This window comes from Rhipicephalus microplus, chromosome X (assembly GCF_043290135.1).
Source record: "Rhipicephalus microplus isolate Deutch F79 chromosome X, USDA_Rmic, whole genome shotgun sequence".
NCBI classification, from domain to species: Eukaryota; Metazoa; Arthropoda; class Arachnida; order Ixodida; family Ixodidae; genus Rhipicephalus; species Rhipicephalus microplus.
This window is the reverse complement of record NC_134710.1, coordinates 343,067,780-343,139,868: the sequence shown is the minus strand read 5'-3', so window position 1 is coordinate 343,139,868 and position 72,089 is coordinate 343,067,780. Positions and strand designations below refer to the sequence as shown.

At 43.6% G+C, this 72,089-nt stretch overlaps 2 protein-coding genes across 2 annotated transcripts; both read right to left on the bottom strand.

The window, feature by feature from the left end:
• Window positions 1–3,319: 3,319 nt before the first annotated feature.
• LOC119161182 (uncharacterized) lies at window positions 3,320–8,608 on the bottom strand. Its single transcript, XM_037413537.2, has 3 exons — window positions 8,475–8,608; window positions 5,497–6,534; window positions 3,320–3,507 (listed from the first exon to the last, which is right to left on the bottom strand). The coding sequence occupies exons 1-2, from the start codon at window positions 8,484–8,486 to the stop codon at window positions 5,524–5,526; spliced, it is 1,023 nt and encodes a 340-aa protein (XP_037269434.2). The 5' UTR covers window positions 8,487–8,608; the 3' UTR covers window positions 3,320–3,507; window positions 5,497–5,523.
• A 21,888-nt stretch (window positions 8,609–30,496) lies between these two features.
• LOC119161183 (uncharacterized) lies at window positions 30,497–62,834 on the bottom strand. The gene is made up of 6 exons (XM_037413538.2): window positions 62,785–62,834; window positions 60,831–61,803; window positions 46,344–46,443; window positions 34,227–34,287; window positions 32,419–33,505; window positions 30,497–30,775 (listed from the first exon to the last, which is right to left on the bottom strand). The coding sequence occupies exons 1-5, from the start codon at window positions 62,794–62,796 to the stop codon at window positions 32,438–32,440; spliced, it is 2,214 nt and encodes a 737-aa protein (XP_037269435.2). The 5' UTR covers window positions 62,797–62,834; the 3' UTR covers window positions 30,497–30,775; window positions 32,419–32,437.
• Window positions 62,835–72,089: the final 9,255 nt, after the last annotated feature.

The following is a 72,089-nucleotide window of genomic DNA, read 5'->3' as shown; positions in this document are numbered from 1 at the left end:
TGCCTACGAGCTACATATCCAGCCCATGCCCATATCTTTTGATTTCTACGAAGATGTTTTTTGGACCCATTTATCCTCTCACCCACAGTGCTCTCTTCTTGTTCCTTAAGGTTACAGCTATTTTGTTCCTATCCATTACTTGGCGAGTCATCATCGGTATGACCTTCTCAATGAATACCCTAATTATCCCATTAGTACAATGCTTACATAAATTTCCACTGAAGGAATGATGTGAGATTGCTTGAAGGAGGTTGTCGTAGCTTTTTTTTCTTAATTTTTAAAATTTGCCTCGCTTTGTCACATTTTGTTCTATTCACTATTCAGGTGTTTGCATAACACCTGAATAGTGATGTTGATTTTTAATGTTCATGCAAACGATTACAGTGAGTGACCGTATCAGAGAGTCAACATCGTATCTAGCGCCTAAGTTGAGCATTTCAATGCCCCGCCACGGTGGTCTAGTGGCTAAGGTGCTGTGCTGCTGACCCGCAGGTCGTAGGATCGAATCCAGGCTGTGGCGGCTGTATTTACGACGGATATAGAAATATTGTAGGCCCGTGTTCTTAAATTTGAGTGCACGTGAAACAACGCCAGGTGGTGATTTATGTTTCCGCAGCCCTCCAACACGGCGTCTCTCATAAGCATATGGTGTTTTTGGATGTTAAGCCCCACATATCAATCAATCAGGTCAATGCGTTATTGAAGTCGTAATGGTAGTTATACACTTTAATATGGAGAATATACGCTGGATACCCCAAGCTGCCTGCGTACGAAAGCTCTCGCATTCTTTTGTATTTTCTACAGGTGCAGCTAGAAGTACAAAGCAACAAGAAGCTTGGGGTCCCCGAGACTAAAACTCTCTAATGATGAAAATGGCCGGTGACTTTTTCAGCTGAGCTGGTGCTGAGGCAAGTTCCAGAAGGTTTACTTTCAGAAATCTACGCTCCCCGTCTTCGTTTTTCAGGGAAGCATAAAGTGAACACGAAGCTCATTTAGGTGTCCCGAAATTCTTCTCAACGACAGGTCTGCATGTAATTTCAGCTCGTGATTTTACCTGCACCAACAGTTTGCTTTCTCTTTATTTATTTATCACTTGATGTCGGTGGGCGGGGTGCCTGGTTAAGGAACAATTTCTCGCATGCTTTAACTTCTCTCCCTGGGTGGTTTTTAGGCTTTTTTAGTCTCTAACAGCAATATAAAAGTGACCATTGACTGCATAGTGTCAATAGCGAGAGTGTTCGAAAGGAATGCAATAAGGTGGAAATACCCGGTGTTTGACGAAATGGGCAGAAATTTCTAAAAAAATTGGTAATTGTGTTACTCGTTCTATGCCTCCTCAATCACTTCTTCTGTTGTCACATGTACCCTAAAATAGCTTCAGACATATTCCTAAAAATAATTAAGGAACACAATAAACATTTATTTGGTGGAGCTAAGTGGTATACGTGAAATGTGAGTACTGAAGTCCTTGATGCAAAAAAAATAATTGTAGTATTGCGATTAATAAAAAGTGGCCTCTAGTAATAATATTGCGAGGTAAGGTGATTCAACCAAATTGAGGGGCAAAACAGATATTGAAATGTGGGTAGAGCAACTGCCATATTCATCTGAAACCTCCAAAATGAGTGAATGTCGTTATAACAACCATCACGTCAACCTACTTTATTGTGAGCACATGTGGGCTGTGCTTGTAATTATAGAACTAATCTCTAATCTTTGTCATTCGCTGCTGCTTATTGCATTGGTTTACCTCGTCTTCTTGTTGTGGTTATTGGTTGTTCATTCGAGGCTTCATCACTCAACTTAGTTGAATTTTATTAAGCTAAACTTGTAACTAAAGGCTGCTTTTGAAAATTTCCTATCTGTGCTGGGTATCCTGTATGGAGGACTTCAATTCTTTCATTTATTATACAGCCTAAGTGAACTAATGGGAACGTAATGAATAATCTTTTTAATTAGTGTCCCAACTGACATCTTTAACAATTTCAAGGGATCTACTGCCGCAGGAAAAGTAACTGTGAAGACAGTGAGCGAATATTGCAATTTTTTTATTTTCGGGGATTTAGAAACCATTTTTGAAATACCCGCTATAAAAGATCAAATACAGATAACCTCAAGATCATATGAGAACAAGGAAAATGACCACGGACAAATAAAAATAACTGAAAGGTTTGCCAGTGCAGATCACGCGCGAATTTCGAGTTACCATGAAACTGTGCTGATGATAGATGAGCATTCAGTAAGGGTGTGTGTATATAACTAGTTTGTTAGCGCACCTTTGCATAAACAAAAACGGTTCTAGCGACGATGAAGATCTGCGCTAGAATAAAACGTTGACGACGCCAAAGTCACGCCACCACTTTCTGTATTGTGAAGCCTACCATTTCACCAGCTATTGAGAAGAAGAAAACCAAACACAAACGAAGAGTATAAGGCACTAACAAATGACGTTGCTGTTTGGCTACTCTACGCTGCCCCGCCGTGGTGGTCTACTGGCTAAGGTACTTGACTGCTGACCCACAGGTCTAGGGATTGAATCCCAGCTGCTGCGTCTGCATTTTCGGTGAAGGTGAAAATGCTGTAGGCCTGTGTACTCAGATCTGGGTGCACGGTAAAGAACCCTAGGTGGTCGAAATTTCCGGAGCCTTCCACTACGGCGTCTCTCATAATCATATGGTGGTTTTGGGACGTTAAACCCCACACATAAATTAAACAGATCAATGAATGGCTACTCTACACTTGGGTGTTTTAAAGGACGTAGTAGGGCTAGCGTAGATAAATAGGACTGAAGCAAAAAATTAATGGCGCGAGGAAATGATTAGTACCAGCTGTTATCATTGGGTAATGTCATACTGTCTCCATTGCGCTATTTAAAGCTGTTCGAACATTGACCTTTAACCCTGAAAAACATACTGGCACCGTGGACAACACTACCTCTGCAAAGAGGGGGTATTGTGCTGTTTAAAATTTTGTCGGCCATATAAAAGTGTCAGATAGACTCTAGTAATTTATGAGAGCAATCTTTTTTGTCCCATCAGCGACATGGTTCATTAGAATTGAGTCATGCCTTAATTTGTTGTATGTGTTTTATACAAAAACGCTTCATTGGTTTGGTCTCAACCAGCAATGACTCGTTCTTTCGTTAATTTTTATCGTCATTTATTTCATAATTACTACACAATAATTAAATACAATAGGAACATCCTCTGAGCTTTGCTTGGTTTCACTATCTCTTGCTTTTAAGTAGTTCTAACTGAAAGCATGTTTTTGAAGCTTCTGATATCTGAGTGCCATGGGAGTAATCATAGTAATAAAAAGCTCACTTGTATAATTTTGTTTATTTAAAACCACTTATTGCGTGAGTTGTTACATTTAGGTGGTAGTGAACGTCTTTGTACTTTGTCGAAAGTGAATATGCCTTGCACAGCGCCAGAGAAAGCTTCCGTGTGGGCAAACGCGAGGCGGCTTTGGTGAACACAAGCCTTGGGGAACTGTGGATGGTCAATCCTGAGAGACAAAAAAGCCAGTAAATAATTAGTTTTTGAACAAAAAACACAACGTAAAGAACTGATTCAATATAAATATTTATTACTTCACCTGACTCGCACTTTTATCCTTGCTGATATTGGTCTATAAGTACTCTGATGAAGTTTTTGATAAAGTTTGTTCCTGTTGAAAATCTTACCAAATTTTCTTTTCCTCTATGAAAGTACACCACAATGACGTGTACACAGTGTGTTGAACGGAAGTACAGCACATCTAGTTTTGAAAGCTTAACACTTGAGTTGCTACTACATTACTTTATCTTTCATTCTACCACGTTTCTAAACCTTCGTATTTAAGTTAATTTTAGCATTTTCATAGTTCCTAAAGAAACCTGAAATGAAAAAAAATGGTTTTTCTATAGCCCTAGTTGCTTACATTGTCACAAGTTTAAGACCTACGCTGTAGTGCAGTTACCTCTGGGGTCGTGCCAGAACCGCATGAGAACGAAGAGCAACGAAATGAAGAACTGTACCCTGATATTTTCCCCATCTGCAGTTTTGTAACACGCCCCTCAATCCACGAGTATATACGATCCGATCTGCTTTTATTGAAGTGCTCGGAGAGTTCTACAAGTGATAATTTTAAATATGAACGTAAGATCCTCATTAGTCGCTTGTGGCGTGACAACACCTGGTGAAGTCTTTTTGTTTTCGCTGATGTAGACCTTCAGAGATTAGACCTACGCTGAAGTAGGCCTACGTAGTCGTTTACGTAGGGGCGCATGCGACTGCCTTATGAGTTTTCCCATAAAAGTATGCCGAAAGAGCACCTGATATTGGTAAGTTAACAAATTACATCATATCGTATCCAGCCCATGCCCATTTCTTTTGATTTCTACTAAAATGTCTCTTGGATCCGTTTATCCCCTCAACCGTAGTGCTCTTTTCTTGTTCCTTAAGGTTACAGCCATCTTTTTCTTATCCATTACTTGGCGAGTCATCATCGGTTAAGTATGAAGACGTTTTGGGCTCATGACAGAGGTGCGCCTTGGAAAGGTGAAATCGTTTCTTTTCCAGAACAACTTTAGCGGAGATTGACGTAACTAGCTTGGTATTAAGCTCTGTGTGCATAAAAAGTGCGATAGTGTTGTGCAAATCCGAACGAGTGTAATTTATTTGTGCCGCTACATTTTTGCCCTACATTTGTATTCCTGGTACGACAGAACTTTTAGGCCGAACTTCAGTCATGAGATGTGGGCAACAATTTCCGTGGAAGTTTGACGAGCAAAAACAGAAAACATGTGCAGAAAACGCATTATTGTGCTTCTACAGAAGTTTGCGAAAGTGCAGCAGAAAAGAAAAGAAAAGAAGAAGCAAGCGCTGGCGAGTTCATCCTACGCCCCATCTGCTGGGTTCAATGTCATAAAGAACAGAGACATGAACTCTGTGTCCATATTATTTATACGCTGTTTGTATGTGTTGTAAATACATCTTGTTGTAGCTGCTTCGAATATTTTTTATTTCGCGTCATCTCTATCCCCTTGCGTGAACAAGTAAATGCTACAGCCAAAAACAACATATGTTAGGTGGTTATCAAAAAACGTGAAATCGTTTATGTGCACACATCGCAATTGAGTTTTACTGCGGGACTCAATGAGTACTGAGGCATATTTAAAGAAATCATACGTGAACATATGGCATGAGTTAAAACAATCATAGACAGATTACGTTGCGTTACGGAAAATAAGTTCACTTCTGTAAACCACCTCCGCATACTTTCACGTCCGTACTGAAATAATTGCACACAGTCAGTTATTTTACCTTACGGGAGCATGATTGTTAAAGAGACCCACAATAACACTGTTTTTAACCTCTTCTCAACTATACAGCTGGTTCTTGAGTCAGTGCTTAACTTAAAAGCATAGTTTTTTTTATATATTGCCACCGGGAAGAAGTGGTACCTTTGACTGCACTACGTTTATACAGATGCAAGGCCAAAGAGTACACCAACCTTTCTTGACCGCGAGTGGACGACCTCTTAGCCAACAACCTTTGCCCCAGCACTTGAGGCTACTCCCCCAGCTCCTGCAGCATGTGATTTAAAGCCACCTGCGTGGCTGCCTTGTCCCTGACCCCTGTTGAAGCCTTCGCTGGAGCTCATTCCGAAGCTCTTGGAGTCACCATAGGAGGTGCTGTGACCATACTCCATCCTGTCGGATCCTCCTACATTGTAGGCGAAGCTGCCCTGGCCAGTCTGCAGGCCTGCCGCGCTGCCCTTGAATCCAGCACCTTCCTTGAATCCTGAGTGGGCTGCCGCTCCACCGACACCACCAACGCCAACGCCTCCAGCCACACCGCGGCCGCCGCTGGCAAAGCCGGCTCCGCCACCGGCAGCTCCGCCGTAGCTGCCTCCGCCAACTCCGCCAGCAGCTCCACCATAGCCGACGCCGCCACCACCTACTCCAACACTGGCTCCACTGACAGCTCCACCGGCAGCCCCACCACCAGCTACTGCACCAGCAGCTCCACCGTAGCCTGCACCACCTCCACCTATCACGCCAGTGGCTCCTCCGCCATAACCGGCTCCGCCACCGCCTACTCCACCAGCAGCTCCTCCAACAAAGCCGGCTCCACCACCACGTACTCCGCCAGCGGCTCCTCCACCATAGCCGGCTCCACCACCACCTACTCCACCAGCGGCTCCTCCGCCAAAGCCAGCTCCACCACTACCTACTCCACCAGCGGCTCCTGCACCAAAGCCGGCTCCACCACCACGTACTCCACCAGCACCTCCTCCACTGTAGCCACCTGCAGCACCACCACTGGCTCCACCGAAGCCACCCCCATAGCCTCCTCCAATACCACCGACAGCTCCACCATAAGCGCAAGGGCACGGTGGGCAGACTCCAGGAACGACTACAGTGCCGGGAATGGTGTGAAACAGTCCTCTTCCCTCTACTTTGCTGTCATCATTTTTGTCATTTTTCTTTTTTGTGTCTGCAGCTGCAGTCGCAGCTCCTGAGAAGAGCACAGCAGCTAGAAGGCAAAGCTGCGCCCAGAGTGGTTTGTTATTGGACATTGTCACCAACTGCTAACAAATGCTGCTTTAATGTCACTTTAGGAATGGTAGTTGAATCGTGATACAGTTTTCTTTAAGTAAATAATCAAATCATAAAACAATGAGAATACATTACTTGTCATGATGGCATGATCATATCGTGAAGACCACAGAATACGAAGGTGTGGAATCTGGTCGAGTAGTTCTCCTCACTTTATAAATATATGGAGGCCTTCCTGAGTTGCATGCTTTACAACCCTGCCTCAGACAACTAAAAAGGCAGTATAGTTGTGTAGCCTACACATGATTTCATCTGTAGCATTAACGGAATATGTAATCTCAAACACATGCACAAAATTACACAAAGGTTTGCTTGAGTTGGAATGTTAATTTATAAAATAACCCTTCGTGCCTGGGGACTCGGAGAGCACAGGTATTGTAGTGCTGTGCTTTGTCTAAAAGTTATTATCACTTGATGATTTTAATGGTCATATCTGATCATGTTCTAAAAATTGACGGCGACTATTGTTATCAATCTATTGCAGATATATATCACCCTCTGTGAACACACTCCCTAAATAAAAATTATGGTTGGAACAATAAAAATACCTCCCGTATAATACGGCTTTGCTTTTTTATCTTAATCACTCTTTCTTTAGGAGCATCTCCTGTATGTGCCTCGAACGTACTTTCCTTTTTGTGGTCATTTGTACAAATGTGGCCAGAAGTATGTTGGAGGCAACACTTCCAATATATGCTTAAAAAAAAGTCTAGCAAAAAGGCGCCTATGGTCTGTGTTTTTTTAATCAATAAACATCCATCCCTTCAATTCGTCACTTTGAGAAAGGCCACGCAATGAATGTTATGATTCTTTATTTAGAAATATCTCTTGCAATGTTACGAGAGGAACCACCTGTATTGCAGTGTAATACGAATGAAGGTTACGTAACTATAGGCGTTCTAGGCAGCGAACGCAGACGTAGTTGCCACATAACATTCATCGTCACGTATTTTCATTATAACTTACCATACAAAGTTAAAAAGGAAAGTGGCTTTAAAATGCCGTCAGATATAGAATCACTACTTATTAGTGGCATAGCTGTCAAGCGCTAGTGGCTGTTATCAAGAGGATATGGCTCGAAAAGAAATGTCGTGGTATGCAAGGTGGATACATTGGCGTTGATGTAGTCAAAGTTTTTTTCAATGTCGGGTAAATAAAAGTGTACCACAGGCAAGTTTAGGTCACATTTATCAGTAATATGCTCATGAACTAAGGTAACAACTTTGCAAATGCAAAAAGATGAAGAAAGCTAGTTTTATGTAGGTAATACAAACACTCCCACAAATATTGCGGGAAAAAACAAAGAATTATAGTTTCATGAGGAAAATAGAGACACTGCAATTCCTATGAGTTTTTCATGAAGGTGTCAGAAGAAACAGTATTGCCACAAAACTATTGAACATCTACATATTGTCAACGGCATTCATAGGTTCTCTTTATTTTGCGTTTGCGCTCTGAACTAAGACTAGTCGAATTACGCTAGACAGGCCCGCCGTGGTGGTCTAGTGGCTAAGGAACTCGGCTGCTGACTCGAAGGTCGCGGGTTCATATCCCGGCTGCGGCGGCTGCCTTTCCGATGGAGGCAGAAAGGCTCTAGGCCCGTGTGCTCAGATTTGGGTGCACGTTAAAGAACCTCAGGTGGTCGAAATTTCCGGAGCCCTCTATTACGGCGTCTCTCATAATCATGTGGTGATTTTGGGACGTTAAACCCCCCATATCAATCTATCAAACTATGCTCAACATAAACACTTCTCGCGTGTCTGCGTGAAGCGGGTTATGTGCGTACCATAGTACTAAGCTATCTGCGAATCACGACTGTCACGTTTGCAATGCACAGCCTGCGCAGCCAAAATACAATACGATCACTTACGATGGCTTTCATGGTGAACGGGGGTTAGCTCCTTGACCACAACTGTTCGCCAAGGAGGCAGCGAATGCTGTGCTTTATATTCACGCACCTTCCCACGCTTGTCGCTAGTCTTCGAGTTTCTCTCGCCATTGCCGCTATAGACAGTCTACCTTGGCTTCAATGCACTGCCTTCTTGCAGTTAAGCGTTGTTCCTCCTTTCTTCTCTGCGTTTAAACCTGCCTTCAAAGTTTGCACGCACTTATTCTTCTTCCAGTTTCATTTATTATTTATTCTCCGTATGCAGAAATCCCAAGTTCTTTCGCAACACCCATCGAGATCCTGCTCGTCGCTCAATAGTTCAAGCACGTGCATTAGCGTGTATAAAGCCTTCATTGATCAACGCGCATGGAGTGGTGAAACGGCAAGGAGCGTACGCAACTAAAACTAATGCGAGAGATTCGGCGAATGCAAGAACACGACACCGTAGCTTACTCTACAGCCGAGGCAGCTTTTTTGGCGCGGTCTCTTCCTTAAGGCCTCTGAGGATAGTCGGAGCGCGGCGCCTGAGAGAGCTTGCACACCAACGAGAAGTTTGTGTACTTTTTCTGCAGACTAACACCTACGCGATTTTACAAGGAAGCTAAATGCTGCGCAGTGACTCACATTAGTTTGCAACTTTGAAGGCAGGTATAGAACAGAACTGGCCAGATATGAGGGTGCTGAAATGATTGAATTATTTGGTATAATACACTTGAAAACCACCATCTATGGCCAAATTTACAGATTTTTTTGGGTATAAGTGCCTTCATTAGCTGACTGTATTCGCAAATGGTATATTCAGCATCGTGACTGGTTAACGAATAACTCTACAGCGTAAAGACTTTGCATGAATATTGGGATTATTGTACAGGCTACCAAGCGGGGAGCGCTTAAACTATTCTAATCATTCTCTTTTTTTAATGATGCAAAAGCTTACCAAAACTGCTTGGTGCACTATCTCGTGTCATCATAAGAATAGTTCATTTAAGCCGACGTCTTCGTGTATCATGATGAGGGCATTTTAGAACGTAATAATGCATATTATTGTTGAAATGCCTATAGTCACATAAAAAAAGATTTAGCATGATCGATTTCGCGTAAAAGAAAAAAGAACCGGCCAAACCCAAGCTCTAAGGCATTCGGTAATGTGAAGCAACCAGCAAGACTTAAGATATGCTGCATACGTAACCTGCATGCCATTATCTGCAGGCTAGGACCTGTCATTCATGTTTACACACAATGACGTCACGCAATTCCTATTTGGTTTATATCAAGATAGTGAAACAGCTGGCAGCGTGTCATGAGCTTGGCATGTAAATGATGTTATGGAGTACATGACATGGATGTCATGATTTACACTTAAGGACTCGTCATTTAGGTCCTTCATACAGACCAGTCACGCAATACCACATTTAGTGTAAGTCACATTAGCAAATTCGCAGCAAGCACACCTTGATCCTAGGGTGGAAGTCATGCTGACAGGACGTCATGATGTGCATATTGCCATTTGTCATTTATGTTAATAATAGAGTCACATCCCGCAACAGCAAATTGAGTAAAAACAAAGCTAGCGAAAGAGCCATCAAAGCAGTATGAGCGTGGCGCGTAAATTACATTGCACGTGACATAAACAGCATGATTTTCAATTCATCAAATGTCATTTATATTCTTCATGCAGACCTCTCACGCATTACCAAACTTAATGTATTTCACACTAGTGAACTAGGCACAAGCGTCACAAGAGCATGGGATACCATAATTACATAGATACCTAAACACATAGATGCCATGATTTTCATTTTACTATTTGTCATTTATGCTCGACATAGTCACTTCATGTACTAAAAAATTCGGTGTACATCAAGCTAACGAATTGACCACAAGCGCCCCATGATCATGGCCAGCAAGCCATACTTTACGTTATGAGGATGTCATTATTTTTATATCACCATTTGTCATTTAAGTACGTCACACAAGTACGTCTCGCAGCACCAAATTTAGCGTACATTATGTCAGGTAGTTGGCCGCAAGCACACCATAAGTGGAGTATGCAAGTAATGCTGACATCACATGTCATAATTTTCATATTACCACTTGTCATTTCTTTCCGCTATACAGACCCGTGACACATTAGCAAATTTAGTGTATATCACGGAGCACCTTGAGCGTGGTATTCAAGTCATGCTTGCATGCAATATGATTTTCAAATACCACTTCTAATTTAGGATCATCATGAAGGTACGTCACGTAATACTTACTTTATTGTATATCACGCTAGTGAGCTAGCCAGAAGCGCACTATGAACATTGTATGTAAATCATGTTGACAATACAAGAATATTATGATTTTTATTTTATCACTTGTCATTTATGATAGTAATACAGTGACGTCACGCAGTAGAAGATTTGGTGTATATTTCGCCAACAAACTGGCATCTAGCGCACCATAGACAAGGCATGCAAATTATGTTTTCATGACTATAATGTCATGATTTTCATATCACTATTTGTCATTGAAGTTTGTCATACAAGCACGTCACGCAATACCTAATTTCGTAGATTTCAATTTAGCTGAACAGCCAGTAATGCACCATGATCATGGTACAGAAGTCATGCTATGCATGACATGCAATTCATGATTTCCTTAATGTCACCTGTCCTTTAGGTTAATCATGCAGAAATGTCTTGTCATGCAAATTTAGGTAGATATATTGACGAAATGGCCACTAGAGCACTATGGCCATCGTAGAAAAAGCATATGGTTCATGACAAGTAATCATAATTTTTATATGACAGGTCATTTATGTTCGTCATGATGCCATACTACGCCATACCAATTTTGGTGTAAGTGCTAATAACAATACAGAATACAGTCAGAAAAGCATGAAGTCGTTGGTGGTTAGTTTGATAGATAGATAGATAGATAGATAGATAGATAGATAGATAGATAGATAGATAGATAGATAGATAGATAGATAGATAGATAGATAGATAGATAGATAGATAGATAGATAGATAGATAGATAGATACGCTGAAAGTGGCCAAAGTGCGCTAAGAAGTGCTTCGCATAAAAAAAAGTTATTTAGAGTGTAGGCAGTTGCATACGACAAACAATGCATGCACCTTGGCATGCTTTTACCGTAGCCCATAATATGATTCTTCTTCAGGTATGCATTTATGGCCAAGTGGTGTGGGCACTGGATCTCTACTCAATAGACGATTGTTGCTCACCCTCATACTTGTAATACTGTACCATGGCCACTGGATAAAAACGCGCACAGGACGGTGACTGCACTAAACAAGGCTATTAAATACATATTTTATTCTATCTTTTTCACATTTCTCTGCTGTTTTCTATCCTCTTCCTCCCTGTGTCTATTTTAGTCTGTTTTTTATCCTTTCCTTTTGTTCCTTTATTCTCTCTTTTTTTCACATTTTTTCTCCAAAAAGAGTTCTAGGCCCGCAAAATTGTAAACATAGGCGCAGTTTATTTTTATAAAAATTCAAAATTTTGAAGAAAGTTGTACGTGACCTCTGTCTATGACAAGAAAGCGAAAACACATGTTAAGTTTATCATGGCACAGAGGCGCGAATGGTTTAGCATAGCCATGCCATTATCCTTTTTCTCGCACAGTTTGCATAACATGGTCTCTCCTTTTGTGTCCAACATGGTGATTTACGTGTCCACCGTCGAATAAACACGCTCCTCGCTCTTTTCAATTAAGGGTGAAGCTCCTTGAGGCGTGGGCAAATCCGGCGTTCTAGTAGCCACCTATACTTCTCGGAGTGTTTGCTAGATGGCGATGCGGCACCATGCATGAAAGCGCATAGTGGAATGAGAGATCACTACATGGCGCTCGTGTGGCACAGGTGATCAATTCAAGACGAGATGGCACTGCGGTGCTCACTGATCACTCTCGTGTCGTAGGAGAGTGCGTTCGCTCTTGAGTTAAACTGCGTTCGCTCTTGGCACGCTTCCTTTTTTGCCGGCAGTTTCTGTGCTTAGTGTATGAAAGACGAAGACAAGGTGCTGGAGGGGAGGACTTAGAAAACAGCTGTAGAACATGCTCGTTATCCTTACATGATGATAGACTGGGCGAAATCCTCGTAAGATTCACGGGTACCGATGGAACCTCGGGAGCTTCGCCCACTCATCATCATTCACGCCGTCATTATGCTGTAATTTGGGGGCATGGCTGAAAAGGGCAGCACAGAAGCGAACATCCGGACTGCTGAAACATCATTGAATGGTCTTTTAGCCTCGTATTCACCAGGTATAATTGAGCTGGGTCAATTTATCCTGTGGCTTTGAACACCTTATCGGGCCCCTTACCAGGTTCAAGCAATTTGAGCAGGCAAGAGAAAAACATATGCAGTGAGTGCTCACGATCTCGTCTGCCAAAATTTACAGCACTGCATGCCCTGAAAAGAGGGGAAATACTATGTGGAACACCGCTTGCCCTTCATCTCACTGGTGCGCGCCCTAACATGGTAGAGGTTACTTACAACAAGGAATGGTTCTGCGTAGGTCACAGTACTACGTGACACCGCGAAGATTATTCAAGACGACATGTGTATTTTATGCAATATGGTACTTCAATGAAAGCATGAATGTTGATAGAAATAGTAGAACACGCAACCGGATTTTCTCCATAAGATGCGAAGCATCTTATTGAGGTGGTGGTGGACGGGAATGAGATTGATCAGTTGGCGTCTGCATTCCATGCGCATGCGTGTCCCCTCCCTCACTCTCTCCGCTTCAACAATCCCTCTCTCTCGCTACAAACGCCGACGCAGTCAGCGTCTGATAGATAGCCCACACTCGCTCCCCCCTCCCTTTCCTGTGGGCATCTGTCCGCGAGGCATTTACACCACCATTGCTGTTGCGTATGCGTGCCCCTCACCCTTTCTCCTCTCTTAGTTCCCCTCTCTCCCCTTGCAACGCCGGCAGCGTCTGTTTGCAAGTTTCTTGGTGGAAAAAACCGACTGCTCGTGCTGTAGAACCATTAGCTACCCACCTCGTGCATATAGGCACTGTATCTTTACCTCTAAGGTAGTGCCACTGGGTTATTTATTCTTTGCGTCGTTGAACAATAAAAATTCGCTGCGTGCACGTTAACTAAAAGCCACAGGGTTTCATACAATATTACCTAGAGAGGATTCTGGTGTTGTGATCGTGTGCCTCCATGGGAACCGCTGCGCATATAGATGTAACGTCTCACAGGGTATTGCATTCAGTTCACGTTTTTTTATGAGGGCGTTTGGCACAAACTCATTTTAAATTGACTGCAAAATGATGACGAAGCTGAATAGTCGCACCATCCCACTCCGCTGACTCGATTTCTCAACAAAACCATAGGTGCATTGGGGGCAGACCACACGGACAGACGCACCTAGCATCGCAGAAGACGAAACGATAAGTGTTTCTCACCCGATACTGTACTGTTGTTTCTATAAATAGATAATGCATTATTTTGAGAGAAAAACAAGCATGCTTGTTTTCAGGTGTTGTGAAAAAGAATAGATTGTACCTTTGTGCCAAATCTAGAACGTCATGACAGAGCGATGCGTACCCTAGTGGTTGCATTTGTCAATGTTTCACTTCTAGGTCATCGTCACAAAAACTTTTTGCAATAAAATTTGAGTAAAGATTGAAGCAATTTTCAATTAAATATAACTCTATATTACTTTGTTTTACACTCGGAAAAGAAGCGTCGCGAATCTCAAGAACCTAATTCTTTCAAAGCAGATTCGAATCCGGTACTTCTCATCATTCCCATGCGGGTACAAGTGCCGCTGAAGGAGCCCGCGTAGACACTAGCGCCAGATTCCACTCTAGGTATTATTGTAGGAAACTCCATGCTAAAAGCGGACTGTGGGTCTCTGTGTCCAATTGGAGACATCTGTCTCTCATTGGCTATTAGCAGTGATTGGCATGTTCCAGTAGGAAACGCTGGTCCGTCACTGGAGCTTTCCACCTCCCCAGGTTTCCCTCCTGCGCAACGCCACGATGAACACCAGCGTCTACGCCACTGCCAGTGTAAGCGTTAGCACCCGTAGCATCGCATCTACACATGGTTTTCTTTTGCGGGAGATGGCGTAATTTTTTTTTACTTTGAATCGAGCGAGATGCAAGACTAAACCCGTATTCTAGAACATCCTTTCACTCAACGCTTCACGTTCACTTGAGAAAGCCCAAGGGAAAGCCGCTGTCTCTAGGCACGGCAAGTCACTGCATATCAGCGATAATCTGCTGCAGGTCTCGAGTAGCGCAGCGTTATTTTGAGCCAAGCTGTGGCGCCAGGCTCAACTTTGTCAAGTGAAGGGTGAAAGTCGAGTCGAGTAGCCATTGTAAATACGGGGTTAAAAGGCCTATATGTAGTCCGGTGTGTTTAGCGCATGAGGTCGTGTGCGCCTAGGTCGGTGAGTATACGCTGGGTATGCACCGCCAGCAACGGCAGCCAATTTTTCACTCTATAGAGACCAGGCGATCGCCATGTCGTGGCGAGCAGCTTCGGAGTGGCGCATGCGTACTGTCTTTGTAAGTAAGATGTGTCTGCGGCTCTGCAATTTTCAATTAACGCCTGACGCACGTGTATATTGTCGCTCTGTGCACTGTTTTACGTCTCATCGGAAACGTCTTTTCTCAGAAGCACTCCTTCAAACATTCTGGGACCCAGAAAATAGCTACATATATCGCATCGGAAACGAAAGCAAATCATGTGTGTACATGCGAGAGTCCATTTCGAAGGCTTCCGAAGCATTTGTTTGTTTCCTCCGTCTCGCAGCAGTCCACGCTGTTCCTGGTCTACACGCACGTGTGATTGTTAAGTCCTTCGACTAGACACATATTGATGTGGCCGGTGATGAATGTCGAGTAAACCACGGCCGCGCTGTGGAAACGCGCCTCACGCGCCGCCATTTTGCTGACGATTGCGGCGGTGCGCAGTGCATTGTGGTCTAGCGGAATAGCGGAATAGTGGAACGTGTGGGATAGAAACATCCCTTTTCTCTGTGCTGGTATCGGCGTCACTAAGCACGCTAAATTCCACCGGGCGCACCGGACGCCGTGACTCCTAACTATAAGTTACCTCCTTTTCGCCGGCGTAGCTTAACCATGTCGCGGCCTCACCGTGGTGCTCTAGTGGCTAAGGCACACGGCTGCTAAAACCCGCAGTCGTGGGATCAAATCCCGGTGGCGGTGGCTGCATTTACGATGGAGGCTATAAATCTGGTAGGCCCGTGTGCACAGATTTTGATGCAAGGTAAAGAGCCCGAAGTGGTTGAACCTTCCGGAGCCCTTCACTACGGCGTCTCTCATATTCATATGGTGGTTTTATGACATAAACCCTACATATAAATCATGTCGTGCGTGGTAACGCGTATAGGCTACGCCAGTCTACATCTAGTCCTTAAGCTGCCCCCATTTCGTCGGCGTTGGTGTTCTCCCCGTTCTGGCTACGTGCTGGCGCGATCCTTGACAATGCTTGGCATTATTTTGGTCCATCATCCCTCCAGCGGTTGGAGACGTTAAGTATCGGGGTAAAAATGCTTCATCCATGCCGTCCTTTCTAAACGTACGCGCATAGAGCGGTCCATTACACAGAAACAGGCCACTAAGGAGAATGCCGAAATGACACAAAATTGCTTGCTTGCCTAAGACATCTTATGTGAATGTAATTCTGCTGCGCATGATATGTTCATGCGTCTGCGTTATTTGATCTTCCGGCTTGGAGTTGCTCTGATATCGAAGAGGGCATAGAAAGAATTTGGTTTGCAAAGTCGACACGAGGCGAGTGGCAAAAGTTTCAAGCTCACCTCCTCGCATCATACTTTCGGGGCTCATAATGAACTAATTAACAATTCTTGTTGTGCAAAGCACTTCATTGGGCACGCAACAAGTTCCAGTGCCTATAAATATTTTCATTTTACTTGCTGAACGGCTATTTCAAGGGGGCCTGCGACACTTTTGGGCAGTGTTCTTTAGCCTTGGAACGAGTGTAGCGATGCATACTGAGACGAATGCAACAAGAATGGTGGAAAATAGTGCACGGAAAGTGAAGTATGAGTCCTCAAAGTTCAAACCTCGAGCGAACGACGACGAGAAACGTTCTATTTCTCACTTCACTTGTCTTCTGGCGTCAAAGACACCTTCCAATCACAGCGGGCGTCTCATAAAGACATTCCGGAAATATCACCTCATGGGGGCATTCATGCAATACATCGCCACCACTCTTTTTGACGGCGTCGTTTGCATGGTTACTACAAACCACGTGCATCGAAAAGCAGATGCTCCCATGGTCACACTCTGTAAGATACACACATACGCTTTGGACGGGGTCACTTTTGGATTGCATGCAAAATGCGTTCTACGTCAACGCCGGCACCCATCACCTGTCACAGTTTTGACTCGCTAAAAACGCGGCATGCGTTTCCACTTTTAGTTCATGGCGTACAGTAGCGGCCTGGCTTAAGAGCTAAGTGTTGTGTTCATTGTTCTAAAATACATCATTTAGAAACAGGAATTATTTCTTTCTGGGAAACTATAAGAATTATTTTTGCTGTTTTTAGCATTCACTTGTATGGCCTAGCTACCACGAAATGAATATTGCACGCTATTACTTGCGTCAATCCAATCAAAAGCGAACGATGTTTGTCGTCATGTTACATGACATGACGTCACTTCTCCTAACTGAAATAGTCCATGTGTGTCGCCGTAGTCTGAAAACAAGGTAGTTCGTCCCGTGAATTGAAATTATAACAGCTTCGATTTCGGCGTTGTCATGTGCGCAACGGTATGGGCGTGTTCCGCAGAACCAGAAGCACCGATGAACGGTACATGAACAAATAGTGCCGCAGAGCCCCTTTAAGATGTTATACATAAACAAAACACAAGCCACGTGGATATCTGATTTTTTTTTTTTGCCAACACTATACTTTTCCCCGAGGCACTCCATGGTTTTTCATTCTTTCCCCATCTTCCTGGCGGTGCAAAAAAGCACTTCTTGTTCTCTGCCCCCACCCCCCTTTACACACGCCCAGGTCATCAGGAGGTGCTTTCAATTCTTTGGAAACCATGGACTTGAACACTTTCTGTGTAGGCCACCCGCCACATTCTCGGCTATGCACACCACTCTCCTTCCATTCCCTATCCTCTTTCCACCTTTATTTTCCACTGCGCTTTCTGTGGTATGCGCTTGGACTTGCTCCAATTTAGGGTTGTAGAAGTAGCGTGTTTCGCTCTCCTCCTCTCTCACCCCCGACCGCTCACGCAATCTCAGTAAGGTGGCGCAAGGTGACCGGCGTGTCCCGATTCACTGCTGCTAATGGTGTTTTTCTGAAAGTTTGTTGAACCCAAAAATTAGGTTGCACCCCATAAAATGGTGAAAGGTTAATATTGCCCTGTAACATAAATAAATGTCTGAAATTGTACTCGAAAGCTAAGTTTGGGGTTAAATTGTGTTGGCATAGGGAGTGATCTTGAGAACATGCATATTTAGGCATATTGTCGCGGTGCAGCGCGAACCAAAGGCAGATGAACGTTGACACAGCGACTCTCAGCAGCCGAACAGCAAGATCGCCTTCTTTATCTTCAATCAGCCAGAGCTCCACTACCTGGTGTCCGCCAAATCCCCTTATTGTCGTTTTGGTCCACCAGTACACACGCGTCATTTGCCCCCCTCTTAATGAGCATCGCCCCGATGCTAAACCAGTAGTGCAGTTTTTTTGTCTGTTCTTTAAGAAGTGTCTTGCGCAGTCACTACCTTTCATAAGGCTTCATGCGCACAACGTGAACTAGTTCAGGACGGTGCTGGCGAAGCCTCGTACTATATGAAGTGTCGGGGACGACCTCGTAGGTAACATCACTCAGGCGTCGCAGTACTAAATATGGCCCAAAGTATCTCCTCAGGAGCTTTTCAGAGAGTCCTCGTTTCCGTATGGGCGTTCAAACCCATACTCTGTCACCGGTCTGGTAAACGACTGTTCTGCGGCGAGAATTGTAGCGGCTCGCGTCGTACTCTTGTTGTTGCTGGATTCGCAGGCGTGCTAGTTGCCTTGCTTCTTCCGCTCGTTCTGTAAACATCTCGGCGTCCGGTTCGATGTCGTCCCATTCGTGCGCTAGCATCGCATCTAACATGGTTCGTACTTCCCTTCCGTAAATTAGGCTGAACGGGGTCATCTGGGTTGTTTCTTGCTTGGCAGTGTTGTATGAAAACGTGATATATGGCGAGATTTCGTCCCAATTTTTGTGTTCGACGTCTACGTACATTGAAAGCATGTCTTCAATTGTTTTGTTCAGACGCTCTGTAAGCCCGTTCGTTTGCGGGTGGTAGGCGGTGGTCTTGCGATGGGTTGTTCCACTCAGCATAAGGACTTGTTCCAAAAGAGCTGCCGTAAATGCGGTTCCTCTGTCTGTGATTACGATGCTTGGTGCACCATGCCGCAGGACAACGTTCTCGATGAAAAATTGTGCCACCTCCGCTGCTGTACCTCTCTGGATAGCCTTTGTTTCAGCATAACGGGTAAGGTAATCAGTCACGACAATAACCCAGCGGTTCCCAGCAGTAGAAGTAGGAAGTGGGCCCAAAATATCCATGCCAATCTGGTCGAATGGTGTTCTTGGGACCTGCACGGGCTGCAGGAGGCCAGCTGGTTTAGTCGGCGGTGACTTCCGTCGCTGGCAGTCGAGGCAAGTACGAACATGGTGTTTTACGGCTACGGTCAGTCTTGGCCAGAAGTAGCGCTGCCGTACTCTGGCCAACGTTCTTGTGTAACCTAAGTGGCCTGAAGTCACCTCGTTGTGGCATGCCTCGAGTACTTCGGAGCGAAGGGCTGCTGGGATGACGAGCAAATACGCAGATCCTGTTGAAGAGAAGTTTCTTTTGTATAGCACTCCGCTCCGTAAGCAAAATGATGACAGCGCTTTTACGAAAACAGTTGGTGCCTTCTGAGATCTTCCCTCCAGGTGATTAATCAGTGCAAGTAACTCAGGGTCACCACGTTGTTGCTGTGCAATAGCGGTTGAGTCAAGCACACCGAGAAATGCTGTTTCCTCCTCATCGGATAGAGTTGCCGATTCAATGGGTGAGCGGGATAGACAGTCGGCGTCCATGTGGCGCTTTCCTGACTTGTGTACGACAGTCATGTCGTACTCCTGCAGCCTGAGACTCCAACGCGCTAATCTCCCGGTAGGATCTTTAAGATTTGTCAACCAACACAGTGAGTGGTGGTCGCTGATGACTTTGAAAGGGCGGCCGTATAAATACGGGCGAAATTTTGTGACCGCCCATACCACGGCGAGGCATTCCTTCTCGGTTGTGGAGTAATTAGTCTCGGCGCGTGTTAGTGTTCGGCTTGCATAGGCGATTACTCTTTCTGTGTCTTCTTGCAGCTGCACAAGCACAGCTCCCAAACCAATATTGCTGGCATCCGTGTCTAGCATCGTTGGGGCCTTCTCATCAAAGTGGGCAAGCACTGGAGGCGTCTGTAGTCGCTGGCGGAGGTACTTAAAAGCAGCTTCCTCTTCGTTGCTCCATTGGAAAGCAACGTCTTCTCTCGTGAGGCGGGTCAACGGTGATGCGATGCGTGCGAAGTCCGCGATAAATCGCCTATAATACGCACATAGTCCGAGGAATCGTCGGACAGCCTTCTTATCAGTCGGCACCGGGAACTGTGCAACTGCTGCGATCTTTTCAGGATCGGGACGAACGCCTGCGTGACTGACAACGTGGCCAAGAAATTGCAGCTCTTCATAGCAAAAGTGGCATTTTTCAGACTTCAACGTCAAGCCCGCTGACCGTATGGCTTGTAAAACTGCCTCAAGTCTTTTAAGGTGCTGGTCAAATGTTGCGGCAAAAACTACGACATCATCAAGGTAGACCAAGCAGGTTTTCCACTTCAACCCAGAAAGTACGGTATCCATAAGTCTTTGAAAGGTGGCAGGCGCTGAACATAAACCAAAGGGCAAGACTTTAAATTCATATAAGCCATCTGGTGTCACAAAAGCAGTCTTCTCGCGGTCTCTTGGGTCTACCTCGATTTGCCAATACCCACTCCTTAGGTCCATCGATGAAAAGTAACGAGCATGTCGAAGTCTGTCGAGAGAGTCATCTATACGAGGAAGTGGATACACATCTTTTTTTGTCACCTGATTGAGTTTTCGGTAATCTTCACAGAAGCGCAGGCTGCCATCTTTTTTTTTAACGAGGACTACAGGTGACGCCCAGGGGCTTTTTGAGGGCTGAATGACGTCATCTTCTAGCATTTTGTCGACTTGCTCTTGTATCACTTCGCGTTCCCTTGCAGCCACGCGATAGGGGTTTTGGTGAATTGGTCTCGCCATGTCCTCGGTAATTATCCGATGCTTTGTTAGAGGTGTGCGGCCAACTCTTGATGTTGTCGAAAAACAGTCTTTGAATTCGGCCAGTAGCTCAAGAAGCCTCTTTCGCTCGTTCTTAGGCAAAGTAGTGCTAACGTCAAGAACTGGTGTCGAATCAAGTTTTGGCGCCTCGTCGACTACTGCCAAGCAGCCTTCTGCGTCTGTGATATCGTCGAAGTAAGCGACGGCCATGTCTTTTGGAAGGTGCCGGCGCTCATCACTAAAATTTGTCAGAAGCAAGTGCGTGCGTCCAGCGGCGACACTGACGATACCCCTTGCGACGGAAATGCCGTGTGTGAAGAGGAGCGAGGTTATTCGGTCTGCTACTCCTTCGCCGTCAAACTGGACACCGGCTGCCACAGAAACAAGGGTGCATGACCGTGGAGGGAGAACCACATCGTCATCAGTTAGACGCAATTGGTTTGGTCGCGCTTGTGTACAATCAGGTGCGCCCGAACTGTTGCGGAATGTAATCAGACTGTCTGGGATATTGATGACGGCGCCGTACTCTCGTAAGAAGTCCATACCAATAATTAGATCCTTGCAGCATGCGGCGAGAACGACGAACGACGCAACAAAAGAAGAACCTCCTATGTCAATTCTCGCTGTGCATCTCCCAGAGGGCATCAATAACTGACCACCTGCCGTCCTTATTTGAGGGCCTGTCCACGGTGTCTTGACTTTTTTGAGGCGCATGGCGAGGTCCTGACTGATGATAGAAAAGTCGGCACCGGTGTCGACTAAGGCTGTTACTTTCTGGCCGTCAAGAAAAACAGTCAGGTCAGCGGTCACAATGTCGTCGCTCTCACGTCTTGTTGTATTTAAAGCGTCGTGTAATGGGGGCTTTTCGTCGTCATCTTCGTGGCCTGCAACCTTACCCCCGGAGGTCGCCGCCCTCAGTTTCCCCGTCGCGGGCTGGGTGACCTTCTTGCGTTAAGGTCCGCGGAGGTACGTCGGTGTGACGAAGGTGAATGAGTGGGAGAAGGAGAGCGGGATTGACTTCCCAGACCTGGCTGGCGGGTAGGTATTGCCTCCTCGTCAGAAGTACGGTATTCGTAAAAGTGAGAACGGGCTCCATGGAAAGAGGCGTCCTCCCGGCGTGGTTGTATTCTTCGTTCGCACGTCGATCGTCAGACCATGTTCGAAGCTGGCGGAACGAATCATTGCGGTGCCAGCAATGACGGGCAATATGACCTGCGCCTCCGCAGTTAAAGCATAGTGGACGCCGATCGATTGTGCGCCATGCGTCTGTTCTTCGGAGCGGTGGACGTCTGAGCCTCCCTTCTTGCGACGATGTCCATGGTGCTGCTGTGGATGCCTGGTGGTACGTCGGTTGGCTTGGCGGTCGGCTCAGGGTCTGCTCTTGCCGCGGTGACCAAGGGGCCGTCGGCACTGGGTGATATGGCGGCGATGTACCAGATGGTGAACGTCGCAGAGCATCGGCATAGCTCATGGGACGGTGCTCGTCACCAGGACCAGCGGTAGAAAAGGCGTGGCGGATTTCGTCGCGTACCAGTTCAGCGACGGACGCAACGGGGGTTTGAGCAACTGGATTCCGGAACTTTTGAAGTTCTTCGCGAACTATCTCCCTAATGAGGTCTCGCAGGGAGCTTTGATCCTCAGGTATGGCGGCAGCATTGATTGGGGCGCTGCTAGACATTCGTTGATACTGCCTGCATCGTTGATGGAGCGCCCGCTCGATAGCCGTAGCCTCCTTGATGAAGTCAGCTACGGTACTTGGAGGGTGGCGCAGTAGCCCGGCGAAAAGTTGCTCCTTAACGCCGCGCATGAGGTAGCTCAACTTCCTATCTTCGCTCATGTTCGGGTGAGCTCGACGAAAAAGACGAGTCATATCTTCAGCAAACATAGTAACGCTTTCGTTGGGTTTTTGAACCCGTAGCTCCAACAGCTGCTGCGCACGGTCGCGTCGATCGACATTGGTGAACGTATCGACAAGCTGTTGTCGGAAGTCGCCCCAAGTTAACAGACTGGCTTCTCTGTTTTCATACCAAATTTTCGCACCGCCGTCAAGGTAGAAATAGGCGCGCGAGAGCTTTTCTTGTTCAGGCCACAGATTAATCTTGGCGACACGCTCGTAGTGCTCAAGCCAGTCGTCCACGTCCTCTTGGGCGCCGCCACTAAAGTGATAGGGAACCAGCGGTTGAAAGATGGTTACCTGTGAAGGCTGTGTTGGCAGGGGGCCTTGGGGCGCCGGTTGCGGACTCGCGTTGGCCATTTGGAGAGGTAATCGGCACTTGCGAGGTTCCGTAGAAGGCGTGAACTCTGGAGCGAGGCCTATCAGCCGCCGACTGAACCGGTGCACGGGAGTTGCAATGGGTGACAATGCGTCCGAGCTAGATGAACGGCTCCCAGTGGGAGTATGGAGCATTAGGTAGGGTTGCGTCCCAGCACCTCCACCAGTGTCGCGGTGCAGCGCGAACCAAAGGCAGATGAACGTTGACACAGCGACTCTCAGCAGCCGAACAGCAAGATCGCCTTCTTTATCTTCAATCAGCCAGAGCTCCACTACCTGGTGTCCGCCAAATCCCCTTATTGTCGTTTTGGTCCACCAGTACACACGCGTCAATATATAGGAACCTAGGCTCAAACATTAAAAAATGAGAACTGAAGAGCTCTGTAAAAACACTGTGCTTCAAAACCTCTATTCATGCTCATTTATCAAAAGGGCACCATGGGGACGCAAGAAACGAAATAGGTATTTGCTTAAAATCCAGCCTCAAGTTATGACGCTGGAACGCGAGTCAGAACTTAGCCTCAGCAAAAATGTTTTTCCACCAAGTATTTCTCTCTCTCTTTCTCCTTCTCTCGCTCTCTCTTTCTATACTCGTTATCTCGTCGATAAAGTTTTTGCATCACTCATCCAACAAATCAGCGCACGTCTTCAGGTAGCGAAATAGAACAGGAAAAGGAGAGGAAAAGTAAAGAAGAGGAGGAAGAAGGACGTGCTGGTTCATGATTTCTAATCTTCAATGTGTTCATCGACGACACAGGGCTAACTCCGACCTTATAGCTCTGCTGTTAAATATCCGCTGACGCCTGTTAACTGAGAGCCTCCTGTAGAAAGCTGCGATGTGCAAACCACAATAGGTGGTAGGTGTATGCCTTAACACGCAAAAAATAGCGCCTTCAGCGGAGATATACACGAAAGTCATTCACGTTGTAAAATGTTGAGAAGCCGTAAGCATCATGCGGAGACTTGGAGCCTGTTTTCTAACACCAATGAATTGCCATTGGCCTCCTGTTTTGCACACGTTCTTACGGTGTGCTAATCACAACGGCATTGTGAGTTATTTTGTAGCGGTCTGACCCCTTCGAGTTCCGCAGAGAAAGAATTGATTTGCATGCTGCAGCATGTAAAGTCCGAAGCAGTGTTGTGATATGGGTGCCTCCATTCTATTCCAATTTCATTCCGGAGAATTAGAACAAGCTGCAATTTCACTCCTTTCAATTCCTTGGAATGAAAAAACTTGGATCATTCCCCACCGGCAATGGTCAGGCAGCTCCTGTTGATTCCTGTAATTCCTCAACTTATGAAAGATATATTGATAGTTTTATTGAGTAAAGAAATTGCACATCATTAAGCTGATGTCATCGGATGTATCAAGAACTGCAAAATTATGCAAAACACGTTACCAAGATCTAGGGATGTAGATTGGTAGCATATCTCCTGCAGTATACAAGCACTCACTAAATTCCGCAGGGGCAGTTCTCCCGCTAACTATAGTATTTACATGATCAACTTCTTTGATCAAATAGTGGTGTTTCAATATTGTTACGCCTAAATGTTTTATTGCTAAAATGATAACATATCGTATTTTTATGAATGAAAGCTATAGCGTTCAAGAACACTAAACAGTTCCGCCAGGTGTCTGGATTGTGGAGCATGCAGTCGTGAACATGAAGAAAACTCTAGATCTCCTGGTATAGGCTGGAACAGTGCACCGCTTGGGCATCTTGCAAGCGCCTTTCTTTGATCGAATACAGAAGCGCGCCTCACATGAATGGGTGGTATGAGAACTTTCTTTATGCGCCTGTGGGCAGCTATGTAGTATCTTCCTTGTTGCGAAGGTTATTCAGGTGGGTCAGGTACTAAACCACTCGTGAGATGAAGAGCAGACTGTGCACAGCATGCATCTGCAACTTTTGTGTTATTGTATCTATGGGCACCAAAGAGGAGAAATATATTGTTTCTCCCCTCAGTATCTGCTGTGATGCTGCATTTGTTTGTGCACTTACTCATGCCGTGGTTTTTTGTTACATATTGGCAGATAGTTCACATCTTTACGCCGCACCTACCCTTGGCTCTGGCTAACCCTTGGCTTCCCCTTCGCTCTGGTGGATCTAGAAAATGCGTGTTGGCTTTTCACATAAAATGAATATGTATTCAGGCCTACATGACTGATTTAAGCACAATATTAGACTGTTCACTATTCAGGGTGCAGTAAAACATCTTCCTTCCCACTGTCCTCATTGCTTAGTGATGGGAAAACTGGTATGTGCAGAGTCGTAGCAACTGAATGGAGAACTGTGTGCAGCGCTGATATATAGACCTTCGCCAACAAAATTTCGGGCAAAGGCGCCCATGTAAATAGACAGAGAGGACAGCATGAAAAAAAAGGAGGGGTATTAGGGCGGACGGAGCGCAAGCTGGTATAAGAAAGCTTGCGGTGAACAGAAGCATCGCGCCATCGTCAATGAGTATCACTATACATAAAGAAGCGTTTTTTAAAATATGTGTCTGAGTTGCCAACGGCGGCACAAGCAAAAACAAACAGTGAAGGGTGCATGGGAACATTGCAGGCGCGTGGGTCGCCGGATGGAGTAAAAAATAGCGAAGCGTTAAAAAAAAGACGGGGGGGGGGGGGGGGTACGCCACAACGATATAGTTCGGCACGATGGATATCATAGACGTAGAACCACGCTTACATGAGCAATAGTGACGAACTTTGGGGCAACACAGCCTATACGAAAACATTATTGTTGTAGGCGCATTGCTTATAAATGTAGCATGCTTGTAATCAGCCAAGTCATTTCAAAAAAACTGCTTTATTGTTAAATTCGAGGTTCTGGCTTACTAATGTATTAGGCTTGAAAAACAGCGCGTAGACAAAAAACGGGCTCAGTTTCCGGAAAAAACGTTATTCTATTCCCAATCTATTCCGTGCAAAAGACGCTTAAGAACATTCCCATTCCATTTTTTCAAGTGCTGGCTCCATCCCATTCCGTTGTCGCGAAAATGTGGAATGATTCCGGAATCATCCCGATTCCGAAGCAGCAACTCCGCAACGCTGGTCCGGAGGCTGGCCCATTAGTTGAAACAAATCGCCAAACATGGCCATCACTGTCTGTGCATCACCCTTTATTAGTTGCTAATTAGTTTTAGGGAACCGAAGAGTGGTGGGTGGGTGCTCCACCTACTCATCTAGAGGAGGCGGGGGGAAGACACTAATTCTGCACCATACCGTCACTCAGTCTGACCTTTGACGTCATTTTTAATGCGCAAAGTTGTGCCTACGCCTGCAAAGTTATGTCTGCAAAGTTATGGACAATAGTGGGGACTGACAACACGTGGTGTTGCAATCACAGATCTCTCTACTTCACATATTTACCAAGAAAAGCCGAGAATAAACGTCACGCCTTTTTTAGAAGCACGTCATCACTTTTCCATTCCTTGCTGAGGTCAGGGGATGGGGCTGAGACTGCGCCCCTCGTTTCCTTAATAGAGAACGCTGCGCACGCTTATGCCCCCCCCCCCCCACTCTTATTTTTCTATTGTTGGATACAACTTGGGAAGACGAGCGAATCGCGACGGCTGATCTTCCCACCACTACAGAAATGATCCCGTTTATGAACTCGGAAGTGTTCTTCAAAGGCGGACATCACCTCAGTCTTTAATGACATCAGTCTGGAGTTCGCTCCACTTTGTGCAAGGCTTGTGTGCGTCCGTCATTGACGTGTGAATACCCCGCGGAATCTTCTAAAGTTATATGCGACTAATAGATATGCCAAGAAGCTATCTTTAATGAGAAGCATTTATTAGTGAACCACACGTATCTATCTATCTATCTATCTATCTATCTATCTATCTATCTATCTATCTATCTATCTATCTATCTATCTATCTATCTATCTATCTATCTATCTATCTATCTATCTATCTATCTATCTATCTATCTATCTATCTATCTATCTATCTATCTATCTATCTATCTATCTGTCTATGTACTTCACTCGGATGAGCACCCAGATGTAATTAGCTAGCTAGCTAGATATCTACGTCTGAGTGCTCTCGTTAAAAAAACCCACAACCGATATTTATGGTACTAGTTTTCTTGAGCGCAACGTAAAGCTTACCAGTCAGACCTTGTAATCACGAAATGGTAACGCAGAAAACACCGTAGAACATTAATATTTATTTTTTTTATTTGCAGCAATTATGCAGTCCTAAAAAGACATGCTGCAAACAGTGGATGTGATCGCGATAGCGATGATACGCCAGCAGTGTTGAAAAGTGCCGACCTAAGTACAATTACGCAATGTTGTGCTTGTCAAGCCTGCAGTCTCGTCACCACTGCTTTCTAGCGTGCTAAATTATTTTAGAAAAGCTACAGCATTTTCCAGGAGATTCTCATGCATGAACTTTCTTTCTGGCGTGCAAAGGTCGTTTTTTCGACTTTGGCTAAGTCAAGCTGAGCCAATTCTTCGAAAACAAAACGCACGACATGCGGCCGTAGATTGACGTCTTCGCTATGTCAGTGCTAGACAACTTGAGTGATTTAGAGGAACAATTTAGAGGAACGATCAAGTAGCGTTAGAGTGGCATGTTTCGACAGACGACAGTGGTAGCGAAGGAATCCGACGGACCGCCACCACCAGCAGCACGCATGAAGCAATTCTCCACAGAGCAGTAGGTGGATGACATTTCGCGCCCGACGAGCCACTGTGAAAACGCCGCGTGGCCACAGGCGTGGCTGCGCACATGCACAACTGCACCCGTTTCTCTGCAGAGGCCACGAAAGCAGCGCCACTTTTCATGGTGTACTTCTTTTACCTTGTAAGCCGCATAGAAACAAACAAAAATGAAGAATAACATACATAATTGAAATTTAAGCGCTTATTTTGCGGCGCTTCAAATTATCACAGCCAAGTTCTTAGGATTTTCTAATTGTGTTTCATGGCCCAGGCGCTAAGGGTGCGAAACGCCGGTTTAGGTTACTTTTAAACGCGATTTAAATATATAAGTCCTACTCAGATCATGAAAGGTATGCTGTCACCTGTCACCATAACTCATGCCCTTTTCTCTTCCAGCGGAATATAATCATCTGTTCAGGCCAGTTGTGGGTCCCTTGAAAGCTTCCTTTACTTGAAGTAGACCAAAATTAGTACTGGATGTTAAGAGGCTTCACAAGTGTGACACAGATAACGCGAAAATACCCGTCGCGTACTTCGTCTAACCCTTTTCTCCAGATACGTGTGGTGAATACTCGTATACTAAGGGCCGTATGCGGGCATGCACCAAAGGATAGACAATATTTATCTTCACGGGAATGGCAAGAAAAGATATTGATCAATTATGTGCGAGAGTATTACGTGCCAGCGCTGGCTACCTGATGTTATGACACAGACATCACATCATGTTATTGTCACTTGTATAGTCCAGCACCCTTCACTGAAGTTGGTCCACGTAGCACTTGCCAGGGCTACCATCCTCGCAAGCACTAGCGCTGCATGCCAGCTTACCACTTCTTGTGTTGCTAATACTGAGTTTGCCGTTGACACAGTTACTCAGCTGCAAACAACTGCTTATATAAAACATATGCCACTGTAAAGCTTATGTGTGTGCGTAGAACATTTGTGCACATCTTTAGCATAATTTCTTAACGTGTCGCTCAATAAACAATGCTCTCTAGTCACCTTCCATCCACTTGCTTCGCATGACATCGATTTTTATGGTACGTGGTGTCAGCCATTTTTTTTTCTTCATTAGCCCAAGATTTGAGAGAACAGACAAAAATAGAATACTAAAGAAAATGATTGCCTAATATACCTAAAAGCTTTACAGCTATTATTGCTTCTTTATATTAAGAATCATAAGAAAAATACACCGTATCACCTCGGTTTGTACGTACTTGGAGAGTTAAGACTTATTACATTGGTCACATAAGTTCCACGAAATCATTATTTCAAAAAAATTGTATATTATGAAGGCTGTGAACGACACGGTAATGTTATCCCCTTAGGACAAGCAGACATTCACATACTGTTTCATGCACGAACAATTTCAGGCTTCTTGCAAAGTTCAAGACCTAGACCCTTCAACATTATTTACAATTCTATTCAGCAAAACGCTTGAAAATGCGCAAAAGTGATAAAATACTTGAAGCCCCTTTAAATAAAATATATTTCGTAAATTTTTCATTATTCGTAACTCATCCGAAAATTTCCAGCCATTCCTTGTATGTGTGTGTGTGCGTGTGTGTGTGTGCTGAAACGAAACAAGAAGCCCTGAGGATCTCAGTAAACGTATGGGCAAGCGTGAGTGCTCTCTGAGAAATTCATTATGGACAACACACTATAGGCTTTTCATCACGTGCTGGCGTATGGTATATATTGCTTCTCCTCGGCTACTTCACTCAGTGGCTCTGTTGGAGTTGGGGTAGTCACGAGAAATGATACCGTATTCTGACTTCATGCTGCTGTATATTTTTAGACACGCCATGCTGAAATGGACTTTAAAGTTAAAATAAGACGTTTCTTCATTATTACTCAGGGCCGTCTCAGTATACAGAATAGTTTTATGACCAGCGTAAACTAAGCTTCGTGCCTTTCTGTACCCCCCTCTCTATAGGTTACTGTCAATTCAGTAAAATTTTCCTTTACGTGTGTACTTGTCAGAAGGGTCCCCTTAAAATGTGCGCACAATTTCTAAAGACGCACTTGATGCTTCTTCCGCTATATATACTTGCGCAACTGTATTCCTGCAAACAATGCCCACATCCGTGTTTGGGAGTCTTCGAAATTTGAGATTTTTCAAATTGTATATACTTGAACGCAGGGTTGTCCTATGTAAAAAGACGTTGTGTTTATGGAATTTTGTGTGACGAATCAAATTTTAGCTTTCCTGTATTGCAGCAATAATGCAGTGCTGTTTAAGAAAGGTGCACGTAATGTTTACAATGCTGACTTCGTAAACATTGGCATGGAGTTCTAGCCGAAGGAAAAATCCAATCTCACTCGTTGCATTGAAAATTATTTGCATAGATACGGGCTTTACTAACAAAAGCTTGCACATCGAACCACACTAAATGTAGGGAAAAACTGGTTGGTGTGAATATTATAATAGTTTATAGAAATAAGCAATAAACGGAAATTTTATTTTCTTTGGCAACTCAACGTTTATGGAAGCTGGATTATGAAGAAGTTACTTAAGTGTAAAAATAAAAACACGCTTAGAGGAAAAGTGCCTTTTTACCTTTTAACGAGATTGTTTTCGTAGCTTCAGTTTAAAACATTTCTAACTAAGAATTTCACGCATACATGGCATCTACAGTTACGACTCATAAAACGTTGTTGAAGTAAAATACCAAAGTGAATTGACAGATGCTGTTTGTGAAAATATTTTTATTGTTTGAGGTTACCTGTAGCATACCTTCGCCTTTTCCCCTTTTTTGGTAGTTGCTTGCACGATGCTTGACAAATATGGGCGCTCCCATTTGAATACAAGAAATGTATTACATTGTCATTCTTCGGACTGGTTTCACTCGATGTTGTCTTGAGAAGTGTAACTTATTACTGCACGGACGTTCGAAGACTATGGCACAGGATAGACGATGCGAGCTGTATCGGGCAGATGAAAAATGGCGTTGGCGACCAGCGCACGCACCTAAGTGAAAAGAGAAAGAAATGGCTCGATTAAAAAGTGTTGAAGCAGGTTCATTCAAAACACCTGAATGAGATACCGCAGTCATTTTAATTTACTTCAAAGTAATACTATTTGAACTCACAGATATTGACCACAGAGATGTGAATAATGTAATCCGAGTCTATTTCATCACACTGTTAGTAATAATAAAGTATAAAAAAGTGTCGCAAACTAATGTAGAATATTAACAATCTTTTGTACCGTTTATAGCGCCTGGTTTGGAGACATGTGTCATCTCGAGTTAATAATGGACGAGAACTCTCCTTACATACATTTAATAAAGAAAGTTAATAATGGGTAGCTGGAGGCAACGAACACCTAATTTCCTGTTGCTCGGCCACCATGACATTGCCGCATGCAGGAATGGATCTGGCAAGTTTTGTTCTCTATGGTACTTCGTTGGCATTTATTTTACAGCTGCTATGTTAACCACTTTGGCTTTCCCTTTAAAAACGGTTAAGCTTATGGGCTCCCAATAATGGTTTTGTATGCAACCCTGGTTCTAGGCTTACAAAGCGAAAAAAAAATAGAAAAACCTTTTTTTGAATCTGATGTAACGGCTCCGATGCTTGCTGTATAGCAGCGAGTTATTTCATTACGTTCATAAAATGTATATTTTAGCCTCTCAATTAGATGGCAAAGTTCACTAAAAACAACTTCTTTGCTTGTAACATGTCTTGGGACGTATTTACCTCTTGGTATACTAAAGAAAAATGAAAGAATGTGGCCCCGTATCTGCATGTTTCAATGCAAATTTCGTCAAAAGATGATAGTGTTACGTGTGGAGGGAGTGAACAAAACGTTTATTTGATGTTCTGCGCGAGAAAATTGGTGAATTGTAGTCTGGAAGCACTGCGGTAGAGAGTCTCAATCAGGGCAGTGAAGGTGAACGAGCGCATCAAGGCATGTTTGACGCGAGTGCTATCTGGCAGTTGTCTTCGAAAACGAAGGAAGGTGAGCGCGCCCACTGAGAAAGATGTGTGCGTGTCTTGGAGGCGATAAGGTGTAGAAGGTGAAGTGACGGGCAGGTGCTACCACCATGCTGTCTTAGCAAAGCGTTGGAAACACTTGCCTTTTTGAGCATCGCGTTTCACTGTCAGCGCAGCGTGATAAACTCTACGGTCCTTAGAATTATTTATTTGTGCCTTCTAAGACAAACATACGAAATATTGGCGTGTTGTTATGGTGCCTCAGATATGCGCAATAATTGTATTTTAATTGGCAATCGTCAAGTACGAACGCTGAAACTTGAGCGATATTGGTGGGTGCTGTGGATGGGGTTGGCTGTTTAGGGTATCGCTTGGTGCCGTTTGGGCTATCGTTACGGCGAACAAACAGATAAATGTACAGCCAGACAGACATACAGACAACAGACCAAAACTTTTGCGTCGAAGTACTCCAAGAGAGGCTCGTCTTTAAAAATACTGTTAACGCGTACACTGAGCTGTTCTATCAAAATTAATGGTCGCAAGCACATGAGGACAAGTGTCTACGGCATCTTTACTTGCATAAACAGGCGAGAATGAAAAGAGTAAAAAAGTTTTCTTCATGCTCTTTGTTCAAATTATAATAAAGCTCGTCAAGCTTTGCAGTCGCATACTCACAGCCATCTATGAAAATCTTTCAGCCGACAACCACCTCCTTTCCAGAACTGTGGGACACGGAACCTGAACCAGCGGCTTCCTTGCCGTAGGCACTGCCATGGCTGGCTTGACCTTCACCACGGTTGAATCCCGAGCTCTCGCTCAGACCGAAGCTCTTGGAGTCTCCGTAGGACGAGCTTTGCCCGAAGACTTTCCTGTCCGAGCCGCCAACATTATAGGCAAAACTTCCTTGACCAGCTTCCTGCCCAGCCGCCTTGTCAGCGAAACCTCCAGCACTTTCGTATGCGGAACCAGAAGTAGCAGCCCCAGCGACGCCACCGAGGCCGCCTCCGTAGCCGCCGCCGACGCCACCTCCATAGCCTCCAGCAATCGCGCCACCAACTGGAACACCAACGCCGGGTCCGACACCACCACCGACCCCGGGGCCAACACCAATAGCTCCTCCAACAGGTCCTCCGACGGGTCCTCCGACTACTGCTCCACCAAGACCAGGGCCGACACCAACAGCGCCACCCACGGGACCTCCAACGGGACCTCCTACAGGCACTCCGCCAACTCCTTTACCTATCCCGGGACCGACGCCGACTCCAGCACCACCAACAGGCCCGACGGGTCCTCCGATGACACCTTTACCAATTCCAGGACCAACTCCTCCTCCATATCCTGGACCTACACCTCCTCCATAGCTAACGCCTCCTATTCCCAGCCCGGGACGAATACCTCCACCGTAGCCACCACCGTAGGAACCACCACCGTAGCCACCACGGTAGCCGCTGCTATAACCCCCTCCATAGCCAGCACCGCCAGCGCCGTAGCCAGCACCGTATCCTGAACCGTAGCCTGCTCCACGGAATCCTCCACCAATGCCTGGTCCATAGCCACAAGGGCATGGCGGGCAGCCACCGAGACCACCACCAAGCCCGCCGCCACTCAGGAAGAGCCCACGGCCTTCAATCTTCTCGTCACCTTCCTTCTTCTCATCATTAGTAGATCCTGCTACTGTTGTAGTTTCAGCTGGTTTCTCTTCGGCCGGCTTGTCTTCAGCGAGAACAAGGAGGCAGAGGGCAAGCAGGCTCGATAAAACTAGCTGGAAATCAGACAAAGCTCTGACTAGTACACTTGAGATCACGAGCGTTATAAGATTGCGGTTGTGTTTATGCAGATTACGTTGATCGTTTATTTCTCAAATATATTTCTGTTTTTTGTTCGTTTTACTCTTGACAAGTCGTCCACTGGAAGCCTCGATTCGACTTTTAGGAATGCTGTGAAGTCATGCAAACTGATGATACGAAATCGATTATGTAGAATTAAAAAACTACTATAATATACGGTGCATTGATGTCATAATATTTACCTTCACTGCAGCAAGAAATGTTTAAGTGGAGACTTATCAATCTTACAATCTCTTTTCTAAATATTTATTCATTTTCGTATGATAACATATTTGACACCTAATACTATGACAAGGTACATGATTAGTCACAGCATTAAAGAAAAGCTGCATCCAGCAAAAAGGGCTAACGAAATCATTGCTACCACGTCACAACCAGAGAAGCTACATGACAGCAAACAAGCCGGCTTATGTGCAAGCTGACTTCTTTGTGAGCGTCGTAGTTCTCTACACTTAACGTCGAGACCCTGTTGTGGAGCCCTTGCCTGGGCGTTTAATTGTGGCAAGAAACATTGAAGTGGCCAAAATGCAAAGATATCATAGCACAGGAAAACGATAATGTTTCAATTGAAGCTATATGCCGAAAGTCACACTCAAACCTTCACGAAAAAATACAAAATGGCGTCAGCATGCTTACAGTGGTCCTCATGGCTCTGGCACTTTTGGTGGACTGGTCACAGGCGCTGCCACGCCGCGCGCTGTTTTATATTCACGCGCCCCCTCTCTGGTCTCAAGGACCCGTAGGTGTTGGACAGGCAATCGTTGGCTTCCTTCTCGGAAGGCATTTCTCCAGATACACGTCTAGTTCCTTGTGCCTGACAATGAAGCGGCGCCGGCAATCGCCTTCGACGCAATGCCGGTTTACTCTCTCCGGTCAGAGGTTTCCCCGCAACCTTTCTCGCTCAACAGGCCCCAACTGTGCACAGACGCACAAACAGCGTTTCTTGCGCAACACACGTGTGCCAAGAGTCTGCCGTGGCCCCCACAGTTCCCATGCCATTGCTTGTAACACTAGTGCGTAGGTGATTATTTTCCCCAGCTACGAGTCAAGTTTGTATATAGACGCATTCGTGCTCACTCGTGACTCCGCGTTAACCTTGCGGGCATGCGCATTAGGTTGTGAGTGCCTAGAATTACCGACATCTCTTGGACAATTTATTAATGAGCCACTTCGGCTTTTCCTACATTGTCCCGTTGTTCCAGCTCCAGAAAGTGAAATGTACATGTGGCTAGACAGTAAAGGTACAATGATATTTTTTTATTGTTAAATAGTTGCATAAACGGAATGTGGAAGCATGGTTACAAGGTACCTAATATGTGAGGTGTGATTCCAACGTGTGCTGAATTATTTAAAGAAAAAAACTTGCGGAAGAACTTCCTAATGCAACGTAGGCTGAAGGCAGCAAGTGCGTTTTCAAAGAAAATAGGCATCGGCCAGTTATTTCGCAAGCTTATAAGTAATGACATATCTAGGTTTTGTAAGTCAACTGTTAAAACTTTATTTGAGGGATTGCATCATACATACGAGGGTTAATCCTTAATTTCTGAAGTAGCCGTATGCCTTTCTGAGACTCTATAGATGGCCGCGAAAATTGTTAAAAGTTTTTGCAGAAGACACTCGAAGTCTTCTTCTCTTTGTCCTGCATAGATATGTGCGGACATGAAATTATTTTTTATTTCAGAATGACCAGCCTTACTTGTAAAACATAGCTACCGGGTGGCGTCTCGTTCAGTGCAGCCATATAACGGCCAAAAATTTGTCAACAGCCTTTTTATTACTCTAATGTTTAGTCCGTGAATAACGAGTTACAGAACGCATTCAAGAGCATACAAAACTAGAGGGATAGCTAACTGTTTCCCAGCAAAGTCCTTCCAAACAATCTGTGCAAACACAATTAACTAACTACTTTTCACTGCATTTTCCTGTTTTTACCTCACGTAACGGCGCCATAACGGCTTATAATGTCACGTCACAAGCCCCCCAAAGCCCGCCTACAGAAATGTAACTTGACAAAGTGGCTGACTAGGCTACAGAAAGTAACTACAGAAATGGCTGTAGAAAAAATGATATTTTGTTGTTTTTTCTGTGGAAACACAAATTAGCATATTCACAAAAAGCAGCAGATTAAAAAACAGTTCTTATCAAAAGTACTGATCATATCAAATTCTATACAGCGGGCGTTGATTGAATAATTTTGCTGACTCAACAAAGTCATTTTCCATAACCTGTAATATTAAAAATATTCGTTTCATCTTGAGGCAACGTGGAATGCCACATTTACAAGAACTTGTGGAACTATTTGCTCTGCATGCTATTTTCGCAGTGAGCCCTCTCGTTTGTTACCAGCGGGAAATACTCAACGCCGTCTTTCCTTACTTGGACTTTGAGCTCTTTTGAAGGAAGCTTTTTAGTCCCTTATAGGCAGAGCATTGTAAACTAGATAGTCGACCCTTTTAACGGGCGAGGAAGAAACTTCTCGGTCGCTTTCGAACTTCGTATGGTTTACAGGGGCCCTTTCATAGAAGACTAATAGGTTAGTGTCAACAGGTAATGGAAATTTTAGCGCGTAATGATCACTTCCCATAGTGAAGGATGGGATAGAATGAAAATAAGTATTGATCAACATTTCCGTCTCATTCAGTTGCAATGCAGTTTATCACGTTTTGTGAAAGCTGCGTAACTGTATTGAAGATTTCCCTTGGTGCTCGTGGTCATTAAAAACTTAGCACACTACATTTATTGTTCAATAGGTCAATACCCAAAGTTGTAACACTAAAATGCAGCCACAGATGAGCTAGGCAGCTTTTCACCAACTGTGCCCTTACGCAGAGTACTTAGGGTAGTGAACAAACACAACTAATTTTGTCACTTTGTTCTGTTTTCGCAGTGAGCCCTCTCCTTTGTTACCAGCGGGAAATACTCAACGCCGTCTTTCCTTACTTGGACTTTGAGCTCTTTTGAAGGAAGCTTTTTAGTCCCTTATAGGCAGAGCATTGTAAACTAGATAGCCGACCCTTTTAACGGGCGAGGAAGAAACTTCTTGGTCGCTTTCGAACTTCGTATGGTGTACAGGGGCCCTTTCATAGAAGACTAATAGGTTAGTGTCAACAGGTAATGGAAATTTTAGCGCGTAATGATCACTTCCCATAGTGAAGGATGGGATAGAATAAAAATAAGTATTGATCAACATTTTCGTCTCAAACAGCCTCGTACTATCACGCATTCCGTAACAGCTGTTAAAACGTGAGAAGGACTTATATTATAAATTATCAACCATGGTAATTAACATAAATTTGGAAATGTTGGCATCCTATTTCAGCCTCTGACACACGAGAGGCAGACCAAGTGACAGCTAACAAATAAAGCTGCCTAATTTCGTGAGTTTCGTTTGCAGATAAGTGAGCTTATATACGTGGGGATGGCTAAATTTCAGCGCAACCACATCGGTCTGAAGTTAAGTAAAACCATAGGATTACGAGAATGTTTTTTTCTTCGGAGCCATTCGCAGCTTGAGATTGAGATGCTTTATCTTCACATTCGTTATCTGTCTAATAGGAAACATACAATTATATGTTATAATGCCTCGCAAAGTTTCTCGAAAATCTGGTAAAGTACATCAAATGCTTTTTTATGCGTGCAAAAATATTTAGTATTTGAAGAAGCCTGTGAATGAATCAATTCACTAATGTTGTCTTCTGTGGTGTATTGCACGTGCGAACGACAGCTGTGACGTCTACATTACCTAATGCAGCCCGTATTAGTCAAAGACTGGTAGCTGGCAGAAAAACAACTTCGAGTCTTCCAGTTATCGTAACTGTCATGCGGCCATCAATAATCGTGCGAGTGGAATATGTTGCGAGAGCCCCCATGGCTGCTTGCAGGAGCTGCAGTATACCGGGTGCAATAGACGGACGGGAAAACATATGACACCAGATGAAGCTGCTACACAAAAAAGACAGTCCGCTTACGCAGCATGCAAATAGCTCACATTCTAGTTTTCCTGACAAGGCGTGGAGAGTTCCGGCACGTAATAGCTTTCGTCCATGCCTTCATGAAGCGTCTTTCGTTTAGGGCACGAAAGATCCAACTGACTCTCAAAACTGCCAGAGGCTAACAAGTATCACCACCGGTTTAATCGAAGGCGCAAGAGAAAAGAACAATTAAAGGATGGTTCAGTGTTGAGACGATTACACTTTTATATTCTCCCGAATGTCACAGAGGAAGGCCGAACTAATAGCTAGAAAAGCTACACAAAAAGCTTTATGTTCATATTTAATACTCGCACTTGCTGGTGTGGGACTAGGAAAGTTTCTAAGATTGGTTTTACGTATTTTCAGATTCTAAGATAAGAGATGTATGCCTTTCATTGCTACCTGAACAAAAGTCGAATAGTGGGCTAGGTGGTAGAACAGTCCTTAATATCCTGTATTGAACTGTCCATCTCACTCGGTAATTGCCTAATGTTGAAGATGACAAAATTTGCTTTCTTTACACACTGCTGTACTTATCGCATAATCTGACAAAGCGTACAAAAAACATAATTATTTTCCTGAGCATCCAATAACAGAAATCTTCAAAAACACTCCGAAATTATGTACTTATGTTGCTGTATGCGCATTGTGCAAGTGTGTGACTTCATTGCGGTGGCATCTATGAATGGCATTGTTCTCGTCCCACTAGTGTTGAACAAAAAAAAGCGCATTTATCATGAGCCCATTGGGAGCAAGGGCAATAATGAACTGATGGAGAAAACCAAGGAGGAATGATTACTGGAGCATTATTGTATCCCAGTAAACTGATGAAAGTCAAGAAACTCTTGTCACGTATTGTCACATCTATGCCACTTTCTAAACTCTTCTGAGATGAATTAGGCTGCAAAATTAGCCAATGGCGCGTAAATTCCTTCGTTAATTGTGACAAAGTATTTGCTTAATCGAAACAGATATATCACCACCATTAACCTTTTGAAAGTGTTCTTCGCTGGGACGGTATGTCATTCAGTGTCACTATGGTGTATTGTACATCACTTAAATTTTCATGGCAAAAAACAATACTGTCCGGATCGAACAAACAGACTACTCATACGTAAACTAAATGTACGTTGATTTCAACCAAATTTCGTAGTTTGTAAACTTTTGATTCGTAAATCATGGCTACGGTTGACTGCCACCCTTTTCATCTAACCCTAATTACCGCAGCATTGTTTCGCACCTGCCGGCACTTATTGTTTCAAACACCTTAAAATCTCTGTGTAAATCTTCCTTTACCTTGATTCACCTTTTTTTTTTCCATTTGCTTATTTCCCATCAGCGTCTCACAAAGAACTCTCTGCAAGCAAGTTATTTTCGCAATCCGTGCATACGTTACCATGACAGTACAGCTTCCATGTTCGTGTTTCGTAATTCTTTGCGGGAAAAGAACGCGTGGGATGTCATTGTGAAGATAATTGCTCCTCTAATGCCTCCGAATTGAAAAAGGCACGCGGTAAAATTATTTCTTGGCAGGCTTTTTGAGCCCGCGGCCTCTAAGGGAAATGTTTCGTGTGAGGTGACGCAGTCCGACATGCTCGGTATGGGGTAAATTTTATCTAATATTTTCTGTCCTAAGCATTTTCGAAATCACTTAGTTGCAGCAGTGGTTTTTAATATTTATGGCATCTTTTACTGGCCATGTGCAACGAATATGTGATAGAGCTCCGAGCCCATTTCTAGGGTTGCGGAAAACAAAGACCTCTTTTACATTTTAAAATTGTGTACTCCGAGTCATTTTCACTTCTAAATTACCCAACCAGTAAATACAGGCTCAAAAAAGGACTTGTTGGGACAATAAGTTCTGTTTTACAGGTTATTTCGACACATCTTGATGTTACATTTTTAGGTACTCTTCCATCGGGATGATTTGATTGATTGATTTATTGATTGAGTCATTATTTGATTAATATGCTGGGTTTAGCGCCCCAAAACCACCATATCCTTATGAGAGATGCCGTAGTGGATGGCTCAGGAAATTTCGACCACGTGGGGTTCTTTACAGTTAAGCCAAATCTGAGCACACGCACCTGCACATTTTCGCATCTGTTGAAAATGCAGCCTCTGCAGCTGGGATTCCATCCAGTGACCTGCTGGTAAAAACATCCGATCAGGTTCCTTTTAGGCTACTTCTGTCTTTTTTATTTACTATTTATTCATACAGTAAGCTTACGCATTGTTTAAATAAACACCCCATCTATGCAAATCTGTTCAGCATTTTTGAACGTTATTTAGTGGTCTTTGCACGATGATAGTGGGATATAACACAAACCTTTCAGTATATCCTTTTTTCTAAAGCTGCATGATGCGAAGCACCACACTGGAAGATTGTGAATGCACATCTATCAAAAAAAAACTCTGTGCTTTAGTTCCTTTCAGCCCTAACGTTTGCATATAAAACCGCAACGTAGTTTCGAATAGTTGCTACCAGTGTAGCGATAGTTTTGAACTCCGAGTCTAACACATAAGGATGCCACCTCATGCTTAAGAAGAAGAACTACCGGGTACCGGTATCTGCACAACGCGTCAAACTTTCACATGGCTTTGGTTACGATCATATGAGTGAAGCTTGAAAAAAGAAAATAGCGCCTATTTCACGCGCATAGCTGGGGGCCTTCAGAGGTGGTGAGCTTGGCTATAGCTTTTACCCTCTCACCTCCCAACTCAACATGCTTGCTCCTCTTCTTTTCTTCTTTTGTTTGAAATACTTAAAATGAGAGAAATGTGATATTTATTTGACGCCCTTACGACGATTTCTTCTGTAGCCGCACGTATTTTAAGACGGCTAATTGCATCTTTTGCAACGGTATTTGAGAAACCTAAGATAACTAGAATATTACTTACTGGAGTGAAATTAAGTGGTTATTCTAGAAGGTGGATCAAGATCATTTAGGAGAATAACCCACACAAGCTTTGATACTTCAGAAAAATGGAATGTTTTTGTAATTTCAAAGAAATAAAATTCACTTAAATGCAGCGACGAAACGGGAAACATGAGAGCGAACCTGCAATATTCTTTTGAGACGTCCAGAATAAGTGAGTGTCATTATATCAATCATCAAGCGACTTCGCCGAGTAGATGTGTGGGCTGCGCTGACATTTATGCCACGCAAGGCGCACAAACGTCAACCAACGCGAAAGAACAATTCAGCTATGAAGTCGATTTCTTGAATAGTGACGACATACTGGTCGTCTGCTTGTTATGTCTATTGTTGCTCCAGTTTTGGTTTTTTTCCGTTTGATTTCATTGAACTTTTTATGTACTAGATGCCACTTTTTTCGTACCTAAAGGCTGCGATAGGTTGTTGGCAAGAAGAATGTAAATTGTCCAAATCGGCGCTGCCGCCTATCTTCAGTAATTCAAAAGCTAAATAACATGACTCTTATTGCTGTTCTAAACGATCTATTCAGCTATCTCAAGAAACCTGCACCCACAGAACGAGCAATTGGGAAAACTAGTATGAATATCCGATTTCCCTGATTTTTTAGGCTTTTGTTCACATGTCCTAAAACATACCGTGTATATTTTAAGTGCGGCACTATCAAGTTTTTGACATGTTGGATATGTTGTGCGTATCACTGTCCTAATGAGTCTTCTCTCTAGTATCACAAGGACCGTAAACTCAATAAGCACATGTGAATCATTTACGTCGAGCGTATAGTTCATTTCAACAAGTATTAGTTGTAAAGCCTCAGTACCTGTAATTAAAACTTGCCTCACGTAACGATCATATCAGTTCTCCGGGTTTGAGTTTTTCCGTGTGGTGTTGAAGGTGTAACAAAAATTTTGCAGATTCCACGTACCTTGTCAATTGATATTAGGTGAAGAATTCATATGAAAGGTGGCTGTGTTGTATTTTTTTATTGAGAGGAACGTTACGGAGTGGTGTTAAAGATCTTTACAAACACACGCACAGACTAACTTGAAGGGGCCCGGCAAAACTTTTTGAGCATGGTCAGAAAATGCTGCCGATTTCTAGTATAGAGGCTCCCGACAACACGCGAGCCAAATATAATAGCGCAGCGCGCGACCAGGAATTAGCAATAAATTATCAAAATCAGCTAAAAATAGCTTTCTCTTCTTTCGACAAATCACGGAAATAAGCTTAGTAAGCTCATGTATCAGCCATTGGCTGATTTGAACATGGCGCACTCGGTTGTTACAGAGGTCGCCGCGAGAGGCCGTCACTTGCAATCACAGTGAAAAGGCCTCGTATTCGAAGAAAAAAAAATAGCCCCGTATCTGCATGTTTCTGCAAATGTCGTTGAAAGACGATAGTCTTGTGTGTGGAGAGAGTAAACAAGACACTTATTTGTTGTTCTGCGCAAGAAAATCGTTTTGTGGTATTCTAGAGGCGCTGCGTTAGAGTGCCTCGAGTGTGTAGCGGAGGCGAATGAGTGCATCAAGTGACGTCATACGTGAGACATGGCGTCATCTGGCAGTTTTCTTAGAAAACAAAGTGCGTGGCTCTGAGACGGGTGTGCGCGCCCATCTCAGGGTGATAAGGTGTAGAACGCAAGGCGACGGGTAGGCACCACCACCATCTCGTCTTAGCAAAGCGTTGGAAACACTCCCCGTTCCCTGCAAGCGTTGCATGGTCAGCGCAGCGTTATAAGCGCTACGGTCCTTAAAATTACTTATGTATGCCATTTCTAGTAACGCACATGCAGAATATATTGGTGTTGTTGTGGTGCCCTAGACATGCGGAGAAATTGCTTTTTAATGGACAATTGCACAAGCATGAACGCTCAACCTCGAGCAATATTGGTGGGAGCTGCGGATGTCGTCAGCCGTTTCAAGTACCCGATGACGTTAAGAGTGGTCAAATAGACAGATGTACAGACAGACAGACAGACAGACAGACAGACAGACAGACAGACAGACAGACAGACAGACAGACAGACAGACAGACAGACAGACAGACAGACAGACAGACAGACTAAAATTTTGCGTCGATGGTACCCAAGAAGGACTATCGTCTTTAAAAATGCTGAGTGTCACGAGGCGCGAGTTAAGTTTTTTGTTTGCTCCTCCCAATTCTCCCTGCTTAGCTTCCAGCAGTTTCGTCGGCACGAGAGAAGAGAGAATGTGATTGCAGCGTGTGACAAATCTTTGTACGTCCACTCGTACTGAATGGATTCTTAAAAATTTTGCAGTGTTCAATTTGTGAGATAATACGCTTTTACAGTGAATTAATTCCACGAATACTCAAAAAATTTTTCAGGGCCCCTTTTAAACAGCCACATATGTGTTACATAACCAGTTGTTCAGTGTTGCGTAACAATGACAACAACATGGATATTAGCAACCCCTAAAGCTAAAGCTGATATGAAGCGCTGGTGCTTGTGACGATGGCAGCCCAGCACCCTACTACATATATATGAACTTTAGCAGATGGCACCTAACTACAATTTAGATCAACCTGACGTAAAGTACTCTACAATATGAGTACATATGTAATGTTTAAAAACCCGATAGCCGGCACTGCAACCACATTTGACGCTTCACGAACATTGGGGTCTACTGAAAAGTGTTTCCGATGCCGGGCGTGACTCTGTGGTAGAATAATTGATTGCAACGCGAAATACTGATGTTCGATGCTGCTGGGGCACTGATATATATTTTTTTGTATTCGTCGGATCAACGTGCCGATGTCAACCTTTTGCCAACACTGATGCGTTAAAGGGAAGCTGAAGGGATTCAAAAATTCAATCTGCGTGTTTAGAAAGAACCGACATTATTGTTGATGATGTCATAATTGTTTTCGCGGTTGTAGAAGCAGGAGCTTTAGAACAGGCAAAATAAAAGCTTGTCTTGCTCCGCCCCCGCGAGCGCGCTGAAAGTGTGGGCACGGAAACATACGTCATCTTCGTTTCCCCTGGGCCAGAGCAAGTGTTCTTTCTTATCTTCAACCACGGCCTCCATGAATAACCTATGACGTACCGTTGCCGGAACTAATCGAAAAGGCCACACTTCCACAGTGCTGCTGTTGCAGATGACGTAGCATGTCGAAAATGACGTCACCAGGTTCGTTCGGCGTCTCAAAAAGCCCGGCAGCCACAGCAACTGTTTTTTTTTTTACCAAAGAGTGCTATTGACGTTCACTTTTAAGAACACTCGCATCGCTTTTATAATAGAGTAGAGATCAAACTGTCCATACACGCTCCAAAGTCATTTTTTTAAGAAAAGTGCTTCAGCTTCCCTTTATTAATCACATATTTGTGTTCGCGGTTCCTCGCTTGATTTATAAACTTTTAATCACCTCTGTCACATACCCGCCCGCTGGTATGTGGCCCTCATCTAGCGAAAAGTTTTGGCGACGTGCACGATAGTATTGTGACATAATGATGTCATAACCAACTGGTCATATTCTTCAAACCATCTTACCCTCACTTATTAATTTTGTGTTTAACTTAACAGGGTGACCACGAAAGCACCCAAATGTAGGTGGCTATGATAGATAGATAGATAGATAGATAGATAGATAGATAGATAGATAGATAGATAGATAGATAGATAGATAGATAGATAGATAGATAGATAGATAGATAGATAGATAGATAGATAGATAGATAGATAGATAGAAGCTGAAAGGGCCTCCTGTACGTTAAGTGTCGCGACTTCGACGAAGGGAGCCGATGGACGTTTAGATCAAACTGTTTATTTAGCCAAACTTGTGGCAGGTAAACGTAAAGTCAGAGAACTGTTCACGCAGGCACTAATAGCAGTGAGCAGAGCGTCAATCAAATGACAAGCGGTGATGCGCCTCGGCATTTATGCATGTGCTGTCGAATATTCTTGCGCTATCACTAACGGTCACGTATGTTCCAGAGCAATGTACAATGTCCGCGTTGTGCGCGTAATGGCATCTGAAGGCTCTAACATTTTATCTGTGGTTTTTAGTATCTACCCTGGAATGACGAGAACACGCATGGGCAATTTTAACACGTGAGCGTTAACAAAATCCTGACATCGGTAGCATTGACCCAAATATTGCAAACAATAAAGGTCAGGGTCCAAGTAAGAATCCAACCCAAGCATTTTGCATGGCGATGAAGCATTCTACCACAGAGTCATGCCAGGTCTAGGCACTGCTTTTCAAACAGACTTTAATGTTCACGAAAGGTCAATTGTGGCGGCAGGGCTGGCTATCCAAGTTTAGAAATAATACATATTTCCCACAATGATACAGCTGTCACGTCGTTAGGCGCCATCCGTTGTTCGGCGCCATTTGTTGAAGTTGATTTATGAGCAGAGTCCAGAGCTAAAATCCTCGCGACCTCCAGCGCTTTAAATCTGCTGACCGCTTGTTGTGTTGCTATAATACTCATGTTCTTGCATCAATGCGCAAGTGCAAAACTAGTTATATAAAACATATGCGGATGTTTAACATATATCTGTGCAAGCATTTGTACATATTCTTAAACGAAATCGTTCCCGATGCCATGTAACATTATTTTTAGCGCCACTTTATAACGTTTCGCTCAATGAAAAAAGTTACAACGCAGTCACCTTCCATCGTCTTGCTGCATAACATCGATTGCCCATGTACGTGGGATATGCTGAACATTTTATAGATCTGCCAATTTTTTCATTTATCTCAAATGAACTCAAGTGACTGCGCATTCTAGGGGGTAGTGGGGTACATGTGTGCAACAATAACAAAAATACTAATGTTTCAGCGAAACTTTTCAATGACATTCAAAGGTTGGCAGCGAGATATTACACAATTCTTGCTCGTGAAAAAAATACTAATGTTTCAGCTAAAACTTTCAATAACATTCAAAGGTTCGCAGCGAGATATTACACAATTCTAGCTCATGAGCTACCTGACTTCATGAAGAGATGGAAATCACTAGTAACACAAAAAATTTAAAGGCGTAATGAACTAACAAGCGAAAGTTCAGTGATTTCGTTCATTAGTAATTGAATTATCCCCACAGGTATACTTTGCCAAGTATAGCCAAGAATTTCCTAAGACAAATTCAGCTGGTACAAATTAATATGATGCCACACGTTCCGAGATATTAAAGGAGCACTGACATCAAAATTTTAAGATCTAGATGTGCTGATGATTCGATCACTTGGTATGCACCGGTCTTCTTGGCCAAACTTAAATGGCGTTCATTGCGTCAAAGTTATTTTATTTCGATGACAAACAGCGTAGAAAAGCTAAGAATAAAAAGTGAAAAACAGACTGCCCTGCGACATCGACACTAGTGCTACGTGTTCGGTGTGATACGTTCCACAAATACCATCCTGAGTGACGATACGCAAGTAACGATGACGTTGAAGATTCCTGTGTTTGGAGCCGACTCTCGGCCATGCTCTCACTAGTGGCTTTCCTTGCTGTGTAGAAGCGTGCGCGCGATTCAAAGTGTAGCATCGACTGATTTACGTTGTGCTCCGCTGCGTGTGAGTACGATCAGCCAGAGCAACAATACGTGCCAGAATGTCAGGGAACGGCTGTGTAGTGAGAACCTGCACGTCGAAGTGCGGAAAAAGCGGAAAGTGCGTAGTGTTTCATGCTTTTCCAAGCCACGAACCTCAACGCAGCCAATGGGTTCACTTCGTACGCACCGTTGGACAGAGGGACTGGACGCCTGTGAAGAACAGCTGCATTTGCTCTCTTTACTTTGCGGCGAGCTGCTGCAGGCTAAATCCTGTGTTGCCGAAACAGTTGGATTTCACTGGCAGTCTTCTCGAGGCCGGGGCCATTCCTACCGTGTGCCCTGCTTCAGTTGAAAGCAGCAATTCACTCGCCAAACTTCCGCAACATGAGGTGTGTAGTTGGTGCTCCTGAGCGCCGACAGTACGGCCAGGACTGATAAATGCATTGCATTTAACACGGAGCTTGTAGAGCAAAGATCGTCGCGAATCGCGACGATACCCAATTACAGGTTTTTGTCATCATCAATTGGTGATGTTGACCACGATGACCGCGAGGACGACAATGTTGGCAACAGAAGCATGTCTACGCCTTCAGAGACACGACTGAACCTACTGTACGTGCGCTCCTAGCAGACGAAACGTCAGTGTGACGATAGTTATAGCGCGAGAACAAAACGGCGACACAGAGACAAGAAGGACACGGAAGACACGTCTTGTCTCTGTGTCGTCGTTTTGTTCTCGCGCTATAACTTTGGTCATGCCATACCAACTAGCCCAAGCTGCCACACTTGTAAGTCAGTGTGACGTTGCCATTTTTTTTTTTTTTTGTGAAAGCGGCATAAGCTGTGCAGCAGCCTCGATGTGGCTGCGAGGTAGCGCTGCCAGGCTCTAAATTTTGGCAGGCTTTCCACCCAATTTGAACTACATTCGATCAAGAATATATTTATAAATATTACAGACACTCATTCGTCACTGAGATGCCTTTTAGGTCGCGAATTGCTATAGTGGGTCGATAGCTGCTCGTCGACGCAAAAATCTTGACATGAGTAAATTTGATCTCAGTGCTGTTTTAAGTTTCGAACATCACACACTATAAAAACTGCAGAGGGTATCGCAGGAGCAAAAAGGCCAAGTTACTCTTTAACGTGTTCTTCTATTCTCGCAAAACATAGCGAAATTCATTTTCACTCTATATGAAACGAGAGAGTCAAACAGCTTTTTACTCTTCCGCTCTTTCAGAGAGTGAAATGCCCATGTACTCTACAGACATGAGGGAGTAAAACGCGATTGAACTTCTGCTCTAGATTTCTTTTAGATGCGTCGGCACACCGCGAGTGATTACCACTACCTAATAACCACACATATATGCAGTAAAATGTACTGCATTTGTTTGTTGAGTTGTTAAAGACAATTAACAAAAGAACAGCGTTCCAGCGTGTGCCAGTGAATTTTTGTGCACTGGAAGGCACTTGGAACTCTTAATATTCATGTTTTTAGCTGTGGATATGTGTAGTGAAATGTGCGAATACTATCTCATTCAATAGGTCACGATTGAAACTCAACGCAGATTGCTATGACATTCTCCTCTTATTAATATTCATGTTTTCCGCTACGACCACCGCACACGGGGATGATGCCGTAAGCTTCACGTGCGGTACGGTTAGAGTGGAGTATTGTGACATTAGTCGTAGAAAGTGAACAAGAATAACTGAAAATATGTCCAAGGTGGTGAAAAAAACTAAATTGTGTAGCGTACACTTCAGAAGTGCGATGTTTCGTAGGCATGTAGAAGTGACTAACCACTTAGCAAGTCAGTGTAAGTGACGTTCATATACTTTGTTGAGCTAATCTTCCTCTTTTCCACTGTAAAAAGCGTATATAATAGGCGTTCTAATCTAACGAAGCACCAAACAAACAAAGTAAAGACGTTAGCTGCAGTCCGGCTGTTTTTTAAAAGTGCAGAGACACGCAAATCTATGTGCCTAAACAAGAAATTGCAGACATGTCACTAAAATTACTTATGACATTAAAAACGCCTAGTTGCCATCTGTCAGTGTGGTGTAGTTGTTATCGTGGTGGGCTAGCAATCTGTAGTACGTCTGGAGGTTGAGGGATCGAATCACAGTCCGTGGTGTTTTTTTATTACAATATTTTTTTCTTTTTAATCGTAGGTCATGTATTAAGCTAGTCTTACAATCTGCGCACTCAGAGATCCGTCGAAAACAATTAAAAATTCAAATTTCTATTGAAGTTGTGCTTTTTTTTTTGTGAGGTGTACTGTTACTCTTTTTGGTGGGGCCATGCTATTCTGCTTCGGGAAGCTTTATATTTCCCTGTTGAGGGTGAGTGCTTTGGCCCTTGCTGGGGAAATCTTTGTACTCTGCCTCAACAAGAGGTGATTTACTCTGGAAAAGAGAGTGAAATACGAGACAAGAAAGTACTCTACCAAAAAGAGTGCCCAGCACTCTCTTAGTTTTTATGGTGCAGAAAAAGACATTGATATTCGATTTTTTTCTTAACAAAACGTAGTTTGATGTATTGAAGCCCAAAACTAAGCCACTATACATCGTCCAACACAGCGTTTTACAGATCTCAAACAGCCAATGTGCCTCACCTGTAGAAATTGTGAAAAAAAGGGAAGATATAAAAGGATCGCTCAAATATTTAGTAGTTTTTGCGTAGACTATGGCTTGTTTAGCAAAATCACACATAGGGACATCTATTCATATATGCGCGTATAGACGACGCCGCGACCACCAGCAAGGATCATATTTTTTCCATTAGTTGGACCTATGCTCTCAATACTAGCATTCCTGATGGCAGAACTCGATCACTCCACGACTGTTTTAGTTTATACCCGGTTACAAGAATGTTTTGAATAATGGCCCTTCGATAAAAATATTTGTCATAGTTAAAACCAGTTTTTTTGATTAGCTTTTCTGAAAACACTTGATTCTTAAACTATTTTTTACGCTCTTTCTAGGCAAACAATTTATTCCAAAGGCCTTATTATATATCTCACAGTATATTGAAGTTTTTGTGCTACAAAAAACTTACCAAAGAGCATAAAAATTAACACACTTAATTCCTTCGGCCGTGTTTGCGATTATTTTACATTTTTTTTTCCTTTTAGTGACATCAGAACAAAACTCTTCATATAGCTCAAAGTTATGTCTGCTAAACGTGGAAAGAAAAATTTTTGACACAAGATCTATAGTTCGAGTGCAATCAGACCGTAAATTCGAAAATATTGCGCTGTGCAAAAGCAGGACCCCTGCACCTTCAAGTATATTTCTTGGAAATAAAATTATTCTTACCATATACATTTATTGTGCATACATAAAAAACCTAGAAAACACAAAAGTACCAACGAAACAAGCATGTCCGACCTCTCATGGAATCACCAGGTCATTGGGACCTGGTGATTACGGTTGACTACGGTTGCTCTGGACTCCTTGAGATAGCCCCAGCCACTCAACGAAACTTTTTTCGGAGTACCGCTGCTTGTGCCGTACGGTCTATCAAGCTACGTACTTGATCCACGCCACCAAGCCGCTTGAGCTTTCTTATAACAAAGTAGTGTGCGAGTTACTGAATGAAACTTGCAAGCTTTTTTTTTTATTCTGTTAGCAATTACTGGGCTGTCTAGGCTGGTTTTATTGCGGCAGCAATTATAAAGATACTCTCGGCTGGTTTTTGCAGTTAGCATCGACGTCACTAACCGTATATGTATAAGTATCTATATACATAAAAACGCAAGAAACAAATCCTGAAAAAGACTCCAGCGTACGGAATCGAACTTTAGACCCCTGAGACGTAAGTGCGAGACGTTAGGCACTGCGCTACAGAGGTGCACGCCCCTGAACGCTCAAACAGCAAGCTATTTATATCTAGCACTTACCGCTGGTGACGGGAATCTCGGGGGGATGTGTTTTCAGCATTACCAGCAAGACGGCACAATGAGCGCACGTCACCACAACGTCACGAATTGGCCGCACGTGCTTTCATCTCCCACGCGTTCTTTGACCCGCGAATAACAAGTCGTGGACGCTCAACTACGCGCCCTTATTTCGCAGTGGAGATGATCGTACGTCTTCGCTGGCCTTTGGGCTTTGCCGGAACGATTCTGTTTTAGTTACCGGGTGCACAAAAGTCACTGCAATCATTCCACAGTCTTCGTTTGCAACAAGAACACGCTTTCCCGACGCAGCAAAGTAACAACTGAGATGCTTATTCCCGTTCATCTGTACCCGTGAGTACGTTTTGTGCGTTATTTGTGCGTCAGAAATGCGGGGCACATTTCGATCTGCTCAAAATTCTGTACGTTACCTTCCAACTTGTTGCTATCGCGTTCATTGCTTCACCTCGAAGCGGCTCCTCTCTACTCGTTCGTCTCCACCAGCCAATGTACGCGTGAGAGTTGAGAGCCGCCGCGCTCTCAATGCGTCATCTTGCTCATAATACTGAAAACACAATAGCCCCCCCTCCCCGAGACGGCTGCTAATAGCGGTGAGTGGTAGATATAAATAGCTTGCTCTTGGAACGCTGAAGAAGGTTCCCCTCGGTGGCTCAGTGGTGAAAAACTCGCATTCAAGACGCGGCGGTCCCACGTTAGATTCCGCCACCGGAGTTTCTTACTGAGTTTTTTCTTTCTTGCATTTTATTACATATAGATACGTATAGATATACGGTATATGACGCCGACGCCGATGCTTGCGGCTAAATCTAGACGAGAGTGTCCATATAGATTCTATCACAATAAAAAGAAAAAGTCACAGCTTTTCCGCAAAGGCGAAGCAGTGAACGTGATAGCAACAAATTGGAAGATCACGCGTAGAATGGAAAGTAGATCGAAACGTGTCCCGTGTTTCTCACGCAGAAATGGCGCACGAAACGTACACGCAGGTACGGGTGAATGTTTATTCTTATATTCATAAGAATAAGCGTTTCAGTTGCTTTTTTTCTGTGTCTGAAAAGCGCGCAATTTCCCAAACGGGGACAGCGAATATTGCAGTGACCTTTGCGCGGCCGCTAACTGCAGCAGAATTGTTCCACGTAAGGTCCGAGGCGAGCCAAGACGTACAATTCGCCCCTGCTCCCCACCGCGAGATAAGGGCGCGCGAGGAAGCGTCACACCCTTTACTAAGCCTTCCGAAGTACGCGTGGAAGACTAGAGCACTCGCCGTCGCGCGATGTGTGGAATTCGCTCGCAGGATTTCAAGCTGGACGGTTGTGCCCTCGCGATCTCCGACTTCAGCGTAGCTCCCGCCGACTGGTTCGCCCTCCGCGGTCTCCTGAAGCCGTGCAGCTCTCGCTTTGTGGCACCCCGCCCTTGGACTGCTTCGACCGGATCCCCACTTTCCTATCTCCTTCTTTTTCCCTCTCGTTGGCTGGCTTCTTCTCCATCTATTTTCCTTCTATTCTTTTTATCCCTCCTTCGTTTTCTCTATATCTTTTATCCCCCATATCCCATTCCTCTGCTGACATGTTGAGGTGTCCTCGTAAGGAGAGACAGTTACGGGTCGGCACCTTTCTTTTCTTTTCTTCTGTTATAACCACTTATATATCGCGCGATGTGGCGACGCGCGCTCCTTGGACCATCTTGCTAGTAATGCTGAACCTCCCCCCCCCCCCCCCCAGAGATGCCCGTCAGCAGCGGCGTGTGATAGATATATATAGCTTGCCGTTTGAATGGTGAAGGACGTGCGCCTCAGTGGCTTAGAGATTAACGTCTCGTTTCCAGGACGCGGAGGTCGCACGTTCGATCCCGCACGCCAGATTCTTTTTCTGGTTTTTTTTCTTTCTTGGAAATTTCTATGTATAGATACGTATACATATACGGTGAGTGATGGTGACGCCGGTGGCATAATCTAGCCGAGTGTCCCTTTAACTGCTATTGAAGTAATAAACCACTCGCGCTTGGCACGCAGCTGGTCACGATGCGCCAACTCTCGATAATCTCCCAAGCGTATACTTCGGCCCGTGGATGGGGGCGGGATGTTAGGTGCTTGTGCGTGCGCGATCATCTTTGGGTGAGGAGAATTGTGTGCCTTGGCCTTTCAGCGGAACGATCGCGTTAGTTGCCTGGGCCACAAAAGTCACTTCTCTCGTTGGGCAGGCATCTTTTGCCAAAAGAGGACGCTTTTCTAACACAGCAAAGTAACAACTGGGACACTCGTTAGTACCCTCATATCTGTACCTGTGATTACTTTTCTTGCGTCGTGTTTGTTTAAACAGCGTGTTGAGCATTGTACTATAAACATTGTTAGTTAACTCTCGTCCTTTGCGTGTTGTTTTTGTGCTTCATTTGTGCGTGAACAGGGCACTGCATGTTTCGATCTGCTAGCCGCTCTCAGAATTACATTCCAAGTTGTTGCTATCGCACTCATTGCTTCGCCATTGCGGTGAAGCAGTGACTTTTTTTTTTTTTACAGTGAAGGCTGCATATGGCTAGGAGAGAAGAAAAACTGTCAGGCAGCGGTGTCACCAGTGGTCTCCATTGGCTGTCCTATCAGTTACGTCATTGTCAGCGTCGCAACCCTGCAAGCACACGCACCATTTGTCTGCATTTTGTGAGCGACGTCGTCCTTGTCATCGCCGCCGTGGCGCCATGCGAGGCGCCAAGCACGCGCGCATCAGCTTCTCTTGAAACCTTGCACACGGGTGTGCCACGGAAAACACTAGAAGAGCGTGACAGTGGAAACGTGAGAGAGCTCGCCTTCGCCGGGCTGATGGTGCCGTCCTGGCACAAAAACAGGCCCGGGAGGTCGAGTGCCGGCAACAACTGCGTACCGATTATCCGGCAACCTCCTGAGCCGCGCTAAGTCGCGAACGGCAACGTAAGCGCCGGAGGTGGGCGGATCTTGCGTATACCACAACGCCGTTGTTATTTCGCGATGTCAAACGCTTGCAACAACGTCGCGCCGAACAATGAATGCGTGGTTCCTGAAGAAGGGAGAAAGCACCTAGTTTTTTTGTTTCTGCCTATAGGCAACACGGCGCAATACCTACGCCAAACAAGTGGTGTTACGGCGCCAACGTGATGGATGCCGGAGCGCGTTTGCCAAGGCGAACGCCCGCTTCCGGGCGGAGTCTCTACAGCGGCACTTCGCCTTCGGCTGCGACGTCTGTGACCACCTATGGTTCGAGAAGAAACACTGGCATTACCGCATTGCGAAAAGCATTTAACCGCTGAATATTCTCCTCTATGGCCGTGAAAATGCGAGGCACAAAGTGCTGCACGTGAAATAAACACTGTGGTAAGCTGAAGCCCAACGCGCGTCTCGCCTCATTAGGAAGCACGAACATGTAAGCAATAATTGTGAAAGGCTTTAGTGCCATGACGGGTTGAACCCACTGCTAAACACCGAGGCCACGTGCTTCAGCTTTCGATGGTTAAGCATTTGTATGGAGGGCTTGTGTGGTGATTTTTTTAGTTGGACCTGTACAATCACAGTGAATACTGCGATTGCGCATGTCAAAGCGCCTAAGTTAAGCTTCGCTTAATCAGGAGTTGAAATACTAGAAACATAAGGTCAGTTAAAAACGGAAAGAAGCAAAACTAATTTTCAGTGTGACGTTTAGGAAGATTGCTATACAGAAATAGAGCAGCTTCCCATTGTAAACTACCAATTGTAATAAACAGCTGGGTTGCAAAGCTTCAATTAGGTAGCTGGCTCGCTAATTAGTGAATAAGTTCTCACTTACAGTAAGTAAGAGCCTGTTCAACGCACTATATACGGTACTCCTGCATTGACTTTCCATAAAAGCTGGTGAAGGCACGCAAATGTTTTCTTGGCCCTACTCATGGCGATGTCATGGGACACCAAAGATACTGAGAAAGCCACCCATCGTTAGCCGTCAGTTATCTTTAGAAGACATTTGCGAAGAGGTCATCTTTCATTTCGCTTGTGCTCAAACCGTGTCTTGATGGCGGCAAGCCGAGCTTATTTTCACAGCTCACTTTTGACGGCTACAATTCCCGCATTACGGTTCGCTTCTTGCACAATGAACGAGAACTTCAACTTTAATAGCAACGTATGCGAAGCAACAGAAAACTATATATAAATTCTTTAAATTCTGCAATTTGCTGCCAATTGCGATTTCTCCCGTGCTAAAAATGACTCCATGCGGTGTCACTTTGTAAACGCGTTGACAGGTCGGCAGCAGTTCGCCGCAGAGACTAGTCCACATTGAGACGAGCTCTCACAACGGCACTTCTACAATATGAACGGTTTTTTTAGGACAGTGAGGGTAGTTGGAACGAATAGTAATGAGAGAACGAAACTTTATTCAAGAGAAAAGGTAAAGGATGTTTTAGAGACTATATAGTTGATACCTAATGTCCAGGGATCCACTGGCCTTATCCGCCTGCCGGACTTGATTCAGGAGTAAGAGCTGCACTCCTGGTCAAAGCTGGTGAGTTGTGCCTTCCACTACTTCATACCAGGTGTTAGAGGTTTGCCTAGAAAAGTGGCAAAGTTGCTTGGCTACGATCACCCCGACGAGATCGGGCAAAGAGTCAGCCTAAACCGTCACACCAAGGACACATGGTCGGGAAAAACATCAGATGTGTTGCGTGTGACTTTAGTACAGATGCAAAAATACATTCAACCGAATTTTTTTAAGGTCGGCGGCCTGAGGATCTATGAGGTGTTCCACAAGTTCGCCGCATGGAGTGCTCGTGAGTGAGAATCTCCCTAGGTAAAATTGGTATGGTCGACGAATTCTCTGCTATTCAAAGTTTATACCGATAAACACTCCGAAGCTTCCCCCCACTCATCACCATTTTATCCATGTATATGCTGCGATTTTTTTGGCTGGATGGTATACCTAAATAGTTATGGCAGGACATGCTATGACCAAGTCAAAATTGCTAAGTCATGGTAAGGCTGAGTTAGTTATTTCACGTCTTAAGACCATGCTATTGAACCTATGTAAAGCCTGAACTGGGCAAACTAAAGTATGCTAGTTGATTAGCTAACTAAACTATACTAATTAACGCAACGTTATTCATGAGGACGCTAAGTATAAATATGTTACTTAGCCCTTGCAAATATAATGACAATTACCATCCAGTAAATAAGGATTACGTTTAATAGCTCGATACTGATCGTGGCGTTGGCAATTATGCCCGAGATAACTGCCTTCTAATTAAAGCCTTACCAATGAAGAGGAAACAGCTTAGTATATTGGTAGTTAAGCCTCAGGCGATTGGTACAATGAAAATTAAGACAGAACTGATGTGGTCCTCACTTCGAAGCCGACCACGCACATAAGTAGACAACCGACTTAAAAAGCTGCGAGAAGCTAGGTTATCGCAAACTCCTCTAAGTCTTCAGTTTAGCAGAAGTAGTGAGGCTCAGCAAGTTATTTTATATGCAAATAAGCTGCCGCTTACCTTTCACCGCATCAAACGCTTTACAGTCACACCAGCACCATCACAGTCCCGAGTAGAACTCTGGCCTGCTCAGAATCAACGAGTTTGTAGTCGAGCTCACGCGTCCATCAGTTTGATTGACTGACGCTCGTGGGGAAGATTGGGTACGCCCACCACGTCTGCTCAAGCCGAGGAGCAGTACTCACGTGGAGCGGCACGATTAATCTATCAGCTTTATCGCGCAGACTATGCACACACACACGCAGAAGTAAAAGTGATATCATCACGCGGCTAAGGTGTTTTGCATTCAATTTCACCGCACTCACAGCTTATTCAATCACAGCCGCGTTGCCGACAAGATGCGAGCGCCCCTGGTGACCACCTGTCCTTACCTTCATCTGCAATACTTGATAGAAGCGAAACGAGCAACATGAGAGTGCTGCGTGTGCACCCTTGCTGCATTGAAAAGGGGAAATTTTCATGCTGCATGTGGAACGACAGAATCTGTGCGAAAAAGGAGATATGCCCACGAACTCGCCTGTGGGAGTCGCGTGTTCAGTGGCAAAAAGACAGATCGACAATCACGCTTACGTCACTGCAATGCTAAAATGTTGAGCGAGTGGCGGCGTTGACGTGCTCACATGCGGTGTTTCTTTGATTACCGCCGCAAATGTCACACATGCGTTTGCAACGCCCCGCGCGTTCATCCAACCATTTTTATTAACGCTGCTATCAAGCGCTCCGCACTATCTTCATGCCACGGCCACCGCAAGCGAGCTCAGAGCAAACTCGAGTGCCCGAGAAGCTTGGGCCATCCTGAATAGCACCCCTAGCATATAGTTTGTGATAACGAGTCCAGAAGAACCTTCTTTGTTTCTACCCGCGCAGTCTGGGGCGGTGTCCATCCGTTCTAGTGCCAACCTACTAAGGCTCAATTTACACAGCTCAATTTGAATAATTACAAAACCCGCTTCGAGTGTCAATTAAGAAGCTTTTACTGCAATGGAAACTGGATAAATTTTTTCTTGATTCGCAATCTGTACACTACATCTGTGAAATAAGATAGCTTCAAGAAAATGAATGAGACATATTACTTAGAGTCGATGTTAATATTGGTGAAGTATCGGGATCTTTTGAAAAAGGTCTATGCAGATTGAAATTATAGAAAAAGGTTTTCTTTTCTTTACCACATATTGAGTTTTAAATATTTGTATATCATGGCTCTAGCGCTTTTTATTCCAAATGCATGTTGGCTTGCTATGAGAAATGCTGTGGTTCTTCTTTCAAGAAAATTTGTCTTGCTTTCATTTGTTTTCTTCGTATCCTGCCGCACTCACACTTGTTTAAAGACGTAAATAAACAACGCTGGACATAGGATAGTGAGATATTGGCAGACAGAAGTGCTTAACTGAGTGCGCGTTTTTGTTTGTCAATTTGTCATTGTCTCTTTCCCAGCGCAACTTGTTCACGTTTCAACCATGTATGCACCCAGCACAGTTAAGTGCACTCCAACACTTTTTAGTATTTATCTGATTTCTACAACAAGAGAAAACACGTTTCGATAGAGAGTGAGGGAGATATAACTTTGCGATTACAGCAAGGCATGTTGGTGCATACTCAGGAGGGGAAAAATTGCCAGGTTGAATGTGTCCGCTGTCTCAACAATGAAAAAAAATGTTATGTTTTCTGGCTGCCTCCACAACTGATTTTTTTTAGCGAGAGCTGTTTTTGATGGTTAAGATCTTCAGTCTCGCTGCCTTCCCAACTGGTATTTCTGTAGCGACAGCCTCCTTATGATGGTTAACAACATCATCTGTTACAGTCGTTAAAAAAGATGAATAAATATTTGTTCTATGGCAGTGGTAAGGTAGTTAGGTCAAATGGGTGAACTGAAGTTCATCACGGGAAGGTGTCATATTTCTAAAGAGTGACCTTAGCGATAGCTTAGCATTATGAAGTACAGCTAAATTCAACGATGAAACTGAAACCGAAACACCTATGAGTGTAACAAGCAGACAACCAAAATGATGTGTTCAAGACAAAATTAACAGAGCTGTGATTATTGTGCGCTCATTAACATATGTGTTCCTTAAATGCTATAATTGCTGTGAAGACGGACATCCTCACAACGAAGTCATTTGCAAGAGGGAATAACAGCGGAATATTCAGACAAGACACAAAATGAAGAAGGCACGACCAAAGCGTTGACTTACAACTGACTTGATTTTTTGAAATGTGGGCACATATATACCTGGGTAGTCTAAAAATGGGAAAAAATAACATATGATGGCGAACATTTTCTTCTGCATGACCACAATGGCATTCCGGTGAGTTGGATCGATGTATCTTGTGCAGGAAGCTGTTTGTGTATGCTACTTTCAATCTAAGTCGGTGGATCAATGTCTCTAGGTGTCGTGGAAGGTCTGTCGCTATGGAAAATTTTCTGTGTGGATCAACTTCATAAAGTACCGTTTCCTTTGGTGGTCATGCAGAAGAAAATGTTCGCCATATTCTTTTGGAGTGCATTAAATACGCGAAAGAAAGAGAAAAATTAAGGAACAAATTAGCAAGTTTGGACAGACGGCCCCTCACAATAAAGAAACTACTTGGACCATGGCCTGAGATGCATCTTCAGAAAAAGGCAATAATCTTCCTGACAGACTTTTTAGTGGAGACCGGACTGGACAAGCGCCTATGACTGACAGCCAGAAATGAGTATTATGTAAAGGATGGTCATGTATATACTGGCATTAGAGTAGTAAGGTGTGCGTGAAAGTAGTTTATGACTGTGTGAACTGCGTGAAGAAAACTGTGTATTGACAGGTTATTTGAACTGGTTTCAGTGTGCTATTATGTGTTTTTTTTTCCTTTTCCGTATTGTTAATTTTTGGGTACCGTTCTGTATTATTTTTTTATTTTTCGCTGCAGAACTCTGTGATATGGAGTAGCCGAGGCAATAGGCTCCTCAACCTCTCCACAGCAAAACAGTTAAAACAACAACAACAACAACAACATATGATGGTGCTGTATCTCGTCAATATGCGACACCACCGTCATCTTCTGTGTTGTTTGAAGTTGGCGCTGTTATTCCCTCTTGTAAGCATGAGCGAACTCGTATAAGCGACAACCCTAGGGAGTCGGTTTATGGTTCTTTTAATTACGCTCCTTTACGCTGGACGTCTCTAAATAGCATGGCACCAGTTCGCACTCTTTCTTGTTGAGGTCGGTATCAGAGCTGCATTCGGCAGAATTTCTTACTTCAAAATTATCACTTGTCCATGGCCGCTTCTTCAAAGTGTCCAAGCTGCAATGATTTGTTCGCGCGAAGAGTTTCATTCCTTCATTGTGGCATAGTCGCTTAAGTTCACACACTACAAATGCGATAAATTACTTTTTAATACAGTCGGAATTGATGTTTTCGACCATTTTAAGTTGCCCGCTGCTACAGGCGAAGTAACTGAGACAGCATTGACCAAAGATCACATCTTCATAATTTCTGGTGATTTTAGACACATTTCTTGAAACATGCAGTATACCAAAAAGAAGGGGATGGGGACATACGGGATAAAAAGGCCTTGAAGAAACTATGAGCGTGTACTTATGCAATAGCGCACAAAATTTTAATTGCGACCTTGCAGTATTTTGTTTAATACATTACTGTAAATTCATTTATGTGCAGCTTGTAATCTATTAAACGTTTCTCACAAAAACACCAAGGAAAACACAATTTTCCACCAGCCGTTCACGAAGTAATGTTCTTTTTCAATCACCATGAACGTCAAACCGTACAATTTACTTCTTTGAAGTAAATAACTTCTTAAGAATAATGTAAAATACTGAGTTGCAGCGCACAGTTTCTTTATGATACTTGTTTGAACTTCCTCCTTTTCAGCCTGGCAGACGGCTTTCATCATCATCCTCATTGCTTCTCACTTGCTGCCGCTCACTCAAAGACTCGAAGTTGTCAGTCCTTTACTTATCTATTTCGTCTCATTAAAGACGTTTGTTTAGAACGTGCCGTCTTTTCTCCTGCATGACAGTCTAATAGTCCAGGGATCTTGAAGACTATTACAATACTCGCACCAATAAAAATTGAAATATAAGACATTCCTTTATGAGGATTTTCGTTTTCATTTGTCGTTAACACTATTCACTGTCTCAATTTAAGATTTTCTTCAGCGATGCCTGTACTCGTATTTTAAGCTGTAATTATCTTGCAGCATAGTATCGTTTGTTTTCAGCTTGGGTAGCTTACATGCATCAAAAGATATATAGCATCCGCGTATTGGAATTACCAAAATGTCCTTGCTGAATCATATTGACCTTTCCCGAAAACTTAATTAAAGTAGTTTTCTAGACAGTGGGACCAACTTTTCTGTAATTGTTTTCACCATTACTACGGCGCTTGTTTTTTTTAGGTGGCCTTTCACTCGAGTTCACACCACGAGGATAGCGCATGCATGTCGCATTGATTGAATGATATGTGAGATTTAATGTCCCAAAACCACCATATGCTTATGAGAGACGCCGTAGTGGAGGGCTCCGGAAATTTGACCACCTGGTGTTCTTTAACGTGCACCCAAATCTGAGCACACGGGCCTACAGCATTTCCGCCTCCATCGGAAATGCAGCCACCGCAGCCGATATTCGATCCTGGGACCTGTGGGTCAGCAGCCGAGTACCTTAGCCACTAGACCACCACGGTGGGGCATGCGTGTCGCATTCAGATACACAGAAGACAACTTTTCTTTTATAGTAACATAGCTGTTTATTGGTGTAGGAAAACATTTTATCAGACTAGCAAAACAATTTATTTACTAAAAACTAGGCATGATTATGGGGCACACAATATCACTTCACGGACATCTAAACGTAACATTTTGAAGCCGTTGTTCTCTAGCCGTTCAGCAACCATCTGAGTGTAAAGGAGGGGCCTGTAAAGATACAAAAACAGTAGTATGCCAGGTAAATCACCAAATAAGTTCTATTAGGCCTAAAAAGTACAAAAAGAATAACATATTGAAAGCCTCTCTTCTTCCATTCACCTATATGTAGCTATTTAGAAAGCAATCAAAAGGTTTTAAAGTGCTAGATGCCGAATACAAGGCAATGAACGTAGATTTTTTGCACAAAAGTTACACTACTTAGCACTTCAATTAGACATTTCCCTGCAAACATAGAAATCCTAAATCATTCCTCATAAGACTTTTGATAAACACTGGCGACCTCATGAGAAGTTTTTTTTCTCTCCCGCCACAGACCAAAGTTGTTTCCGCTAAGCAAAGCTTTAGTTCTTTTCTCGATCAGTAAACTTTCTCGTGTGTGGTGCTCCAGCATGAGACAGTGACATACACACTTTTCGTACGGCCAAAATAAGAAAAATATCTCCGAAAAGAGCACTACTTACACAAACACCACAGGAGTCCCTTGTAGTACTTAACCAGAGGCAACAACTTTGCTGCCAGAGCTCGAACTCTGGGCTCCGGATCCAGCGGCAGCCTTGTTGAAAGAGCTACCATGGCTTCCTTGGCCAGAAGCACGGTTGAAGCCCTCACTAGCGCTTGAGCCAAAGCTCTTGGAATCTCCGTAAGAGGAACTGTGGCCATACTTGTTGCTGTCTGAGCCACCAACGTTGTATGCGAAGCTTCCCTGACCAGCCTTGTTCGCTCCTGCCTGGTTGTTGAATCCAGAGCCTTGCTTGAAACCAGAGTAGCCGGAAGATGATCCAAAACCACCTCCGAGACCAACACCACCAACGCCAAGGCCTACACCAGGACTTGCCAGTCCAACGCCAGCTCCTCCGACTCCGAGACCAGCGCCGGCAGCCCCAACACCGAGTCCACCGCCTGAGGCGAGCGCAGCGCCAGAGCCAAGTCCTGCCCCTGAGGCTAGTGCCGCGCCAGAGCCAACACCGGCACCGGCACCAAGTGCAGCACCAGAAGCAAGTCCTGCACCTGAGCCTACAGCGGAGCCGGAGGCAAGTCCGGCACCTGAGCCTAGTGCGGCACCAGAGGCAAGTCCGGCACCTGAGCCAAGGGCAGCACCGGAGGCTAGTCCGGCACCTGAGCCAAGGGCAGCACCGGAAGCAAGTCCGGCACCTGAGCCAAGGGCAGCACCGGAGGCAAGTCCAGCACCTGAGCCAAGGGCAGCACCGGAGGCAAGTCCAGCACCCGCGCCAACGCCAGATCCGTAGCCTGAGCCTGAGCTGTAGCTACCGCTGCTGTAGCGGCTGCCTCCACCAAGTCCGCCACCGAGTCCACCTCCTAGGCCCACACCACCGACTCCAAAACCTCCAGTGCAGGGGCAGCAGCCACCCAGCCCACCTCCGAGAACAGCACCGCGGGCCTCAACCTTCTCTTTCTTCTTGCCAGTGGCAGAGGCGATGGCGCAAAGCGCCAGCAGGGCGACAGCACACTGTATAGAGATTCAGTACACGCACGTAAGGTATAACGTCCGTATTCACGTAGTATGTAGAACGATTGCTTTAAAGATGCATGTAAAGCACAAAGATTTTCCCAAAACTGACAAAAAAAGCATGTTGCACACGTGCTGCATTTTATAAACACAAATAGGATTGCAGAATATCAGCTCTACATCGAATGAATAGATGGATAAAAAATTATTGTGCTCTACTTTGAAAGTTCAAGAAAATACTCTTATATTTTAAATATGTGTAAATGGATGCATCATTATGTATTGTATATTTAAATAAAAGTTTTTCATCTACGGGGGCACAAAGTACACATTATCAGCTGAATATCATTATCAAAGTATTGAGGATGTATTTTTAGATAAAGCGCCTTTCCATTTCTACGTTGCTCAAAGTTTCACAGACCATCTTATTTCATTGGCATGTTTTTGAAGCAATGACGTTCGGGAAGATTCATTGCCTCAAGAAAACGCATCATTCTAAAGATAGAAACAAAGAATAACCCGTGGCGCATGAGGCACATTTTTTTACTCTAATACCGTTCTATTGAAATCTCTACGTATGAACAAAAGCAGAGAAAGCTGGGTAATAATGATGTACATTGAGATTACAGACTCAATATTCATACACACAAATCCATAAAAAATGAATTCATTTTTCGCTGTTCATTGTCCACTAAGATACAAACCTATGACTTTCAAGCTTCTAACTGTATTTTTTGAATAATAAATAACATGCGATACGTCGATTTAAAATCAGTGGCATCTGACTCCAAGCAAGTTTCTGCCAAACATGGTTTCTAGCAGAGATGCTAGAAGCTACGTTTGTAGAAACACCTCTCGCTCGCAGCCTCTTTAAATGAAGGCTCTCCCTTGCTCGTATTTACAAACAACAAATATGTTTTAAGTGAAGAAAAAAACCTACACTTTGAGCAAAATCTCGCATAGAAAACGCATTGCACTCACCAGGGGCTTCATGGCGGTGATGGCTCTGGGAGAACTGGTGACGACTGGTGACTGTAGAGCCGATGAGGACAGATTTTATATGCATACGCCTTCCTTTTTGGGCACTGCAGTAGAAGGCGTGCCAGGTAGCCTTATGCCCACGTGTACCCCTTGTCTTCCTAAGCCCGCCTCTTTCTCTTCGTCCCGTACCACACGGGGCTCAAACCACTCTTTCCCCTGCTGTAATATCATACTCGTGTGGTGCGCACATGCATTTCACAGAGACATGCGCAATCATAGGTGTCCGAAGATTTCGCCACGTCTAAGGTGTGTCCTAGACTACGGAAACTTCTCGATCTTGTCGAAAAAGTGCACACAAAAAGGAAGAAAATATCCCGCAGGAAAGCGGACGTTAGAAGCCTTTTGCTGCCTGCTCAGCGAGGCCGGTTGTATAGGCGACATCGTATGGTGCCTACAGACAAAGATGTCTGGCTGTGGCTCATAGTGATAAGTGCACTCGCAGCTTCCTCCACCGGTCATATGGAAGCGCAGGAAGAGGAAGGCAGTCGCTATCTAGCAGCTCAACACCGTCCGGTTTGGATCCACGTGAGCACTCTGTTAGCGACAACCATGAAAAGAGCAATCAGAAATTGCGCTTACGATGTATTTTATAATGCAGACCATAAAACTCACTTATTGTTGTCTCAATATAGGTAACAGTACTGCTCGTATTTCGAATTATTTGCTTGAACATTCCTTAAAATATTGGTCACTGTGAATGTTTCCTCCAATTGTTATTGGTAATATTCTTTCGTATAGCAATTAGAGGCTAAACGGAGGTGCTGATGCATTCATTACACAAGCAGCACAACGAAATCTTTTTAAGTTTGCTCTGATGTGAGTGGTGGATGAACTGTGGTATGGCGGCTGAAATTTCTACTGGTCGTTGGTTTTCTCTTTCTTTTACAATTTTTTTCTCGCTACTTGAAAGGCCAATCCCTGAAACGAGGCTGCAAGGGCGTCTAAAAATAAGGACCAAAAATAGTATAAAAGTATAGGAACGAATTGATATTGATATGTGGGGTCAAACGTCCCAAAACCACCCTATGATTATGAGAGACACCGTAGTAAATCGCTCCGGAAAACCTGGGGTCCCTTAACTTGCACCCAAACCAGTACACACGGGTCTACCACATTTCCGCCTCCATCTAAAATGCAGCTGCCGCCGCCGGGATACAATCCCGCAACCTCTGGGTCAGCAGCCGAGTACCTCAGCCGCTAGACCAACGCGGAACGAATAGCAATTTTAAATAAGCCGTTGATTGTGAGATTGTTGCCAGACGTTGTATATAGGATTGTAGTCTGTACACATAGCACTGAAGACAATTTTACTCTTAAAAACCCCATGGCTGTATGAAGTTTAGCCACATTAGATTTAATTATTATTTTCACTTGTGATGAGATTTAGGCATTGAAAAGTATGTAGAAAGCAATGGGTGAAGCTTCGAAAACATGCTTCAGTCAGAGGAGAAACGTACTTTTATTCACTGAACATTAAATTATTTGCAGCTTTCATGGAATCACTACGCAGTGCAATTTCTTCAGAATAGCCACTACAAATTTGTCTAATACCATGAATGTGCGCATAGCAATTGCAACATTAGAGCAACAATTATGAATTATGCCAACAATAGCTCTTTGGTTATTCTTAAACTACATCCAGTTGTTTTCATGTAACTGTGTAAAAAAACTTTCATAAGCGCCTCTCTGAATACCTTCTACCTTGGTCGGGCCCAATCAGCATGCGCAATGCGCACACTAAACACAGGACCGATTTTGACGTTCCTGAAAATTGAGATTTCACGTTTAGCGAAGATGTCTCTATTTGTGAACATTTTTAATGCTAAAAACTTAGCTAACTAATAAATTGCGTAGTATCCAACAGAGAAATAAATAAATGAGAACGTTCGCTTCTATTTTTGTTACTGGAATAATTTTTTAACCATCAACTTCGTAGGATAGTGTGTTAGTCAGTATGTATTTATTTCGTTTTTAACGACTATATGAAGCTTCTATTAGATACATGTATTGTAACTAGATTATAATACGACCTGATGCAAGCTACATCGAGATACCCCCTATCAGGTATGTAGACGGAGATAAAAAAGAAAATGCTCTAAGAGAATAAACCACCATATATTTTAGCAAATAACCTATAAATGAGCCTTGAAAGCCCTGTAGTATAGAAAGAAATACAGCTACAATTGTTTGCCTCCCTGTTTGCTGTATTCAGATTCCTACTAGGAGCCAAGTGTCTGCTACTTAAGCTTGAAATCAGTATTGCGGTGCGAGTCATGCCTGAAGTTATCTCGTTATACCAGAACCATATGATGACATAGCCTCTACCGCTTTTACTATATACCACTTCGGCAATATAAGTGTTCTCTCCAAATTACGCACATATACTATTCCGTAATTTTGATGACTAAAAAAGGTTTTTCACTTTACACGATCTCACAGCCGACAGAGCACTGTAGCGTCACGCTGAGATATCTTGGAGGGTTTTGTTGTTGCGGCAACGAATCGAGGTTTTATGAATGACGATTGGAGTTTAGTGGACAATGAAAATTAGCAAGCACATGATTATATGAATATGCGAGATGTGACCAAATTCTCGTACAGCGTTTTTCAACTCATTCAGCTATCACAAGGGTATAGCAAAGTGATCCATGTGCTGCAATTGTGAATGTGTAGATGCTTTAAATTGACTTTTCTATCACTGTCCTCAACTAGAATAATATCACCGGGATAATATATAGTCGGTCTTTTTGTGAAGGAACGATTTTAGGAGCCTAAAAAGTCACATGAGCCCTCCTGCCGTACTTGAAGGCAAAAGAATTGAGCGACTGTTCTATGTATATATATATATACATATATATATATATATATATATATATATATATATATATATATATATATATATATATATATATATATATATATATATATATATATATATATATATATATATAAATAAACAAATAAATAAATATATATATATTTATATATATATATTTGGGATATGGCACAACGGGAGCGTTGTCAACAAGGATAAATATATTTATTTCCCAACAGTTTCGGGAGGGGACCTCCCTTCATCAGGGGATGAGTTATCCCCTGATGAAGGGAGGTCCCCTCCCGAAACTGTTGGGAAATAAATATATTTATCCTTGTTGACAACGCTCCCGTTGTGCCATATCCCATACCTTCACGAAGACTAACTGGCCCATTGAATTATTACTCCCACTATATATATATATATATATATATATATATATATATATATATATATATATATATATATATATATATATATGTATGTGTGTGTGTGTGTGTGTGTGTTTGTGTGTGCTGAAATGTGTCTTGTTTCTCTCTTTTTCTTTCCAGGCTTCTATAATACATATTTCTCTCTCCTTTCTCCGAACATCAGTGTCCCATTTTATAAGATCTACATATGCAAGTGCTTCCTTACAAGGCATGTTTTGCCTCAAAACAACAACAGTAATGCATACTCGTAGATACGTAACTTCTGAATAAGAAATAAACAACAGCAGTTGCCTTAGTTTACCCGTATGTGCCCGAACAAAAAAATTGGTGTTCAAAAATTGGTTGCAATAAAAAAATCTAATAAAGCGAAATCCTTATATTCCACAGCCGGTGAAAATTCGGCATGATCAAGAAATGGTACAAATGATAGGGCAGGCGAATACTTATTTCTTTGCGTTCACTTCGTCTTTGAGGTGTACTGTTCTTAAAAGTTGAAATGTTAAGTTAAAAGTTTGAAATGCACTGTTTTTAAAAGTTTATGCGCGTTATCACTTTTAAGTTAGTCGTGTTAAGCGCGTAAGGTGATTTGACAATCGCAGTTATCGAAAAGGTTAATCATTGATTCACACAGTGACACGAAACTATAGCTTATCTACGCTAACTTATTTGTTTGTGCGCTAATATTTTACTTCCTGCAGTTTTCCCCATCTGAACAATGAGTTGCAATGTATATCATGATTCAACGAGGACTTTGTGTTCAATGTGAATACGATTTCTTTCTTGTTGGTAAGGATTTCTTCGCAATGATGCTGTGACGTTGAGCTTCCTATTGGAACTCCTTAATGAGTGTGTGAAGCGCAATCTCTGTGACTGGTTTAGTCTTAAGGGTTCAACATCGGTGAGGCGCAATCGAGGAAGTGCAGTATAACGTAAAGTGCATTTGCGCATGGGAACTAATAACAAAGCAACATCACCTCAACTCTGTGACCTTGCTAGAGATTAATTTCCTTACCACAGGCAAGCTTTGTAGCCGGGCGCACAGCCAAGTCATGTGCAACGTCATCAATAAATAAAAGAACTCATGTAGCAACACCAACATTTGCTTCACGCTTCCATTACAGATGCTCGAAAGTGGCATGTGTGACCGGCTCCCACAGATTGCTTTTTTTATTCTGCCGTTTGTGTCCTTTTTTCTGCAACACTTCCCTGTGGGGTCTTCCTATTTGGGTACTGACGTAGCGCGTCGTATGAATGCCTTCTCAAGAATAACAGTATATGGTAAAGACAAGTTTTCCAAGGTTACTTGTGGCCTGCCTAATCCTGACCTACATAGAAGCGTTACGTGATGCTTCCGGTACTTATAGGCGTGCTTGCGATGTACATTGTACAATCGGTATTTTCTGTGCGATTCTCCAATTCTTCCACTTTACTGCACACGTACTCAAGCCGACATTTATCGCTATCTTTTGACGCTCACAAATAGCTCTTGAAACAAATAGTATTTCCTCTCTGAACGATTTGGTATCCCTTTTATAGTTACTTGCCTGATTTTTCAAACCACTGACACCATATTTAATGGTCTGCGTAAAAATTGAGTTGCCCGTTGCACGGTCTTCAATGTTTATGCGTATGGCAGATGATATGTGGGGTTTGACGTTCCAGAACCACAACATGATTTTGAGAGATGCCGTAGTGGAGGGCTCCCGAAATTTCTAACACCTGGGGTTCTTTAACGTGCAGCCAAATCTGAGCACACGGGCATCAGCATTTCCGCCTCCATCGAAAATATGCGTATGGTATGATTCCCCCAGTCTTTTGCGTATTTACTAATTATATTCCAGTCTGGTTTGCTTTGGCAGTGCCTCATGCATCAACTCTTCGATATGTAAATCGCGGATTCTTTTGATGTAACTGCTGAAACTTCAATAAAAATTTAAAGTTGGCTTTGGACATGCCTTAACGCTCTTGGTCTAAAAAGGGTTTCACATCGTGGTACATTATAGGCAGGTACATGTAGGTGAAAATAAGTCGAACGGGTCAAGTGTATGCGGTGACAGTTTCGCACGAGTCTGTTGAGTTCTGCATCACTTGATCATAGATTTTTTTTTATTTAGCATCGTTGAAAAGTTACAGAGACAGTAACAACAAAAATAAAAAGGTTACAGTGACTTTTCGCTCCGTGAAAGCGCACTACGTGCAAACGCGCGGATGCGGTCCCCTTGTGCATCGTCTCTTTACGTTATGCGGGATAGTTCTGACACAGTACTCATTCTTTTGGTGAATAGGGCATATACACTATGAAAGGAAGTCTCGTGATAAAGCACTCTCGAACCTTTACATTAAACTCAGTCTTGAAAGCTACTTGCGTTAGATAGTGAAATATGCCGCAGCGATGCCCCAAGCACTCTGCGAAAGAAGTTTTCAGCTTGTCAGTAAGTTGCTTCACATAGTGATAAAAAATCATATGTACATGCTACTACCACTCACGCACACAAACATTCATGTATCGTTTCTTATTCTACCACTTTTACTGTACAAACGATGGGTACCGTTTGTCCTTTGATGTTCGGAACCACAAGATAGTGACACGCGTATTATTCATGAAAGCACCCATCTAATTGCATGTATTACTTTAGAACTGATTTTATAAAAGTAAATAGGTATCCCGAGCCTACTATTTTGCTTTTTTAAGCGAACTTTGTCATAATTTTAGGATTCCAGAGGTGTCATTTTTGCACGCTAAAAACCCACCGCCAGCCTCACGCAGAAATGCGGCCCTCAAAGGGGCGTCGGTCCCGTGAATTTTATATGGGCTGTTCTCCAATAATTTAAATTGTTGACCTCTTGGTTTTCAGGCACTTCTAAATAAAAATTAGATGTTTTATTAAGATTACTTGGGATTTCACCTTGTCACATTTCATTGTTGCCTGGATATGAACGCATGAGCTTACATTCCAGCACCGGTGCTAGAACGTTATTGAGTGGGAACGATGCCAAGTGCGTTTATCCACCCTCACGCCACGCCCTGAACAAATCAAAGCCGTTCCACTTCCGCTGAAGATGGAAAGAAAAACAGAAAGAAACGAAGAAAGAAATGTATGAAAAAGGCGTACATATCCTCATTTTCCCTAGACGAATATGGGCTAATGAATAATATTTGATATGTAGAACATCCTGGAGGGGACAGAGCAATACACACAAAACACACACTTGCACTAACTTTCAACATTGCGGTTTATTTAGAGTTTCAATCGTACATATACCTCAACCCGGTGCGTGACAAGCCACGTGCTCAAACAATTGTACATGTAAAGCTAATCATCATGTCACATTAATACATTGCATATCTTTGGCTGGTAATCATACATTGGGTTCTCCAGTGCATTGTTTGCCAAACTTTACAATGAATTGAGCTTTGATCATTAGTCTCGTTTATGCTCTTGTTAATTATACCCATTAGAATAAATAGGGACTGGCATGAACACTCCTCGCAGTGAATTGCGAGAAATTCTTGTGGCTGCGCTTTGGATACTATATTTATGTGTTTTTTGAGCTTCTCATTACCGTATCTACCGGTTTTCCCACATATCATGCATCACACCGTAATGGTATCTGGTACACAAATCCTGTGTTGAACAACGCAAGCCTGTTACTGTGGTTCATATCAAAAAGACTTTTTTCCGAGTGCTTAGGTTCAGTCTTTTTACAAAGGCTGCTTAGCTTGTTACCGATAAGTACACCGGGCGAACGACCTTAGTGGGCTAATCAATCTTCGCCCACTCGAAGTTAGAATAGATGTCACTACGTAGTGAATGGCGTCGGTTATGTATTAGGCATGCGCAGTTATCATATATGGGCATGCTTTTCATGCACGAGGAAGAAAAAGGTACCGGTGAATGCTCGTGCACAAAAACGAAGAGGGGTCATCCCTTGGGGTGTATGTGTTTGGGAAGGTATGAGCGTATGTACACGCGAGTGTTAGTTGGCGTTCAAAGACAAGTTACTAAGGGTATTTACAAGCTCACCCGGATGCAGGTTCCTCTGGATAACGTTTCAAAATATTTTTTTTTTGCAGTGCGAAACTTGCGAGGACAGTGCCGTTTTTTATACAAGCTCAATGTCAAGGTTAAAACAAAGTCACAATAGCGCTAATAAAAAAAAGGCAAAAAAAAACGTGGTACACAAGGACAGGTGCTTATAAAAACGATTTATTCTAAAAAACGCCCACGAAATTATACACTATCTGTCATGTGGCTGCCATAACCCGTCATAAAAAAATGTAGAAGATAAAAGGATTCCGTGCGACATATCAAAAAGTGCTGAAATTATAGCCCGTAGATTGCAGTTGCATAGAATCTGTGCTGTCACAAACTGGGTAGTTCTTTTTGAATATGAAGGCTTATATAATTAAACGAGCGACAATTTTTAAAATTACCTAGTTCTTGCGCACAGTGAATGCGATTGCTACATAGTATATGGCCTATAGTGACCATTGCCAGCTGCTTTTTTTCTTTGCGTATGCGTTATTTTTGAGACTGTTGAAGTGTGCGTTTATGTATTCTACCTGAAAGTTTGTAACGTTGTAATGAACTCGAGGTTATCATCTTGACCCAAAAAATGCTGTTCACTTCACTACAGCACTAACAGTTCAAAGTGGGCGGCTATTTCTGTGCCTAGCTGTTGCCTAGAGGATATATTTCAACACACACACACACACACACACACACACACACACACGCACACACACACACACACACACACACACACGCACGCACGCACACACACACACACACACACACACACACACACACACACACACACACAGACTAGAAACAGCCATCGAACAATATCGCTGCCTCGCACAAAATCCTTATCGAGTCTGCAGACCCAGAAATAAATAGACCAATTAACGTATGCCCAGAGTAGTCACAAATGCAGCGCATGTAACGGTCAGCTAACTCGGATCTGTTTAGTAAAGTATAACGCATGCATCACGAAGTACAGCTTGAATATGGCCCTTCTTTACAAAGGCTTGTGTCATTTTTAGACGCTTGTCCCACTTCTTTATTGATTGACTTTTACGAGGTAAAACTACTGTATAACTATGAGGCACGCTATAGTAGTTGACAACGCATTGATTTCAACCACTTGGAGTTATTTATTATGCACCTAAGTACACTGAGACTTCTGCATTTGACCGCCATAGAAACGCGGCTATTTTCACATTCACCGAGAATCGTAACCTTTTGTAAAAGTAGCTGACACACACAACCCTTTCAGTCTGCGTGCAAATGTGCTAAACCATGTATTTTTCTATCCTTCACAGCACGGATTTAACAAAGGCCTCTCTTGCGAAACGCAATTAGCCGAATTCGTTCAGTACTTTCAGACAAGTCTTGACTGCAACATTTAAATCGACTCAATCTTTCTTGATTTCACAAAATCTTGTGACAAAGTTCCTCACCAGCGTTTGTTACTACAACTTTCAAAGCTTAACTTACACCCCAACATCCTCAAGTGGCTTGAAGAGTTTATAACTAACCGCCCTCAATCCGTCTGCGTTAATGGCCATCTGTCTAAACTCCTCCCAGTAACCACAGGAGTCCCCCAAGGGTCTGTTCTCGGTCCTCACTTTTTCCTAATCTATAATAATGGCTTACCATTGCATGCTTTCTAATACATTCGCATATTAACTGACGATTGTGCATTCTACCATACTATTACTGATCGTCATGGCTATCACATCACTTAAAGTAACTTGAACAGTACACTAAATTGGCGTAACGTTTGGCTAACGACTCTCAACCCTACTATATGTAAATCTATCCTCACGTCGTCACAATCCCTCTCGTTTCCACTGCGGCGTTTCAAATTCATCAATCAAATTGGTAGATTTCTATAAATATCTAGGAGTCTCCCTTTCTTCTAATTTATCATGGCACAACCATACGACTAACAATTTCAGCATCGAACATAACGCTTCCTTTTCTTAAATAGCA

What these genes read in the sequence shown, in the direction of transcription:
- LOC119161183 (XM_037413538.2), bottom strand. An exon ending in CAACTGAAGCAGGGCACACG is followed by an intron (nt 34,288 to 46,343) that starts GTAGGAATGGCC and finishes AATATAAAACAG; the next exon opens with CGCGCGGCGTGGCAGCGCCT. An exon ending in CCAGAGCCATGAGGACCACT is followed by an intron (nt 33,506 to 34,226) that starts GTAAGCATGCTG and finishes TCTGATTTCCAG; the next exon opens with CTAGTTTTATCGAGCCTGCT.